Genomic DNA, 72,089 nt, shown 5'->3' on the forward strand with positions numbered 1-72,089 from the left:
TAGCATCACCACACAGGTCTGAGTATGAATAAAGAACCAGATTACCTTTCTTGGATTCCTCAAAGAACTCCCATCAAAATTGATTAAAGAACTCTCATCAAAATTCAGTTTGAAGCTTCCACCTAAAGGAAGGGTCCATCTCCCCGAGGTCTAACTTTGACAGTTGTATGTAGCACCAAGGTTTTCAAATTTAATATAGAAAGCTCCCCTACAACATAGAAGTTCTTTCCACCCCCTTATCCAACCATCCATTTTGTAATGGAGGGCTGATATTGTCCCAATCACAATGTCATGTATATACACTGTTTTATTTTTAATTTTTTTTCTATAAACTATTTTGACACCAAATTTTGGACGTCCATTCCTCTATTAAACTCGCACTAATGAAAAATATAAAAAATTATTTTTAATAAAATAAAATGACCAAAATACCCCTCAAAGTTTCAAGAGGTATTTTGGTCATTATTTTTATCAAAAAATTATTGTTAATATTTTTTATAGGTGTGCAAGATAGCATGTTCCAAATTTCATATTCAAAAAAATTGTATTAAAAAAAACTAAAAATAAAATACTTTTAAGACGTTGGACCTAAGATCAAACGGTGAGTGGCTCTCTTGATAAAACAAATGGACGGCTGGATAGTAGAGAGAGGATACAATTTCTATGTTATAGGGAGAACATAAAAAGCTTTACCCAATCTTAAACCTCTCTCTCTCTCCATTTTCGTCGTGCACGTGCATTGAAGGATGAAGTTCCAAGACTCGATTAAGCATCAATTGTACGAGGAATATGGTACAGAAACTTAGTGCCGATTATTGTCATCGGTGTATAATATTTATGTATGGTACAAAAAAGTCGCAATCTTTCCTGCCCATTGAATTTAAAATCTGAGCATAATCAATTACAAATAAATATGACTTTCCACTACGAGTAAATATGACTTTCCACTATCAAATGTAAACGGTCTCATCTTATACTCTCTATTGATATTGTGATATCATCATTAATAAACGTTATCAGGATATTATCGGATGGATCGTTTTTCTTAGGCATCTACCAGAATATTTTTAAAAAAAATTTATTATATAAACGCTATATTATATTCTGTCATGGAATAGATATAAATTCCTTATCAAAGCCATCGTGGAAATGCCGCTTGTAGAAAGGAGCTCCACGGCCAGGATGCATACACAACTTTTGGTTTTAATGGTCCAAAACAAAAGAAATTAGATAAAAAGATCCCCATATTCTAAAATTCTGTTAGAGAGAGAGCTCGAACAGTGGGTAGAAAGAGAGAGAAGGAAAAAGGGTAGAGAGGGAGTGTCCGCAAAGGAAGAGAGAGAGAGAGGCGAGGCTCATAGGAGGTTTAGAGAGAGAGAGAGAGAGATGACAGGGTGGACGATACTGCACTTACAAACTTACAACACCAAGCATGAAACATACAAACTTACAACTAGAAATCTCTTCTCATGCATTACAATTCTTCGTATCTGGCTGTGGAGGATACTGCACATAATCCAACCCATTTACACATTTTCAAACACCAGAAGAGAGACCTTTCTTTCATATGTAGAAGTCGGTTTGCTTGGATTGAGCTTTGAGATCCTTGAGTTTTGTTAAGATGTTAGTGAAGTACTCCTGAAGGTACTTCTCTAAGGTGACGATGTCTTTTGGGTCCACACCTAGAAGACTGAATGTCTCAGCCATAGGAACTGAGAAAACTGTATTACTCGAAAGAACCTGAAATGCAGTAACCATGTATAAGATCCTATACTATCCAGCACAACCATTCACCTCAAGAGAAGCAATCCTTTCCAGCAATAGGAAAGAATACCATATTACCATTATATTAATGACCATGGGAGAGGGATGTATACGAGTATCCTAATGATCCTGGGGAGACGAGGATTGCAAACCCAACCCCACCCTCTCTCTCTCTCTCTCTCTCTCTCTCTCTCTCCATGTGTGCACGCCTGCATGCATGCATGCATAAGGATTATGAATCTTCTATAGTGCTTGGGATTGAGTATTCTTTTTCTTTAGGAATTTGTATAAAGGACAAACAGAAAGGGAGAAAAACACCAGCATACAAAAACTCGACGAGAATTCAAATGCTCTTTATCAGAAACATATGCTAAAAGAATGGGAACTTTTTTTTTTCTATTCAATTAGTGAAAATGGTGGTTATCAATTATTACCTCGGAGAATGCCAATCTATCAGCCACATCATTTGTCCACTGGAAAAATCGAGTTAGTTGGCGTGTGAATTTCAAGACTGCAACAGGAACTGTCGTCACATTTGCATCTTGTCCAGCAAGCCTCTCACAAAGAGTTATGACCTGAAACAATAACTGAAATAATCATTAAAGAATAGTTCCATGATCTATCCATAGATGAATAGGTTTTCTGCCTCAATTCTGTCTCTGTACTCTTACACCAAACCAAATTTGGGAAGATGATATGCCTTTGCGTATACACATCCACATTAACAGCTAGTTACCAAATAAAACTGAGGCAACCTTGATGTCTGCCTTTATAAATCTGTCCCAAAAAACTTCGAAGTGAAAAGAATTCACTAGGGGACTTGATTGATTACTACACATTTATCTTAACTGGTAGTAACTACTAACCAAATTAAGATTATAGATATCAAAGCAACTTTGATATGCATTTGTAATTTTAAAATGTACCACAAAGAATAAAAAATAGAATAATTCCTTCACATGATGGCCGTGTTGGAGAATAATTATAAGTATCTACAACAACAAACCATACTGCTATGGTGGCTTCTATGTATTGATTGATGAATATGAAAATCAGAAAAGAAAAGAACGAAAAAGGAAACCGCAGGCATCATGCAACTGTCATGAAGAATATGAAGTCATATATACCAATTGTTATCACTAATGGATTGCTACTGACGAGCAATAACTTCGCTGCTTCCATTGTATGCAAGTTTCCAGTATAGATTGGCAGCTCTTATCCATACAAGAGATTGTATGACACTTCAATGTTAGTTAAGTTGCGTAATGACAGTATGCCTATTGGATATTTTATTTGTAAGCCCTAGAATCAGTTACTAGCATGTAGAAAAGGGATCCATGAAAAGATATTGATCGCCGACATACCAAAAAAGAAATATAACATGAAAGAAAAATGAACTTCCTGGGATCCACAAGAGAAAGCAACCTCACTCTCATATCACCTCAATTTACCATTTGGATGCATAAGAAATGCAGCAAATCTGATTTCCTCATTTGAAGACACTGATGTTTGTGTTGTGGCACTTAAGATTGAATAGTTGAAGTAGATATCTAAGAAATGGAAAGACAAATGAACATCCTTTATTTAGCATTTTCTTTTTTCAAGAGTTGAACTACTGAAACTGATGCTATGTATTACAGTGGAACAAGGAGACAAAAATAAATAGCCAGGAACGAAAATATGACACTTATTCATAAATAGTAACTGATTAATTTATGACTTTAAAGATGCCATTTCTTCTTAGGTTTATTATTTGTTCCTAGGATCAATCTTTCACGGTTGAATAATGGAAGTAGACAATCCAAACAAGTTTCCACATGTAAGATCCATTCAAATCACCTTCTTCAGCACAATATTATTGGGGTTAAACCCAGTAAAACCTCTTGCAAATTTACAATGACAGAACAAAATTGAATCAGGACAAGTAATTGTGAAATATAGTGTGGTCTAGAGGATGTTTTTTACTGAACAGGACACTTACTTGAAATTTAAAACATAGTAAATTCGCAACCCCTTCATCATGAAAAGGTTGCTTTTAGATTACCTCCTGTGTCGTCCATGCACGAGGTCCGCTAAAAGTCAGAAGCTTTTTCTCGAGCGTTTCGTTGCGCAAAGCAATGAATGTTAATCGGGCTATATCCTGAAAGGACAAAAATCTGATCAATTTTGGTTGAGAGTGAATAAATTATAATTTCCAGGATATGAAATTGAAAAGATTTGCAGCTCCCCATCCATTACTCCCTTTAAAACTGATCGTAGAAGTATTTTTAAGACACTAAATTTTGGGGATTTAGCCTCTTGAAATTGCGACCAACTTTATATATATATACAAGAATTGTATACTATGAGACCATTTACCTTTGATACAAGGAGGTCACAAATATCCCTAGCCTTCCGATTTTGAATTAGACAACTTAGGGTGTGTCATAGAGTTTGAGAAATTTTTCTTTGAACTTTGAACCTAATCAATGACACATTCACAACTACCCGATTTGAAATCCGATGGACAAAAGTGATTGTGACCTCCTTATACCAAAAGTAAACGGTCTCTTTGTATACTTTTGCTCTCTTTGTATACTTTTGCTCTCTCTCTCTCTCTCTATCTCTCTCTCTCTCTCTTGTGCGTGTGTGTGTGTGCGTGCTTGAAAAATAATAACTTCCATGATTGACCAGGGAACATCCAATTTTTGGAGGGCAAGATCTGTGTTAAATAACTCTATATTTTTTTATGAAAACAATCACCTAATGATTCACAGGTGGATCCACGAATTTCAGATTAAAAAAAAAATCAAGGACCTTTTTTGCCCGAGGGAGTTAATGTAGATTATGATCCCAAAGGATCAAGCTATACATGTCAAACTAAAATAAGCTGAAATCAATTAAAAGAAAAAGCATAAAATGGATAGATAAGAGGAGTGTAACCTGTGTATCCATGTAAGCAATTCGTGTAGGTGCATCAGTTCCCCATACAGACTTTTCCTCCAGTATAGGTACTGCATATTGGCCAATTAATCCCTGTGAAATTGAAATCATTAACTGATTACAAGATACGCCAAAAATAAAAATAAAAATTCTCTTTTGATTGTGAGTTAAGAGACTAGTTATTTGCAAATATGCACTAATGTCATCAGATGCTTCATTAAATGTGACTCTTCTTTCATGTTGGGATCAAATCCTCTTCATCATATAAATTTTAAGAGTTACATTTAACATAAATTTGAAAAGTAATGCTTCCTTCTATGGAGATTCCATTTCCCTTAACAGAAACTAGTGATTTCAAAAACGCTGGGTCAGCACGGAATTGACCAGCCCATCTCGGGAATCGGTCACCCCATGCCAATTCTGTCAATATATAGGAAATCGCCCGGGTCTAGAAGAGAACCAATAATTTTCTATAGTAAAACAACGTTTTTCTACAGTAAAAATGCCGTTTTACTACAGTCAAAACGCCGATTCACCTATCCGGACCGGTGCTTGGCCGGTTCTCTGTTTTTGCACATGTTTTTTCGCCAGCTCACTATTTTTTCTGCATAGTAAAACGGCGATCCGGACCGCTGATTCACCGATCCAGATCGGTTTTTGCAATGCCCGATGCAGGTCATTGATCCGTTTTTTAAATCACTGATAGCAACAAAATGAAAACACTTCAATTTTCATATACCTACACTATGTATATTTAAAAAAAGTCATGGCTATCTTCCTCCACTAGCAAAAACAAACAAAACTAACAAAACACCTACTAAAAAATAAAACTAACAAAACCAAAGTCTTAAGAAATAAAAATGGTTATTCATTGAATGAGGAAAAGAAAGTAACAGATATTTCTCTAAGAAATATCATCACAATCTGATAAGAAAATATGAAGGCTCATGGGATATTATTGCCATTAATGATTTTTCTCATACAAAGAACATGGATGTCTCAATATTGAGTGCAATATGAGGAAAGGACTAGTAGAAAATGCACATGAACCAACATGATTTGGAAACAATGAATGCACATGGTCCTGACATTAGAGTAGTCTGTCTACTTTATATCAATCTGTATGTCACACGATTCTCCGCTATATTGCATGGACACGGTTACCTACATCAATGTCTGACAAGGGTAACGGTTGTTCGGATTCCTCATGCCATGGAGAAGACTATTCACTAACATGGCTATATTATGAAGAGGCAACTAACTCCAACAATGGTTTACTAGTATTCCATCTCACAATGAGGAGCAAGAGATAGTCAATCATACCTTAATTGGCAGAATTTATAGATATTTTGAAAGCTTTATAGACATTTTCAAATTTCACATATGTCTGCTCAAAACCAAAAATAAGAATAAAAACTCTAGAATGATGTAATCAACGGTTAATAAACAAGAGAAAAAATCCAAAACAATCTGTTTAAGTATGGCTGTCGATGCATCAGACAAGGGTACAACACCCAAAGAAAAGACTCCATGTACCATAGAGCTATGCAGAACCGTCCTACAGTGAGAAAGCAACATTACAATCTCTTTATGAACAAGTGGAACAACAGATACATACATCATTGTCAACTAAGGATATGAAAGACATTAAGCAACAAAATGGATCTTAAAGGATTCAATATTCCTATTTGTGGAACAGCCAAAACGAGTGGAATCAGAAACCTGAACAAATGATGGCATAAAACCAGAAGAACAGTGAGACAAACAAAGTATTGTTGGTCCGATGATTGTATGAACCAGAATCAGTCATCCAAGCATAATGGAATGAGGCAATGATGAACAGGATGTCTGAGTTGACCATATAAGCTAAGCAATATATTGCATCCACTCTTATGACATAGTAAATGATGACATGGTTGACCAATTGATCTTCTACCTCTGGCTGAGTAGTCTCTATCTGAGCAACTGCTTTTCGGCACTTGGCTACTGCACCTGAGTATATGGTAGTTATGAATAATATTTCCAAGCTCCTTGCAATCATAGCAAAAAACCTAGTGCAAAAAAATAGAATAATACGAGTAGGGGAACAAGCTGGATTTTATCAGACATATTAGATCCCGTCAACTTTTGGGAAGCCTTCTTAATCACATATCTCTTAGTCTTCTAATGTATGGGACTATCTTCTCTACAGGGAGGTCAGGCACTCTATTATAGTATGCCCGAAACATTCATAGAATCTAATTTTAGGTTCACAAGAAATTAAGGAAATTCAGAAACAGTCCATTCTTATAAAGCTGAACTGATGAGGCACTAGCAGACTGGTTAATGGCGTGTTGTTGGTCGAATAATGCCTCGACTATATACAGTAATCAAGTACATTTAGTCCACCTGGCAACAGATTATATGACTTGTTGAACCACCCAATCAATTTGAGTGCGTAAATATTCCCATCTGCAAAAATAATTCTAGTACGAATTCATTGATGAATGTACATGTGATTCAACATATGAACATAACACTGCTAATTTTCTGAGCACTACCATCTTTTTATTTTAACTACTCATTAGCAAATCCATGTGTCTTAAAGACTGCATACATCTACTAGAACCATCAATGTAGAGCCATCGAAGTAGTTTTCCATTAAGAAACACTGCACGCCAAATTCTCATGCATTATATTTATTGCTTGATAGCATATGAACCCTAATTAACATACAGTTAAGAATCTATGCTTTCTAAGACTTAAAATCTTATTAAACTTTTACAACAAAAAAAAAAATAGCAGAAATAGCTTGCTGGTGTTCTTTTTTCAAAAGAAGGAAAATAAAACGATCTTAGGAAGTTACTGATCATTGTTGCAGAAAATTACTGCAAGGTTACAGCATCTATTCAAGCTGAGAACATCCGTTTGTTGGGAACACATATCCATGAAGCCTCCAGCTGTTGTCATGCTAAACAAATGATAACTTATAACCCATGAGGAGCAGCACCACTCGGCCCTTGCATACAGTAAAAGGTTGAGAACAAACAAAGATACATTCTATGGAAAACACCTCTCCCATTGACAAAAACATTTTCTATTACCAAGTTGAACAAGAGCGACCCAAGTTTGGTAAGGGATGCCATTAACCAACTCGTGGTATAGCCTTTTTAGGAATCTTCAGAAAACTTTATGGTAACTTATTTAGCTTAGTGGTAATGAGCCTTAATCTAAAGACACTGTTCAAGGTCGCAAATTTCAAACTGTGATGTGCATGCAAGGCCCAAGTTCTCACGTCAGCACAGCTATAGTCAAAACTGGGGCACTGGACTAATCTCCTCCAAATCTCACCCTCCATGCAGGATTTGGAAAAGTAATGAAGAGCCAGAAATAGGCATAAGATCATATGAGTGGGTATTGTGTTGTTTCTCTGCTACCTAACATTCAACATAGGAACTCCAAACCAGCTTTGGTTCGTGCTGAGAAGTTTCCATATGTGTATTAGTGGTAAAAACTCAATTGCCCAAAATCCACCTGCCAGAGAGCTGTGTCAAGGTGAAGCAGAATGTGCTTTCAGCGCAAACTAAAATTATTCATTTAGTCCCTCGAATCTTCATAGATTTCAAGATAACAAATCCCATTGAAATATAGGAAAAATAATAATCAAGTCCAATACTTATGCTAATGCATTAGAACATACAAGGAATATATTAGTCGTACTAATCCTCTACATCTTTTGAATGAAAAACACATGAGAAAATTCAACTTCATTCCTAGTAGGCACAGGAATATTTTTCAAGTATATGAACAGCATGAAAAATGATTTAGGTACCAACAAACCAGCATGTTAAACAGAACTCAGTGGACAAATATTGTCAGATTAAAGCCAAGAACAGTGATATCATAATTCATAACATTGTAAAAAACAATAAGCATGGAGTACCTGCATGAAGCCACATAATCTGATTGTGATGTGATTTAGACCTGAATCTTGGAGAAACCTCTCAGTGCAGCGCTTGATTTCCATCAAAGGAACTTCTGGATGTTTATCACAATCATGGATGGAAAAGAACACATACTTCTGAATACCCATGGCTTTGGCACATTGAATCAGAGCAACTTTTCCTTCCCAATCTACCTAAACAAAACTAAGGATCAGGATGGAGGTGCACCTAGGTATCCTTAAGTTGTAGAATTCTCAACTACTTTGATATATGAATTTCAACAGCAAAGAAAACAATCGAAACTTCTTTAAGAAGTCAGCATAATCCTGATGCCCAAAATCCCAAACAATTGTCTATAAGGTCAGAATGACTCTGTGTATCCAATTTCATAAGATTTACTATACTCACTCAATGTGAAAATTATATGAAGTTGTATAAAAACAAGGTTTTGTTAGCTGTTTGTGGCTATTAAGCTCTAGACCAATAATCAGGAGAGTTGTATTGCATGTGCACTTAAAAGCGGACACGTAGAGAAACCAACAAGTTGATAAAGGAAAAAAATATCATATGTTTATACATCATAGGTGTCATATGAGCTTCATGTCAAGAGAAGAAAAACTTTTGGTGATAACATACGATCATATGAGCTTCCTGTCAAGAGAAGAAAAACTTTTGGTGATAACATACGGGACACACATATTGAAGTTGAAGTTACTGCAATGAAATCTTGAAAATCCTAAAGCTGGGCAAGATAGATAAATCTGATTTCATTATTCAAGAGCGTGGCCCATTTGTCAAAGATACAAGGAAGTTGAAGTTACTGCAATGAAATTTTGAAAATCCTTACTGCAATGAAATTTTGAAAATCGTTAAGCTGGCCAAGATAGATAGAGTTACTCAGATTTTGGAGAATGTGAGAATAGTTCTCTTATGAATGAAAAAAAAACCTCAACCTTAGAAAAATGAGCATGGAGGTTTCAAGCGGGAAATAGGACCTAAATACCCATGGCTAATCAGGAAAAAGAACGATAAAATAACAATAAAAGTAAGAGAAATATTCGAGTCATAAATGTGTGGCTGTCTCTGCTCATTATTTTATGGGTGCAGTTAGCATACGGAGCATCCGTAGCTGTAGAGGTAAGTTGCACCTTCAAATTTTATCATGGTATATAATTTTGATGTAAAATGTTCTTAGGATTATCTCAAAATCTACTTTTCTATCTAACTATAAAATTTTAAATTTCAAAAATAGTTAAAATCAAGTAGATCTATAAACATATGAAAATCTTGAAAATGGACAAGGTAGATAATATGTTGTAAAATGCACTATTTCTGAGACTTAGAATCTTTTTACTTTTCATGGTCATACATCTCGATGTCGAGATGATCTATCAAAGGGTTTTTCAACATTAAAACTACCTTTTCCGATAGATGTTTGAGGTGCATCCGTAGTTCTACATATAAGGTTGCAACCTTATATAAACTTTTTCCTTATTTTATTGGATATCATTGCCAGCAACCCACAATGAACATGTACAAAGAAGAAATAGACCAAAGATAAATGTAACATCTGTTTTAACAAGCTGCCAGCAGGCTGGCAGAAATGAGTTTGTGTTAACATAAGAAACAATCTTTTAACCCGTTTCTGAAAGTGCATCATCTAGTTAAGAAGCCAAGGCAAAAAGGCCCATCGATGTTATTAAGACTTATATAACATGATTTCATAATGGTGGTTAATGGTGACAAATGACTTTCAGAATTCTTTTATCAGTCACCTATTACAAAAGATCTAGGAACTAAACAGTGAATGTCGCATTTGACATGAGAGTGATGCTTGTTAGATTATATTAATAAATATAAATTTCTCAATCAGATCTATCTTTGAATTCTTGTTACTAAAGATTCATCACTGCATATCCTCATTATTCAAAAGCATGGCCCATTTGTCATCTGCTATAAAGTAGTTACCAATAGAAATGCAAAGAATATTCAACCATGAGAGTGCTTATAGGATTGAGGAATTCTAAAAAATAGCAGTGAAGCTTGTTGCTTTCATCGTGTAAAAAAAGGGAAAAAAAAATGCCCATTGTACATAGAGATGCTTATTATAGGAAATTATCATCTGGATGACAGAGATAGAATCATGCTTGTTCTAGCCTACAATCCATCAATAAAAGAAAGAAAAGAAGAGGAAGGGTTCTTGAATATCTCATACTGTTCGAATGGGTTCTTCTGGACGGCCAGTAGCACAATCAATCACTGTATGGACTCCAACTAGTGTTGCAGGAATAGTTTCTGGCTTGCTTAAGTCCCCCTGCTTATATAACACTAGGAGTCAGGAAGCTTTAAAGAAGAAAACCGATCAAGTTAAAAGAGTCATAAATATGCTTCATGCACGATAAATAAGATATCACGATTGCTTTTCGTAGACCTCATACTAATCACTTGAATCCATTACCATATCGAATAAATTCACATCACATAATATCTTCTTATATAATGTTTTTTCCAGCTAGGCCTCTTATACAATGTCCAAAGGTGAACAAGAAATGAGCATGTATATCAAGTGCAAAAACAATGAAAAGTCAATAAAGACAAATCAATATACAGGTAGCCAGAGGGAGAACAAGAAGACAAATTTTCTCTAATGAAAGAAAGATTTAAAAGATCTCAAGAATAATAAACAGGAGCTTCAGCAGGCTCAACCATGAATGAACTCCACTTTAGTTTTCTTCTTTTTATTTTATTTGATACTTAAATCTGTGTGATACCTTATAGACATCTTTTGATAGGGTACCCAAAATTCATAAGCATAGAAACTTGAAAGAGTAGATTACTTGCTACAACATACAAACAGGCAAAGTAACAAGAGGCAGATGTAGCCTTGGAAGCAGTTCATTTCATGATCTATCTTCAGAAAATTTTTCTCATATATAGATTTTACAAGAGCATAAGAAAACTCATATAATACTGTAATACATATTAGGCCTGAAGGAGTGAGTTCAAATTCTCCATAAGTAAAATTTGTGTCGTGAGTTTCAACAAATGAATCTAAATAAGGAACATCTATATGAATGGCTTCACATGTCTTCATACAAGCTTGCATAAACCTCCATTAAGCAGTTTACATAGCCTAATGATGACATTGCTCGTGTTTTGAATCTCCAATGTAAATTTCATTGGTATATAACGTCATTATCTGAATTAACGAAAGGATGATTCACAACTACAATCCTAGACAATCTAAGAAAAGGACAAATTGAGATAGAGAAGTGTGCATATGTGAGTAATTGAGCTGAAAGAAATATAACAAATTCGCAAATGTCAAGGCCAATACATTATCAAACATTTACCGCTGTGTTGTCATTCAAAATGGATCACAAGGCTGAACCGGCAAGAGCACTGGTTTGGCTTGGACCAGCAGAAAACAGTTATGGTCGTTTTAAAATTCTAGCATCATCATTAGAACTTGTATTTATTGTCACATACATGTTGGGTCCCACTTGGCATTTAGTCTCAGTTAATTACAACATGTGGTATAAGGGAATCCAGTTCATACTGCCTCTAGGCTCCAGGAAGTAGATTATAAGTTCATTTGAACAAAGAAACTAGATGAAACTACTAGCAACTGGCTAGGTCTGGAAATCCAGATAAGCATCCCTATCTGTTTGCTAGACAATCTAAGAAAAGGACAAATTGAGATAGAGAAGTGTGCATATGTGAGTAATTGAGCTGAAAGAAATATAACAAATCCGCAAATGTCAAGGCCAATACATTATCAAACATTTACCGCTGTGTTGTCATTCAAAATGGATCACAAGGCTGAACCGGCAAGAGCACTGGTTTGACTTGGACCAGCAGAAAACAGTTATGGTCGTTTTAAAATTCTAGCATCATCATTAGAACTTGTATTTATTGTCACATACATGTTGGGTCCCACTTGGCATTTAGTCTCAGTTAATTACAACATGTGGTATAAGGGAATCCAGTTCATACTGCCTCTAGGCTCCAGGAAGTAGATTATAAGTTCATTTGAACAAAGAAACTAGATGAAACTACTAGCAACTGGCTAGGTCTGGAAATGCAGATAAGCATCCCTATCTGTTTGCTAGACAATCTAAGAAAAGGACAAATTGAGATAGAGAAGTGTGCATATGTGAGTAATTGAGCTGAAAGAAATATAACAAATCCGCAAACGTCAAGGCCAATACATTATCAAACATTTACCGCTGTGTTGTCATTCAAAATGGATCACAAGGCTGAACCGGCAAGAGCACTGGTTTGGCTTGGACCAGCAGAAAACAGTTATGGTCGTTTTAAAATTCTAGCATCATCATTAGAACTTGTATTTATTGTCACATACATGTTGGGTCCCACTTGGCATTTAGTCTCAGTTAATTACAACATGTGGTATAAGGGAATCCAGTTCATACTGCCTCTAGGCTCCAGGAAGTAGATTATAAGTTCATTTGAACAAAGAAACTAGATGAAACTACTAGCAACTGGCTAGGTCTGGAAATCCAGATAAGCATCCCTATCTGTTTGCTTGAAAAGAAACTTCCAATGGTTAGGTTAGGACTGGATGTTGTGCGCTACTCAGTTTGCAGTCCTCTACATTCAAGGATCTAGACAAAACTATTTGGAGTCCGTTTCCTACTAATCAAGCACCCGAGATGACAACTAAAATCAATATCCAATCTCTCTCGATAGACAACAAATACCTAACACACCCACCAAGCATATGACTGGTAACTTTTGAAGTTAATCATAGTTTTGCTCCCATCGCATAGGAACTTAATGCTGAAATGGAAGCATGCATAAAGGAACTTAATCATAGCCATTCGTTGAATTAACATTCTGATACATACATTGCAAATAGTTGCACCAGGTTTCGAGCTAAATCATAGCCATTCATTGAATTATCTCATTAAAAGCAAATGGGAAAAAGTTAACACATTCTGATACATACATTGACAATTGTTGCACCCCAGTCACGAAGGAAGTCGGCTGGAATTGGCCTTGGTCGTACAAGACATCTAACATCATAGCCTTCATCCAAAGCCCTTCTGACCACCTGCCTTCCCAAAGTTCCAGTAGCCCCAACAACTAGAATACTGGTAGGCCTAACAGGGGTCCCCGGAACCATTGTAGTTGAAACCACTGCTTGAGCATTGCAGTTTATAGACAACCGTCTTGAAGATCTGCCTAGAATAGAATAAAATGAGTACTAATCAGACTAGTCTGGATTTTATACTGAGAAATCGAGGAAATACACAGCAATGTCGCCAATTGCATTAAAAACTCTTGAAGATTTGCTCAGAATAGAACAAAAGCAGTAATAATCAGACTAGTTTGGATGTTATACCGAGAAATCAAGGAACTACACAGCAAAGTCGCCAATTGCATTAAAATCTAACCAGATTATTAAAAGACAAGATGGCCTCAATCATGAAGCCATAGTTGTTTCCCTCACAGAGCTCCACCAAATTAATGTATAGATGAATTTAAAATGTTTGTTTTGGAAATTCTTGGTATACAAAATGTCAAGCAGCTCATGGCAGCATTGGCAACTCTTTGAAAACACATAAGGATCCATTAATTAAAAATGTGTCGGCTGTATAGTCAAGGAAAATATCTACAAATGGTGAACTGGATCTTCAGAGGAGGACATAGGGAAGCACCCGATCAGGAGTCAATCTATATTCTGAAACAACAGAAGACCATTTTCCTTTCCCTCCCTCCTCCCTCTCTCTCTCTCTCTCTCCGTTAAACTGATTCAATCGAAGTACGCACATTACTGACACCAAAATTTATAGGTATAGAATGGATACAGAAAAGCTTATGAATCAGTAGAATACTGGAGTTGGGAACCCATATCTCATATTCTGTATTGTCCGTTCCTGCAAGAGCAATCTCCTCTTTTCCAATTGCAACCATTGAAATTTATCATATATTCACTAGTCACTACAATCCCTCTCCACTGGACCCCAACTTCTTAAGATGGCTTGAAGCTTAACTTTGATAGTTTTAGTAAAGACTTGAGAAGTCCAAAACCTTATAGCAAAACAGGGTCCTCCAAGACGAAAGGGCTCTACATACATAGTTTCTTGGAAGTGCTAGAGATGAAGGATCTAGTTTGCATCATTTTGAATGACAAGTACCAGAGATTAGGTGGTTCACCATGAAATAATACTTTCTATGGACACTTGCTGATATTCTTGGTGTGATACAAGACATCTTGGAATGGGTAAATGGAGTTTATCACGGTCTGCTGGTTATCTAGAAATACTTTTCCTACACAAGAAAATTTTGGAACACAACTACGAAATGTGGTTGGCCTACTTCATGGACACAAATCATCCAAATCAAGCATGTTCCTTTGTTCATTGACCAGGTCACAATGAATAATACACCTCTAATTTGCTTATACACCAATTTGTGCTCCAAAACTTTGATTTCTCAGTCTGCTTTCTATTCCAAAACCACAAAGTGGGAATCTCATGTGCTTGCATATTGCTAACTAATTAAGGAAAACACATCTAATTTGAAGTTGATTGCACTCATGGAGCAACAGGTTGTCCCACTTACTGCCCACAAACCCCAATTCCCTGATTCCCCAGCACAAACATTTATTTTAACAGAAATTCAAAAAAATATGCATTTTCTGTGTAACTATTCTCATTTCTTTTTTCTAGCAAGTGGTTACACACAAGGTTCAAAACATTGACTCGGGCAAGGTACTCGGGCCCCGGCTGAGGCGATGTACTCAGCCGAGTCCGAGTTCCTAGGTCGAGTCTTCAGTTTTTTCAGCGATTCTTGTTCACCCAATGGACCAGCAGCTACCATACCATGGACTCGGGGCCGCTCGGCCTCGGCAGTGGGGCGAGGCCAAGTCGACTCGCCCGAGTTCGAAACCTATGGTTACACGCATGCACCACTACCCAGCCATATACTCTAATAAGTGAGTTGTTGATGTCAAACCCCAGTTCATAAATCAAATGCTGAGTAGTATCAACATTTTATCTTCTTTATTTCAATTTCAAATTCGAATGCCGGGATCAAAGGAAAACATATCCAATCTACTTTTCGGCAGGACGAGTAATGAACTGAGAAAATTCTAGAATGCAAAGAGAAAAAGGACACAAAACGGGTTCAAATATGTCATTTTTTTACAAAAGAGAAGAAGATTGGCAATAAGCATAGTTCAGCTCATATTAAGATCGATCAAAAAGCAATGAAAATTCCATAGATAGCAGGGTTTCTAGCAAATTGGAAAAAATTATCCTAACTGTCAGTTGTACACCCCAATTCGAATAGCTTTGCGTGAGGCAAAAATAAAAAAAGCCAAGACCATGCCAGAAGAGGAAATTGGTATGAGAACAAGAAGCAAAAGGACAGAAATGAGGTTTTCGGGTTAAGCATGGCTGTACCTAAAGAGAGAGAGAAACAATCAGAAACAGAGAGGTGGTGGTCAAGCAGATGAAGGGGAGAGCCCAGGAAGGGAGACCTCCTCTGCTTCTTGTGGTGGAACGATGAAGAAGACGTGAGTTGAAAAGGAAGAGCAATGCAACTTGACGCCATCACTTTCTCTCTCTTCTCCTCACTCTCTCTCACTTCTCTGTCTCTTCTCTTTCTCTCTCTTCTCTCTCATGCAGATACCGTTCACGCTCTCGCACCCTCACTTTCAACCTGTTCAGGGCTGAGGCCGTGCGGCAGTGAGAGATATAGATTAGATAGCAGGATATCCTGCCACGTCAGCATTCGATCGGCAGGTCCGCTTCCGGTTCACACAAAGTAAACGTACTGGTCTGTATAGCGGCTGGGGTTTCCCCTTTGAAGGAATAAGTTTATATAAGAGCCGAGGCTCTCTGCATTTAAATTCGAGCCTACCTCGAAACTTACTTTTACTAATGCAGGTTGTTTTGATTCTCAAATATTTTCAAATTGATTGTCTCGTCGCATGGACATAAAAAAAAAAGATAGAGTTTCAAGTTTTGAAAATAGTATATTTTATGGCACATTTTTAAATTATTTATTTTCAAGATTCTTAAGTTTTCATAAATTTATTGATCTATACCAATTTTTAAGCTTCAAACTTTATAAATAAATATGGAAATATATTTTAAAGCTATATAACAAAGATTTCTGATATTGAAACTATATTTCTCAAACACTATTTAAAAGTAGGCTGTAATTTAATTGTATAGAGCCTTGGCTCTATACAAACCACACCCTTTTTTGAAACTAAGAAAGTTATGGTAGTATACTGTTCATTGCTAAGTGGAATAGGCTCTTGGTGTTGTAGGTTTGCAAGCTTGAGAGATGTGTTCAATATTTCAAATAAAGCTCGCTTACCGGCGAAAAAGGTGAGATGGAAATCGAAACATTGTTTACTACTGATAGAAGTTTGCGCTTTGCCTTTTTATAGAGGGATGTATATGGCAAGATGGTCCACACACAACTGCAACAGAGCTTAGACTTGGGCCTGAGCTAGGCCCAAGTTTATTTTAGCTAAACCCGAAAATTTGGTTTTGGGGTTAGGCACGGGCATAGCTTGAATGTTAAAAGATAGTGAACTCATTTCAACTCAAAGAATATTAAAATATCATCATCATTATCATCCGAGCCTTTCGGGTAAATATCTAAAAAATACATATTACACAAATACATACATGGTTTATAGATATCACACAAAAATCTGCATAGATCTAATATAAATATACATAGTATAGGTGTTTTAAGGCCAGGCTGAGGCACCCTACGCTAAAATAAAGTTTGGAGGTCCAGCCTTTACGCCTTATTTTGTTGCCTAAACCCAACTTGGATGCATCACTTTAGAGCTAGCAAGGGGTTGGGGCCTAGGCCCGAGCCAGCCGTAGCCCTAGTCCATACGACTCTCCATAGGGCTAGCTCAGGCGCCGATTGGCCTTGACTAAGCCAAAGGGGCCTTGACCTAGGCCCGGCCCTAGCCCTCACAAGGTCAGGGTGAGCTAGAGTATTTCTTTTAACAAAATAAATAGAAAACTAAATAAAAACGATGGCCAGGCTAGGCCGAACCGAATTGGCTCTATCATAGCATTGGCCCTGGCCTAGCCCTTGGGTCTATCCCCCGGGCCACATTTTGTGGCCTAGGCCCTAGTTTTTTAGGGCCAGACCAACAAGGTGGGGCCCAGCCACCTAGCCCATCGCCACCTTTATCTCACTTTGCTAGAGTGCCCATGGGTCGGCCTAACCCTTACTATGCAATACATTGTATTGTATAAGAGCAATTACCTTCTTATTTTTTGCAAATACCATTGTGTTTTTACTTTTTTATAACTCACGGCAAGACGCAAGAGTAAAATGTAATCGATTAGTTGTAGGGTTTATTTAGATGGTAGTTAATATTATTAGGAGTAGATTATCATCATCATCGTAGCTTTTTTTCAACTATTTGGGGTTGGCTACACGAATCATAGTTCGTCATTCTGTTCTATCAAGGGTCATACAATTAATGAAATCATAAGTTCCCGTATCTTTTTTCACTACTTTAACGATGTCATTTTGGGGCTACTTTTTTTTTTTTTTAAGCCTATCCCTTGCCCGTTTTTTGACATTCCACTTAAATTAAGTTGCATTTTTTTAACATATATTGTATTGGATATGTGTTGCACATAACTAGCCCATCTAAGTCTATTTTATATCATCTTATCGCCTGTTGGAGCCACACTTAAGTTCTCCCGAACGTATTTATTTCGAATTTTATCCATTATTGCATTGTCACTCATCCATATCAATTTACTCATCTCAGCTGTACTTGTTCTATGGGTATGTTATTTCTTGACTGCCCAACATTCTGCCATATAAAGAAAGTTGGCATCCATGTTGTCCTATAGAACTTGCCCGTCACCTTTTTTGGTGTACAACGATCACATAAAACTCTCGTTACAATCTCCACTTCTCCCACCATATAATTTTATGCACAACATCTTCTTCAATCTCTCCATTTCATAGACTATCGATCTAAAATATCGAAAGTGCGCTCTTTTTTATATTTCTTGGTTGTCAATCTTAATTATTTTCACATATCTACTTCTATTTATTCCTAAACTTGCATTCCATATATTATGTCTTAATCCAGTTAATTCTAAAACCTTTCGATTCTAAAGCATCCCTCAAAGTTTTAACTTTGTATTGACGCCACTTCATATCTCATCAATTAAAGCTATGTCACTCATGAACAACATACAACATGGTTTCTCATCTTGTAGTTGCCTATTTAAGTCATCTATAACTAAGACAAAGAAGTACAAACTCAATGCTGACCTCTGATGTAGACATATTGTTACTGAAAACTCATTTGTCTCTCCACTAATTGTTCACACACTATTTAGCACTTTCGCGTAAATATCTTTCATTAAATCGATATAGCATCTAACGACTCCTTTTTGTTTTTAACACCCATCAAATTAAATATCGAGGTACTCTATTATAAGTTTTCTCCATATCAATAAATACCATATAGATGTTTTTTTTTTTACCCTAAACTTCTCAATTAGTTGTATGAGTATGAAAATTGCCTCAATGGTTGATCTTCCTGACATAAAAACAAATTGATTTTTTGATACACTTTTTTAATGCCTCAGTCATAACACGCTCTTCCACAGCTTCATAGTTCGGCTCACAAGTTTGATCTCTCAATAGTTCAATTCTATACGTCTCCTTTGTTCTAATAAATAGGTACCACAATATTCTTACTCTATTCATTTGACATTTTCCCTGTTATCAATGCCTTGTTGAATAGCTTGGTCAGCTGGTCAATGCCAATACCAATCCTCCCCCATGCATTTTGAAACCTCTATCTGGGTATCATATTGTCCTAAAGCCTTTTCAATCTTCATATTTTTTCAAGTTTCTTTCACTTTTGATATCCTAATCCTATAAATATATGTATGACCTCCACCCTCATTCATGCCAACGGTTCCTTTTATCTTTATGTTCCCATTTTATTGTCATTTAATAAATTTTTAAATAAACTCCCATCCTATCATTGAGCTCTTCATCCTTCGGTAAGACACTTTAATTTTTTAAAATAAGCTCTCTATCTAGCATTGACATCTTCAACCTTCACCAAGGCCCTTTAATTTTTTAAAATAAGCTCTCCACTCGTTGTTGACCTCTTCGTCTTTCACCAACGCCATTTGATCCTCACTCTTTATGCATTTAATACAGTCGAGTTCCCTGCACTATTTCTCTTTCATTTTTGCTATTTTGAAGACATATTTTTTTATATATTTTTTTATTTTTGCTATTTTGAAGACATATTTTTTTAACTTTTTTTTTTTTTTTCAATTTATTGTATAGATTATCATATATCTTAAATTTAGCATTACTGACGTAGTATAAAATGGAAAAGCTTTATATATTCCCCTTACAACATAGAAGTTCTATCTTCCCCTACTATCCTCCCTCTACAATCCAGCTGTCCATTTTTTATCAAGAGAGCCACCCACCGTTTGATCTTTGATCCGATGTCTCAAAGTATTTTATTTTTAATTTTTTAATACAAATTTTCTGAATATGGAATTTGGTATGTGTCATCTTCTCATTGGGGCTCACCTATAAAAAATACTAACAATAATTTTTTGATAAATAATAATGACCAAAGTACCCCTTGAATCTTTCAGGGGTATTTTGGTTATTTTATTTTATTGAAATTTTTTTTTTATATTTTTTCGTTAGTGCGAGTTTAATAAAGGAATGGACATAAAAAATTTGGTGTCAAAACAATTTATAAAAAATTTTAAAAATAAAAAAAAATTAAAAATAAAACAATGCAGAGACGTGACATTGTGATTGGGGCAATCTTAACATTAAAAAATGGAGGGTCGGATAAGGGGGAGGATAGAACTTCTATGTTGAAAGGAAAACATAGAAATTTTTTCCGTATAAAATTACTCATCGAATACCACCCCGCAAATTAACGGCTTCTAAGAGAGAAATAAAAATCCAAAAGCGAATCCAAGAAGAAAGAAGAAAATGTGCGGATATGAGTATTCCGTAACGAATGTGTGGATATGAGTATTTTGACACGGGCCCATAAACAAGAGAAGAAATTTGTGTTGATATGAATATTCCGACACTGGCCCATAAACAAGAAAAGAAACAACTCTCGGCCCTCTCTCTAAAAAACACTTTCTTTATTCCATAAAATTCAATCTCTCCGATTACAAATCCCGTGCTGCCTTTCCTTTAACAAAATTAAAGATCAGTATTTATTCTATAACTAATGTAGCTCCAACTCATTATTTTTAAAAAATAGGTTTATGCTTTTCATGATTAAAAATAACAAACTGGTCATAAGATTTGCTAGTATCTCACGTACCCATAATAGGGATAAGCTTCCTTCAATTCACCGACTCTCATTCTAAACCTCATAAAATATTTATCTTCTAAATAACTTAAAATGATAACTAATTAAAACAAATCTATCTATTAAAGCAAACTCCCTCTTCAACCCTAAAAGATATATCTAAATAATTTTACCTCTTACAAACGAACCACTTCCTACTAAAACCGTTTTTTTGACGTTGGTCTTAAAAGTACGGGTCTTATCTAGAAGACAAGCATACCTAAATCCAACACATACATAAAAACGGACTTAAAACAAAGATTTATCAAACTAACCTCAAAATTTATATTTTTAATAATTAACCCTAATAAATAAAATAAGAATTTTACTTAAACTCTAAAAATAAAATTAACAAAAATAAAAATAAAATTTGTTGCATCCAAATTGTGATATGCATCAATTACTTACCATTTATTTGGCTTTTTCTTAGTGTTTTTATATTCGTCTAAGTTTTACTTGTTACTTTTGTATAAATATGAATTTAAGCAATGAGTTATTTAAAAAAAAAAAAAATATTTTTCATTTTGGAATTTTAATTTCTAAAAATAAGTCATTAGGTTTTTTCTTATTTTTTGGATATTAAAAATATAAAACAAGAGACAATTTATTCCTAAGAAAACATTCTCCGTACTTTTACATTTTTGAATAAGATTAACATAGATCTTATTTTCTGATTTTTAATATTTGAAGTTTAAAATTTATTTGGGAGGCATGATATTTGGATGTTTACATTTTTTTAGTATTTTTTTAATACGAACATTTTTGATATCTCATTTAAGAAGCATAATGTTTGATCTTTTACATGCTTTTGGAGTTTTTCGCATTATATTTATTTATATGCCTCATGCTTCACAGGTTATTTTGTAGTGTATGGGGGTTTCACAAGTGCTGGGAAGGGAAGGTTTCACAACGGTTGAGATTTTATGAAGAGCGATTTGAGGGAATAGATAGGAAAAAGATGAAAAGATAGATAATAAGAAAAAAATAACATGCTGGAAGAGATAGAGAGTTTTTAGAAAAGTGAGATTTATGGCGCACACCTTTTCTTCATGTTGAGAGATTTGAAAAAGGGGCGTTTATGAAAAGGAAAAAGTTTATAGAAGGATGCTACGTTATAACTACGAATGGCCCTCAAAAATCCATTGAGTGATCATCTCGGCATCGAGATGTATGACTATGAAAAATAAAAAGATTTTAAATCTCAGAAATAGTACATTTTACAACATATTATCTACACCATCCATTTTCAAGATTTTCATTTGTTTATAAATCTACTTGATTTTAATCATTTTTTAAATTTAAAATTTTACAAATAGATATAAAAATAGATTTTGAGATAACTTTAAGAACATTTTACGTCAAAATTATATACCATGATAAAATTTGAAGCTGCACCTTATCTCTACACATACGGATGCCTTCGTATGCAAACTGCACTCTTATGAAAAAGACACGATTTTTATGAGTTCATGTAGAAATGAATCGCCTCTTAAAAATCTATTTTTAGGATGGCTTATTTGATTTAATTTTTAAAAATATATAATTTCCAACATAGAGATCATGAATATAAAATAAATAAATAAAATTTAAAAATTAAAAATAATAATTTTACTAAAAAAAAATTTGACGGTTAATTTCAATCTTTAAATGGGTGCTTTATACCTCGGGATCCCATATGTAGAAATGCGGAACAATTTTTTGGATGAAAGAAACAATTTTCTAATGAAAAGGACACGGTTCCTATGGGTCAATGTAGAAATGAGTGACCACTTAAAAATCTATTTTGGCATGGATTTTTGGACTTACTTTTTGAGGAAATGTAATCTCGAAAATGGAGATCATAAATATGAATAACTAAATAAATTTTTAAAACTAGAAATAAAATTCTGATAAGGAGAAAGAGAGAGTTTCTTAGGAAATAAAATAAGTTTTAAGCAAGTAAGTCGTATAAAAGGCATGTAAGAAAAACAAGAGAGGTGTTCCTCTTGCTTAATAGCAGTTAGATAATGCGGAATTCGCCGCTCGTAGGCCGAAATCAAGAAAGAGATACCGAACGCCGCCACGTCCTCTCCGCTCTTTCGGTAATTATGAGGAGTTGCAGGTCCCTCAGGTTTTGATAATGGCGAATTCGGCTCAACAATCAAGATGTGTTTTTGGTACTGAGTCGACTCCCTCCTCTCTTTTTTTATTAGGGTTAATGTTATGGTTTAGGGTTTAAACTCCCAAACTTGTCTAAAATATTTTCTATAACGCAGCTGGCAACCATGTAAAACAGCTATTGTTTAGTCCATTTATGTGAATTATAGTGTGGTTCCATTTTTATTCTTGATGTGCCCATGTCCATGGTTTGTTGCTATTTGCCAATTAACCAGCGGCGCCCTTAGGATATTCTACTGATCACCTTGATGATTTATCTGAGTATTTCTGGCTTTCTTTCTTTAATAATTGTAAATCAGTTGGGATCGCCCATTTTACTGGTTTGATATGGTTTTATATGCTTCGCAGTGGGGAACATACCATATGATGCGACTGAAGAACAACTTGTGCAAATATGTGAAGAAGTTGGCCCTGTTGTATCATTCAGGTGAGTCAGTGATTTGGCTTTCTTACACTTATCTATTTCACTATGAGTGATTTGTATCATTCAGGTGAGTCAGTGATTTGACTTCACAGACATCCATCCTTGGTGAATAGAGACCCATCCTTGGTGAATTGTAGTGATGCATCAATATCATAGAATAATGCTTATTTCTCCTTGATTGGGAACTTATAATTATCGCCTCTCACTTTATATAAATTTTATGGCCTGCTGTTATCTTGGTTCACAACTTTTTTCTTATGAAAGAAGATTTAAAATGCATAACAATAATGTACTCTCTGACTAGGCATTATTTGCATGTAAAGACCTCTTCCAAAACTATCCACAGTTCGAACACCTGTCATGTAGTTGGCTCTGTCATATGCCTACAAGCTTTGTGGTTAGGTCTTGTGTTTTCCTTTTCTCAATGAGGGATAATTCATCATAATGAAAATGATGTCTTATAGTAACTACCCACGAGCCCATAGAGTGTTTGTTGCACATCCCGAAAGGAGAAAAACATTGGAAGAAGATGTGAATCTCTTAGATAGAATAGAGTTTCGGTCATTGTTACATTATCTGAAGTAAGATACCTACTTTTCTGTAAGCGGATTAGACATTAAAGTTTGGGGCTTATGGTTCAAATGGGATGGTGGATGGAGATGTACAGCCAATGTGATTGTATCCTGCATGAGCGTATCAACCTTTGGTGGGCTTATATGGAAATGGAAGAAGTGGGTTAGGGTTAGGGTTAGGGTTAGGGTTAGCGTTAGGTAAGTAGTACTAGTTAGGTTAGAAATTATAATTGGAATTGAGTCCCAATCTAGTTGGTTTCATAGTTATACTTGGGAGTCCTACTTGGGTTAGGATTCCTAGTAGAAGTAGGATTATTAGGAGGTTTAGGAGTACTATACAATTTTGAATGGCAGGATTTTGGGGATATCTAAATGGGATATGAGTGTGGGATGGCTAACTAAGGTAGGATCGGAGAAGGTTTTGGTATGATTAAGGAAACAGATGGGGTTGGTTTAGATGGTGCCTTGAGGGTTGAACATGCTAGCAAAACTGCAAATCCGGCGAAGGTAAAACTAGTAAATGATGGAGTTGAAGGGAATGAGGCGAGTTAGGGCTAATTTAGGGTTGGCTTGGGGTCATAGGTGAAGGGTTTGAGACCATTTGGTGGGGTACCAATAGGGTGACGGATTCAATAGATGGAAACTTTGGAAGGAGAAACACCACACAAGAGGGAGAGAAAAAAGCTCTAACTTGTTGGGGTGACTCTTGCTATCTTAAACTAAAGTTATAAAATCAAACTATCTAGAGAAAAGTTGAGGAAACTCTTCTCGAGGTGAAGGAATCACTCCTTCAAAGCTGGCATTGCACCATTAAAAGAAAGAACTTAATCTTTATCTCAATTTCAAGCTTGAATGAATGGGCCATTGGCCTACATGAGTATTTGTAGGGAGTTCCAAGATCTATTTCCCCAATACTTGGACCCTTGCAAGCATAGAGAACAAACTCCTAATGACTCTAGGTAAAGTGCTTTTATCCCAACAAGTACTGGAATTTGACTTTCTAGCAATGGTCAAGTACTTGGCCGAGGCTTGGGACTCGGCCCTCCCCTTGTGGAGTAGTTCTGCTCGAACCAAATGGCCAAAAAAAAAAAATTGTAAAAATTAAAATACAAAATATTAAAAACCAAAAAAAATCAAACAATGTATACACATATTAAATAAAAAAAATTGATGTTATTGCTTGCTGAATTGAAAATAAAAAAAAATGAAAAAAAAAACACCAGAGAATAAAAAACATAAAAATATATAATAAAATTCATAAATCCATTGTAAGTCTATAGAGTAAAAAGTCAATTTATGAATTTAAATTTCAAAAATTGTAACATATGAAAATTTCAAGCTGATCCCCCAATCATTGTGTTTGATGAGAATCATCTAGCTTTGCCAAAGCTTCCTTATGCAGCCCCAACCCAAAACCCACAATGGGTTTTGAGTTCTGACATCTGGGAGATCCATGCCTTTGAAAATTTTCGGATAAACAAAATATCTGAAATTGAAAACCATAAGCCTCACCCCCCCTTTTTTTTTATGAAGGAACAAACCAATGGGTGGATGAAGAACATAAAGCTAGGCTTAGGGTTCAATATTCAGAAGGTTGACCATCAGAATGGAAGAAATAGAAGTTCTTCCAAAATCGGGTACAAATTGCCGCCCCAATTCTTCGATCTACAAAATGTGAGATATCTATTGGTTTTTTCTCAAATCTAGGCTTCTAAGGTGGACTTAATGAACAACAACTTGCTTGATTACTATAGAACTCAGGTGAATATGCCTAATTTCTATAGTACTTGGGAAAGTCGTTATAGTACTCATCTGAGTACGATTCATGTGCCATATCCTTGTGCTGGTACACTAGTACTAGCCTTGGCACCATGCCTATGCCAAGCAAATCAGCCAAGTCCAAGTTGACTTGATCAAGTTTGAAAACACTACTTCCTAAGAGGAAACTAAACTTAAAAGCCAATTATAATAATAGTTCAATAATGAAAAGTAATAAACCTAACACAAGGAAATCAAAGTTATCCCTGATTTTTTGAGCAGGCTTTCAGACACAATTTGAAGCCGTTGGGGATGCCTGAACTACTAGAATAAATGGACATAAGGGTCATAAATTTTGAAGAAGTCCTCAATTTAAGATTACGGATCACCCTAAATGGACATCCGTGTGAAACGTTGTGTCATTCGAAAGCTGACTACATCAAATGACTTGGCTTTTTACAGAAGGATTAATTAAATGTATGGACTGGATTTTGCAAAGTCAGAGACATTTTCCCATGGCAAATATAACCTTAATCTTGATGGATCTTTTCATTACTGCTAATGAGAGTTGGCCATTGCGCCAGTTAGAGGTCTAGATTGACTCATGGCTTATTTTACCACCTATAATTGAATCATGGCTTGTTTTACCACCTATTATTGCTTGATCTAAATCTCATTTGTTACTATTTTTAGCCTTAATTTCATAAGTATCATGAGGTGCTTGCCTTTTCTCAATTTCACCTGTTTCAAGTAATTTTAATTGTATCCCACTATTGTTTCCTCATTTTAGATGTACCCTCGCATTTTTTTGGGAACACATTTGAGTTCTCATGGCTGGCCTTTACCTCAAAGTTTCTCCCATCCAAGATGAACTATCATAACACATCCTTCTGTAATCCACACCAATTACTTTGCTTGCATCCTTTTCCAAAATCACCTCAATAACAACTCCCCATCTTCACGCGTTTCATCCTAAAATATTTTGGGTAGGACTTGACTAAATGTCTTGCAACTTGCTCTACATATATAGCCCTTTATGGGGGACTGGTTTCCATCTGTAGTGCTGACAGTTTCATGACGCTGCCATTACAAAATTTTATAATTGTTAATACTTCCTTTACCATTCCCACCTTGCAATTTACCTGCCAAATCGTCCCTTTGAAGGTGCAGTGAGATTACCTAGATTCTCCTCTACCTCAGAAAGCCCTCAAGAACCTAGAATATATTAGTTAAAACTATTTGAGATCATATTTTACCCCCTTTGAAGCTATCCTTTACACTAAGAACATGCTCTAGGTTGAGGTGGTCAGGCGTGCGGGTGCCACAATGTGACATCTAGGGTTCTATTTTCACCAGGTCCTGACCTATCTTGTAAATTCATTGGATAGGAAAAAACACATCATCATCGTCATCATCATCATATCCCTTTCCCAACTAATTGGGATTGGCTACACAAATCCTAGTTTGCCATTCTACTCTATTAAGGGTCATACCCTCAATGAGGTCATAAGTCCCATATCTTTTCTCACTACTTCCAACTATGTCATTTTGGGCTTACCCTTTGCCCTTTTGAACCTTCCACTTAATCTAACTTGCACCTCATAACAGGTGCTGTATTGGTTTTGCACCCCACATGGCCAACCCATCTAAGTCTACTTTCTCTCATCTTATCGCCTATTGGTGCTACACCTAAATTCTCCGAATGGATTCATTTAAAATTCTATCCCTTCTTTTCTTGCCACTCATCCATCTCAACATGCTGATCTCAGCTACACTCATTCTATTCCTTCTTTTCTTGCCACTGATAAATATGATGTTTACATTTAGCCACATATCACTCTAAACTACCATCTTATTACTAGGTTTCGTAGATCTGCCAGTTCTTATGGTTCTCCTGATATTCACTTCACTAGCGAGCCACATACAACTTTACCCACTATGCTCTATCTGGTCCTATTCTTTCCCTGTCAGTAAGCTGCTTTTGTCTCATTTTGGTTTCTGACTAACCATACATACATGAGAAAATCATTGGTCGCATGCAATGTGACACTTAGGGCTGGACTTTTGTGTCTAGACCATAGTTATGGGAACCGTGAAGGCAAGGCCACGGTCCTAGTTCAGAACTGCATTCCCACATTTCCATAAGGGGATCTTGATGGGTGCGTGACTAATCATTTTACGGTCCTCGTTTCCTATAGGTTTAAACCGTTGTTCGCAAATTTGGGAAATGCATTTCTTTGTACTTGTCGTTCTGGTTTCTCATTTTGTGACTCTCGAATCCTCTACTTTTAAACTGAGGTTCCTCGTTTAAGTATGATTCTTGTAGATAGGATCCTTATTTACCAACAGTTTTGATCGCGGTCCACATAAGTAGGACTCTCGTATCAAGCAGGTTTTAATCGTAACATTCCATAATTATTATTCATCGTTTATGTGAATTGTAAACTGAACTCAACTTTGGAACAAATGAAAGGTTTTTAATATTTCACTCAAATCCCATTATTGTTGTGAATCCTACAACATGGAATTGAGATTCCCTTCGAGATTGATCTAGGGAATCTTCGGTTCTTAGTAATATAGTTTCGCGATTCATTTAATCGTCGGTTCCTAAAATCTCGAACCGAGATTCCGTACCACAAGGAGTAAGGTCATTGATCTAGGGAACCTTCACTTCCTAGTAATAAAGTTCATGATTCCTTTTATTCACTTCGTGCGATTCTTACGACGAGGGATCAAGATTCCCTTCCACAAGGATAGAGCTCCATTGATTTAGGGAAGCTACGGTTCCGAGCAATATAGTTCATGATTCCTTAAATTTGTTTTGTACGATTCCTTCTACATGGAATCGAGATTCTCCAAGACAGGGATCGAGCTCCACCATTCCAGAATCGTATGGATTACGATCCCAATCGTAGGGACCTTCGGGCCAGTCATGGTTCTGTGGATCCGAACCAGCTCCCACTCCTGGGAGCGAACCTGCTCCCAACAACTATGGTCCAGGCCTTTTCCATCCTTGAGGCCATCGTTTCCTAGACATCTAGTCCCACTGTACTTGTGTCCCCTTTGACTTCGAGAGTATCTGTTTTCTGTTCATTGCTTTCAAAACAATTGCTCCTTGATTGACCACCTTCTCCCCAGCCTTTTGGTTTAATGTTTGCAAACCAAAGCAGGTTCTGACCATTGACCCTCCTACACGCCCTCTGTTGATCACCTTTTTTTGGGCTTGGCAAAGATATTATTTATAGGAATACATATGGAGGGATTCAAACCTAATTTCTCATCGAAACAAAGCAGGTTATGAACAATGTCCCTCCCCAAACCCTCCCTCACCCCCCCCCCCCCCCAAACAAAAAATAAAAAAAAGAAAAAAAATCTCCTCCTTAGTGTTGCCTGCTGGATATCTTCATGGCTTAGGCTACAGTGGTTCCTGCAAGTGTTTGAAACACATCCACGTGCACATGCAGACAGTTTTTCCTATATTTCAATTCAAGCTAGTGTCTAATATCTGAAATAATGGAGGCTTGCTCTGTATTGCTCAAAATGCATATTTGTTCCAACTCAATATTGATCTCAAACAATGTGAGGAATTATGACTGTACCCTCTTGTGCACTCATCATGTGTGTAGTTGATGAAAGCAGGGCTAATTGTGTGCCCCTTGGCGCAGCATATATTTCGGTTGTTCCCTTTGAGTGCTGCTGTTTTGGGTTTTGACGGTTCAGCTGAATCTACATAACACCTTAGGGAAGCAAGTAGTTAGTTTCATTTTTCTTTTGATTCTTAATTTGCTGATGATCAAGAAATATTATTTTTAGAGTTGATTGGAGACATCTGCTTGGGTTTCAGTGGTGCTGCTGGCTTTTCATTTTGTTATTGAAAATGGTTGTTTTACCTAGTTATGCATTGTATATTAATATAAAATATGAACGGACTGACTTGAATGTATAGGGAATAAGGGAATATTGTTGAAGATAATTCTTCATGCATTAATTGATGTTGAGTCCTCTTCTTGTACACTATAACTGATGAATCTTTTTGGCAATCTTTTCAGGTTAGTACTTGATAGGGAAACTGGGAAGCCTAGAGGTTATGGTTTCTGTGAGTACAAGGATGTAGAGACAGCTAATAGCGCACGACGTAATCTTCAAGGCTATGAGATTAATGGTCGGCAGTTACGAGTTGACTTTGCTGAGAATGACAAAGGAAGTGACAGAAACAGAGAACAGGTACTCCATAAATTCGACGCAAAGCTTGATGTACTAGTGTTTCCTATAGACCTGCTTCTTCCCTCCCTGCTCTTTTAACTTTTACATGTAGGTCTAGTATCTTAAAGACGTCTACGCTTTTACTATTTTTATTCTAGATAGATTGTGTTTTGAGATATTATTATACATAGTAAGAATGAGCAGGATAATGAGATCTTATCTACATATTAAGAATGAGCAGGATAATGAGATCTTATCTTCTTGATCAAGAACTGATGCTGTTAATAGCTTATGACTGACTACCTTTTCCTATTGTTGATGATCCCTATTTGCTTGAACTTTATAAGATATGTCGGTCTTGGACTAAAAACTGTAACCCTTTGAGGATGCCGGATGCCTCAGTGACGATTCACTGCTTGGTGCCTAGTAGGCTACATACACATACCCACCCACACCTAAAAGAGAGTATTTTTTATATCTTGGGTCGATAATCTAGGAAAATGAAGAGATTGAGGAAGATGCCGTACATAAAATTAGAGTTGTGTGAGTAGGGTGGAGTTGTGCATACGGAGTTTTATATGATCGCCGCATACTAAAGAAGCTGAAGGGAAAGTTCTACAAGACATCTGTGAGAACCTTTACTTTATGGGATGGAATGTTGGGCGGTCAAGAAACAACATACCCATGGGATGAATGTAGCTCGGATGAGGATATTGATATCGAAGAATGACAAAACAAGAAAGCATAGAATTCAAAATTGCTACATTTGAGAGAACTTAGGTGTTGCTTCAATCAGCGGTAAGAGGGAAAGTAGACTTGGGTAGGCTGGCCATGTGCGATGTAAACCCAATAAAACATCGGTTAGAAGGTGCGAATTAGTTTAAGTGGAAGGCCTGAGAATGGCAAGGGGAAGGCCCAAAAGGACATGGATGGACTTAGTGAGAAAAGATATGGGGACTTATGGTCTTATTGAGGGCATGACCTTTGATTGCACAGAATGACGGAACGTGAGTCATGTAGCCAATCCCAAATAGTTGGGATAAGGCTATGATGATAATGATAGTGATATATATATATATATATATATATATATATAAAGAAATACTAGCGTAGGCTAGTGGACCTACAATTACATATGAGTCTAGCAGCCCAGATTGAATCTGGGCCGATCCAATGATCATGATTGTATTTCGTATTTGAATTTGAATTTTCTTGTTTATAAATCCAAATAACTTGAAATTTTGGGTGCGTGTTCTTTAAAAATATAAGAATCTAATAGGATATCAAAAAAATATTTCATGAGAGATAAATTGACCAAAATACCCCCAAAATTTTTCAGGGGAATTTTGGTCAATTTATAAATTGTGAATTATATTTTTTAATATTTTTATTAGGTGTGCCTTGATGAGAAGATTAGACGCCTAAAATTTTATGTGATTTGGATTTGTTAAAAAGAAATTAAAATTAAAATACGAAATGAAGTTGTGTTCGTCAGATCGACCCTGATTGAATTTGGGCTGTTGGGCTCATATGTACTGTAGCCCCACTGGCCAACGCTAGCATTTTCCTATATATATATATATATATATATATTTATATATATATATATATATAGGGGGTGATTTCATGCAATGGTTGTACAATAATATAATGAAACAATCTTCAAAAACCATGCTAGGGCCATTTGTTTAACCCAAATTTTAAAATTTACACTCTTTTCATTCTAATGAACAATAAAAAAAAAGGAAATTTTTTAAATACAACGTAAAAGTATTTTTTTAGCCCAATTAACATAGGCCGTCTATTTTGGTGAGATGCGCAAATCTAGGCCTTAGAAGGATCTTTTTTCTTACCAAATTTTTTAGATAACTATATTATCATTAGATTAACAATGTTAAAAGAGAAAATTTTGATTTTGAATTCATAAAGGCCTAGATCTTGAAATTCACCAAATGGATGGTTTAGATTTATTGTTGAAGGGGACTCATTTTGACCATGCATAGGGTGCAAGTTAAATTTTGGGAAAATATCCATATTCAAAAATAAAAAGAAGGAGAAAATATCTCTCTAGACCCTATTTTTAGCTTTCATTTCTCCATAGGCCAAACACCGAAGGTTTCAAAACCTATCTAGCCCCATAGAGCTTCTATGTATTATATCTTCGAACCCCCTAGAGCAACTTTACCCCATTTTTATCTCATCTTTTTTACCCAAATAAATTTAAAAAAGACATCCTTTTCTAAAACCCCTAAACCAACTTTATCCATTTTTATCCCATCTTTTTTACCCTAATAAATTTAAAAAAGACATCCTTTTCTAAAACCCCTCTCTCTCCACATGTTTCTCTTCTTTCTCTCTCCATGTCTCTCACTCCCTTTCTCCCCAGTGCTTCCCCAAATCCCTCTCTTTCTGTTTTTCCCCATCCTCTCTCTCCGCATGCTTCCCCCCCCCCTCTCTCCCTCTCTATCTCTCCCTGTGCTTCCTCAATCCCTCTCTCACGTTTTTTACCCACCATACATGCAACTGAACATCTTTGTGTGTGAATTTATTTGTTTCATCCCCTGAAGTATTCTTGAAGTGGCATTATTTATAGTTTTTAGACATTGTTTCCATGAAGATAATTTATTTCATTCAAGAAGCTAATGGGCCACGAAATCTGATTGTCTGTTGGCAACTTGGCATACAACCTATCAAGACAATGATTATTCTCTAAATAAACAAAAATAGAAAGAACAAGGAGCACCACCAGGAACTCACCCAAATCCAATCCTACCAAATCCGTCCTAAAATTTACAGAAAAGCTACCAAAACCTGTAGAGCTGCTTGCATACAAACTATTGCGATGTGACCTTGAATACTCCAGAACAGATATAGACCATTTATTCAATAAGAACAACATTATAAGTCATGGAAAAAGCCCTTGCATATTAGGTCTACAGATAAAATAAAGACAAAAATTCCAACTTTTGATAAGTTAGAAAGGAGAAAAATCTCTTACATATGAATGAGCAAGTATTAAGACAAGAAACATCCATTGATGGATGTGTCATTCATCCAACACTGTTAAAAAAAATAAAGCCACTCGGAAATCCAATTTGGGCAGATGTACCGTGAGTCATTCAAAGGGCTTTCTCCCCCTTCTCTGGTTCTGCTAAATTCTCTCTTCCTTGAAACTAACCCATTTATGCTTTTCATTCTCCCTTTGCCGAGGAGGTGTTCACAGAGAGCATAGCCAACTAGCGTTTGCTGATTGCACCTTTATCCTATACCCTTTATTAAGCTACACCTCGAAACCCTTGAGCTCCAAGTCATTATTATACCTGTTCTTTTTCTTTCTCTGACTATTAACTCTCTTAACATTCTCCATCCCAAATGAGAGAGAGGGGGAAGTACGGGGAGAGAGAGAGAGAGAGAGAGAGAGAGATGATGGGAAAAAATAGAGGGGTGTTTGGGGAAGCACACATAGAGAAAGACACGGAAGAGAGAGAAGGAGAAACACGTAACGAGAGAAAGAGGGGTTTTAAAAATGATGTCTTTTTTAAATTTGTTTGGGTTAAAAAGAGGATAAAAATTGGTAAAGTTGATCTAGGGGGTTAAAAGATATAATAGATAAAATTTTTATGCAGCCAGATAGGCTTTGAAACCTTGGGTATATGGAGAAATGAAACTTAAAAATAGGATCTAGAGGGATATTTTCCCTCAAATTTTTTTTTTTTGAGATTGATTGTTGAGATGGAGTGCTTGTGAAAAATTTTAGGTCATACAAATACCGGTTTTCTAGAAGTGTGGTTTTATTATATTATAATGGCATGGTGAAATGTAATCATTTCTCATATTTTATATATATATATATATATATATATATATATATATATATATATATATATATATATATATATATAATTTGCTATTAAGGGTTAGTTTTGTAGTGTTTGTCTTGGAGAAAAAGGCTTCAGTAGAAAGTTAAGTATACCTGGATATTGAAATTTCAGGAGGAATATAACTTATGTCCCAAACAATCATGAAAATAACTGACACATATTCAGGCTTTCCCATTGGATTGAATATAACTTATGTCCCAACAATCGTGAAGATAACTGACACATATTCAGGCATTGGTGCAAAATGCAGGATGTAAATATATTCAATCTCAAATAGTTCCATTATGATGCACATCTCCATCCGTATGTACTCTCCAATTGTTGTTTACCTCATTTTACAAGTGCATGTTACATATCAAAACAAATTAAACAGAACATCATGTTGTTACTTTGATTTTATGCATAATGAATATCTTGCATCATGTACTGTACTAAACTCTATTTTGCAGGGTCGTGGGGGCCCCGGGCTGGCACCAAATGTTGGTCAGTCTTTTCTTTATCACCAATGTCTTTGATGCTTATATTCGACTGCATAGTGAGCAATTCTTCTTGTTTACTTTTTTTATTCTTTACATATTGAGATTCTGACAGATGCATCAAAACCATTAGGTGGACCAATGGTTGCAGATTTGGCTGATAATCAGCCAATGGGTATCCCATCAGCGGTTACTGCAGCATCTGTCATGGCTGCTGCTCTTGGTGACGTGCAAACTAGTGGTATGGGTGCAAACCAAAATGGTTTCCAGGGGCAGCCAAGAACTGATCCTTTGACTCTATATTTAGCTAGCAGGTCCAAAAGCCAACTATATGAAATTCTTTCTGAAATGAAGGTATGGAGATTCCCTATATGCCATCTTGTTGGCTTTTCAAACTGTTTGAACAGGCTTTTATGTGATCTGAAATTCTACTGGTTCTATTTTAGGCAATAGCTCAACAAAATCAGGCACTGGCTAAGCAGATGATGACGACTGGTCCTCAGTTCTCCAAGGCCGTTTTCCAGGTTAGTCTCATCTCAGATTGAAGTTTTCTCTTTCAATGGATAATTGTTCTTTGTTTTCTATCTGTGGCGTGTATTCACATGAGCACATTTTTCATTAGCATAAAGTATGATACTTAGAATTTGGATGTGTCGTTCTTCTTATGAACTCTTATTCCCAGAAGATAAAATTTCTTGATTGATGGTGATCTCCATTCACCTTTTACATACATAGAGGGAGGTGGGAGTCAGAGACTGTAGACAGATAATTTGTCCACCAAACTAGGCATATATTGAAGTAGATGCTGAACTGTTGTGGTATTTTCACCGAGAGAGAGAGAGAGGCAGCATGCGTGCATGTGTTCATTTGTTTTTTCACTTGTGCCAGCACACTTAGACAAATTTTGCTTCCCAGTTTTCCTCTTCTACTTTATTTTTCTACTTGTAGGTAGGGCTGAGAATTGACCCGATCTGGATCTGAAACCCGGATTTCGATTCTTCTCTCTCTCTAAACAAAAGACTTTTCTTCTGTATCTTATTTCGATTGTTTTATTTGTGAAAGAGAAGTTTTTAGGGTTTCTTCTGGTTTCAAGGAAAATTCCTAGGCTTTGAGGCCTGATTCTGAGGGTTTTTGTGCTTGTTTATTGCCTGAAAGGAAATGTTTAGGGTTTGTTTGACCGATGGCCCGTTTTAGGATGTCTTTTAGGAAGATAGAACGGATTTTTGGTGCCCTTTTATCAGGCAGGTGGTTCTAGAAATCACGTTAGTTTACTTATGTGATTTTCTGTATAAGTGTTGATTTCTTCTTCTAATCAAGTTTTCTGAAGAAAGTGGTAAGGATTTATGGTGATAATTCTTTCGATTTACTTGTTGATCAGAGGATTTTGTTTGTTCTCTCTTTTTCTTTTTTCCCCATACATTATGCAATTTTCTGATATGTAACCCTCCTGTTTCTGGTTTTGTGGTATTTTGTTTCTCCTTTCGTTTCATGTGAATCTTTCAATACCTTGGCTTTCTTTTAGAGAGTGAATTAGAATTTTAGTACGCATTTCATGGGACATTTGAAGTGCAATATACCTATGTAGTCTCTGCAAGAAGCTGCTATTTGGTGGAGGGAGGTTTATTCCTGATAATTTTCCCCCGTTGAAGATCCCCAAACTGGTTTCTATTTAGCTTTAATTTTGGCTATATTTTGAAATAAATCCGAATCCGGATCTGGATCCAGATCTGGATCTTATATAAAATATTGGATCCAGATCCGGATCCGAATATTTAGGATCTGCTCCTATCTGGATCCAAAGTATACTATTCATATCCGGATCTGGTGGATCCGGACCCGATCCGGAAAATTCTCACCCCTACTTGTAAGGGATGGAGTAGTTATTTTCCAACATGTGTCGGACACATTTTACTTATAAGTTATTACTTCTTCCTTTTATAGTGCAATTCTGAAAATGGAACTCTTCTGTTGTCTTTGCAGGCACAGATAATGCTTAATATGGCCTCACCTCAAATGGTACGTCTTCACTCTTCACAATTTTTTTGTCAATTATGGGAGTTGAAGCTATCTATTTTCTCACCAAAGAACCTGTCCCTACTCTACAGTTGCAACAAATGGCAAACACAAGGCAGTCATCAAATTCACTTTTGCAGCCACCATTGCACGAAGTAAAACAAGAGCAGCAGTCAATGCACCCCGCCACTCATCAAAACCAAGTGCCTCCTGCGCAAACTAAGGTGCAGGCTGGGTTGTTGCCAAGAATACCTGAAGGACAACCACACTTAACCATGCCTCAAAATTCCTTTATTGCTCAGCCCTCTTCGGTGCCACTTCAACATGTACCTATGCCACCAAGATTTCCTTTATTACCACAAACTCATGGCCAGGTTTCATTTCCTCCACACTCTGGGCTTTCCACTGTTCTGCCTATGCGGGCCCACTCTCTCTCTGGAGTGCCTGTCAAATCACAAGCTCCTCCTGTGGTGAGCTCGAAACCATTGCAACAGCAAATACAGCCTCCTCTCCCACAACTCCCAAGGCCTATTGGACATGTTCAATTGTCTATGCAGAATCCAGCTCTCCAACAACAATCATCTCTGCCTAATTCGTTCTTGTCTCAGCAGGCAGTTGTGCAGGTTCTCTCTCTCTCTCTCTCTCTCTCTCTCTCTCTCGCCCTCTCTCTCTCTCTCTCTCTCTCTCTCTCTCTCTCTCTTTTTGCACATCCATGAGGATACATAGTTGAAGAATATATACATATGGGAATTTACTAACCTATTTCTATTTGGTAACTTGTGATGACCAAAAATATAGAAATCGGCTGACCCATCCTTGATTGTAAATTACTTGTGGATGAGGGTGGTTTTGGTTACATGCCATTGGAAGTTTGCATGCATTATGAGTATAGGAATGAATGCTTCACTTAATCATTGGTGTCCGTCTTTCATCTCGCTCGCATATATCTTAGCCTTATTATAGTTCATGTAGCTTGACTATCGAATCGAATCAGAGGAAGAGAGAATCGAGGGAGCCCAAGAAAGAAAGAATCAAGCAAGAAACTCGACTAATCGAACCAAAGGAATAATTGAGCAAGAAAGTCTTCGCTCTAACAGCATGAATAATCGAGGTTGCCTCACATTTATTGCCCTTTAGGGTTGATGTAAGCACAATAAATGTATAGCAACCCAATGCATATTACCAATGGCTTTAGGAATTATTTTCGAAGTGCCCCTAGGCAAAAAATAACATTTATTGCCGTTTAGGGTTGATGTAAGCACAATAAATGCATGGCAACCCAATGCATATTACCAATGGCTTTAGGAATAATTTTCGAAGTGCCCTTGGTAAAAAATAATACCCATAGTTGAGTAATTTACAGTGGAGTATGGGGATACGTAAAATACATTGGTACCTCTGAAGATTTTGCTGAGATTAACCAAGCCCAGATATAAGTTGATTAACAATGTTGGTATGTTGGTGAGCTTGGGCCAGGGTTGTCCGAGAAATAAGCTTGTATTCGTGTCTGCAAGGTAATTATAAAAAGTGGAGAAGGATGTGTAGGACTCTTTGCATATCAGCCAGACTGGGCCAAGTTAAGTGACTAGATGGCATTTGCAGTTCTAGAGACAAGATAAGGTTCTGTATGAAGACGGTATCTTGGAATGATTTTTGAAATGTGCTATGGAGTTTTGGCTGAAGTGAAGGAAAAGTTGAGGAAATCAATTTCTTCTCATTGAATACAATTCCTGAGGGTGACATTGGGTTTCCATGACTATCTAAAAACGGAGTATGCACCATAGCTTGAACGGATGGTTGGATGGTGGTGGTGGGAAGTGGGTCCCACTTTACAATTCAATTAATGACTTGTATCTCCTTTCTCTTCATCACTATCCAATCAATTGATTGTTCAATTGTAAGCCGCATGGTCATGATTTTCTCAACGATCATATGAATTATTTATATTTTTCCTGAAGGATATACTGTTGTTTTCTTTGTTTTCTTCCTTCTGAAGTTTCCAATGCCTGCTATTTATGCAGGTTGGGTCATCACAATCTTCGGGTTCAATTGGTGGGTTAGAGGCATTTTCTAGAGAAGCCGGCATGTCTAATCCAAGCTTCAATAACTTAAGTCATGATGCAGCTCAAGTCACTAGAAGTACAGCATATTCAAACTTGGCATTGAGGGAACAGGCAGGAATAACTGGTGACTCATTTGAAACCCCTCTTAAAAAACCTAAAGTGGAAGCCTCTCTTAAACAGCCTAAATTGGAAACACCTCTGAAACAACCCAAATTGGAAGATGGGAGCGTAACGAGCAGTGCTATTACTGGGGTTGGATCCTTGTCTGGTGTTGATGCATCTCATAATTCAGAGCAGCAGGCTCCTCAGGTTTTTCATTATATTAGTTTGATTGGCTTCTTATTCCTCTACTTGCTCATTAAAGTCATCATGCATCTAGGTTCTGAATAGACCTGTCATGGTTATTATTATTATTATTATATTTTATTTGTTTATTTCGCCAGTTTATTTTTCAATACTAGCAACTTTGGTTTATTTTTGCTGAAACTCCTTATTTTTCTTATGGGAACAAAAAAGAAACATGAGATCAGTTACTCTTTCCGACCTGTTTTCAAATACTTGATATGGTTTCTCTGTCTTTTACTGTTTTCCCAGCTTATCGCTTTCTCTTCATGTCCACTATCCTTTTCTCAATTTCTTCTCTGGTATTTATTCGAGTCATTAATGGCCTCTATCAAATACGTACCTATTATTTCCCTAAAGAATGAGAAAAAGTATATGATTGACGTGGGGGCCTAGGAAGGCGTACAAATGAAAGAATTTATTTGTAACTTCCTTTGGGAGTTTACCTGTTCTCTCATTTTATCTCTTATATTAAGATAGACACTTAATTTTCAACTTCCATACAAATTTTTTCTTATTTTCATTCCGTGATGGTTTCATTTTCCACAAAGAATATATATATATATATATATATATATATATATATATATATATATATATATATATATTATGTTTTTCCACAAGGAAATTTTGACCTAATTTTCACAAACTGATTCCTCGTTCATTCTCAGTTGCAGTTTCGCCCTGAGGATGAACCGGATTTAATTAAGCAACTGATGAACCTCAAACCTGAGCAATTGAATACTTTGTCACCGGAGCTGCAGATGCAAGTCATTCAGCTTCAACAAATGTTACAATCTTAGTATGTACTTTTTGCTGACCTTTCTCTGAATGTCTATCGTGAATAAAGCATCAAGAAGGTTGCAGCATTATGGTTCTTCTTCTGTATCATTAGAATCTTGAAAGATAAAAAATCTTCCTGTTTTAGTGGAAGAGTGAGAGAATCACATATGGAAATCATTGTTTATAGATTAGTATGACATTTATTTCTTGAATCCGATATTGTTTTTGTAGAGGGCTTAAGAAAAGATTGATTATTTTTCGTGTATCATCAAATTTGGATGTCAATTACTCAAGTCTCCCTCTGCTCATTTTGCAACTCGAGCATTTCTATTTTGCACATTCATGGTATTGGGTTTGTATTTTGTGGATGCATTGGAAATATTTGGACTTTTTAGGCGACAATGCTCCCAAACTACTTTCATGTGAAATTTGTGAATAAATTGTCAGATGTTGAACAGCTGATACCGCCATTTGAGAAAGTGCTCAGTTACTTTTGCCACTCGAGGTGGGGGTTTCAGTGCAGGGGTCAAAGACGGGTGGTTCTACATGGCTACTAAGTGAAATATGATCGTTTTAATGGAGAATAACACTTTAGGGCCACCAGCAACCAGTAGAAAACAACTGGTGGAAGATGGGATGATAAGCGAGGACCCAATTCAGGTAAGGGTCACAGCCCCCATACCGGATCGAGTGGATTGGGCCTGGGGCCTTCTAGGACATGATCAGTTGGTCGGGTCCCTTGACCCTACTGAGTCAGATCTGGATTGGAGCCTTCCCAGCCCATATACAAGCCTAGTTGGATGGACCTTGCGATTGCTCCAAGCCTCAAAGTCACAATATTATATCTGCATATTTAAAGTAGGAGTTAGGCTCGTGCAAGACACGTGGGTCGTGGGTAGAGAGTCGAGAGTACGTTGGATAGGTTCGGGTGTATAAATTTTTTTAGCTACGCATATATTATACTCCGGTTGGAGCATAGTGTGCATTTGTTCCCTCGCGCAAAACACATCAGAGAATTTATCAGGGTATTTTTGTTTCACGTGAAAGAATTCTCATGTGGTTAGATATAGGAATATTTTCACACCAATTGATTTAGTGCATCTTTTCGTACTAATTGACAGTAAATTGGTGTGAGGTTAAAATCATCTTTGGTTCACCTTCTCATCAACAATAAAAATAATTTTGAGTTTCTAAACAATCAAGGGCAATTCCGATCTTTTCTTCTTTTTTTTGACCTCTTAATATTTTTTTTTCTTTTAACCAATATTTCATATAAAGAGGCATCTTGGCCACTGGGCATGTAGCATTTATATGATCCTGTAACAAAATTTTCTGAAAGAAATATTATTAGGGAAAGTTTTATGTATCCCATAGGCATATAAAATATAATTACAAGTAACCCCACTTCTCAGCCACATGATCTGAATGATGGCTGGGATCACTCATGTCACGAGGTATGTCAAAATGCTGTTTGATTTTTAATATTTTTACTACAACATATTTTTTAATAAAATTTGGAATGCACCCTCATCTTGTTAGGGCGCCCCTATCAAATGTAAAAAAAATATATAGAAAGTTTAGAAGCCCTCGTTATGGAGAGCTTAATGTATGCATTGATTAGAATCCCCCTTTGGCTGATCGTCTCTCTTGTCATCCTCCATCTGTCCATCTCATCACCAAAGCTGCCTTTTTCTTTTTCCTGAACATTAACTATAATTTCAATGAGAATTCAAAAAGATCATTGTACTTGATTGGTGCACAAAATTACAAAACAAATTTGGGGTCTCAGATTTTTCCTGCATTTCACTAGCAAAGTTACTTCGACTTCTGCCTAGGCTGCTACCTATAGGGTGGTAAACTAGTAATATTGACGCCCTGCCTTCGCAAGGACATGAGCCGCATGGCATGATTCTTGCTCTATTGGTCTTCTCAAGGACATCAGCCTCATCATTTCTTTCACGAATCATGAGTTACTCGCCTCAGCTCAGGATTTTGTGAAGCCCAAGTTGGGGACCCCAGTGGGATGTCCAATTCGGAAATATTAAAAAAACAATTAAAAAATCAAAAGAAAAAAATAAATAATTGTAACATGTTTATTTATGATTTTGGACATGAATACTTATTTTTACCCTTTGCTATTTTTAAAAGGTTTCAAAATACCCTTGTCACAAACTCATTTTTCAAAAATCTATTCTTTTTGCTACTATTAACCACAATTATTTGTATTTTGTTAAATTTTACTTTCAATCTATTTTTCCAAAATTTTGGGATTTTTTTAAATAATTTTCAGGTGCTACAGTATTCACCCCTACTCGAGCCGAGTTGTTCCGACTCGGGCGAGTACTTGGCTGTGGGCATGGGCGAAGTAGTCAGCCAAAGTCGACTTTTCCAACACTGTCTTAGAAAACCACTTCTACGTTATTTAGGTCAAGTTTGAGAATTGGAACTTAACTTTGGTCGCAATGCATCCCAAATAGCAACCCACGTTTATGGTTCTAACTTTGGTTAAGAATCTATCGACTTTTTATATACAGTGCGAGATGAGTTCCCTCTTTATTTTGTCGACATGTGTCTTTTTTTTTTTCCATATGTATACTATTGATTTTTAGTTTCTTTTCCATTTTATTTTTCTAATTCTTGGAATTGCCCAACTCTTTATATTAATAGCTATATATTAATCTATCTCAACATAATCACTCACATCTTTAATATGCCTCAAATTTAAAACTCCCATAATAATTTTTGTTTTAAAGCTTTATATTTCTCTCTCTATCTTTGCATGTGTTCTCTCTCCACCCACGTTCTCTCTCACTCTTCTCTTTATCTCTCTTATATTAATTGTTTAATATATTTTTATAATAATTATTTATTATTTTTTATATTTAAAAACACACCTATTAATTATCTCATCTTCATCTCTTTTATATTCAATAAACATATGTGCTCTCCTCCCCACATACGCACACTCTGTCTCTGTCTCTTTGTCTTTCTCTCTCTCTCTCTCATTCTCTCTCTAAATATTCTTTTCTTTCATAATTAAAATAAGTGTAATCATTCAAGATGTTAATTATTGTTGGGAAAAGTTTATACAAAACCGAGGCTCTAAACAATCAAATTAGAGCCTACCTCAAAAATTTAACTAGAAGGTGTTATTTTGATACCCAAATATCCTCAAATTGATCATCTCAACATCAAGATACATGGACACGAGAAAAAAAATGGATTTCAAGTTTTGGAAATAGTGTATTTTGTAACGCATTTTTTTTACAGTCAATTTTCAAGTTCTTAAATTTTCATAGATATGTCGATCTACACTATTTTTTGAAGCTACAAATTTTATAAATAAAGATGAAAATATATTATTTCTCGAAACTATTTGAAGGTAGGCTCTAATTTGATTGTTTATAGCCTAGGCTCTATACAAACCGCACCCATTATAGTTTGGTTAGTAGTAAAAATGATCATTATGAAGGGCGATTCAAATTTTAACTTGAAATTATTAATACCTTAATTTTCCCTCACGCCTTCTAGAAGATAAACCCTTCATCTCTAAGGGCCTCTGGTTCATCAAAATCTAAGTCATCATTCTGATTACGCTCAAAATAAGCATCATACGAACTAACAAATCTCACTTCACTAATGGCCATGAATCAATCTGGGATATCTACTATTGGAGGACTCAGAGAGATGAATGCACAGTGGTGACGGAGTAAAACATCATCAAGGTCTATATAATTAATAGAGATGTCTTACTTCATGTCAAAAATGCATTAAGAAAATAAATAATAATAAAAAATCACCATGTTGAATGCCAAGTACAAGATATTACTTCCAATAAGCTATAAATTTTTCAATTAGTCATCAACTCGTACAATTATTTCGGTCTCCACATTAATTACACTAAGAGTGCAAATAAGGAATCTAGCCTAGGGACTCATTAAAAGCCATTAAGAGCATGCTTTCTAAATTCATAATATAAAGTTTATATGATATTATGACCATGGGTTATTACATGAAAACATATTTTTTCACATTGTGGGATAATACTTTCTACCAATTTATTATATACAAAAAAAAATTTGACCCATTATGTCCTATTCTCATAATGGCTCTATGTTTTTAGATATATAATGTGTATTATTAGATGTATTGTTAATTAACCGATAAATATTATCATTATATAGTTTTTATTTTACTATAGGAATACAATGACATACATACACATAAAAAATTATAAATATTAAAACTTCAAATCTCAACCAATGCACTTTTCCAATGTTAGTAAGTAAGCCATCTACCAAACCTCCATGGACATTGGTTAAATTTATGAGAAAATATCTCTTTGTTCTTTATTTTTAACTTCTATAGCTCATGAGATTTAAGAATTGAAAATGTTACTTGTAAGCAAAAGGTTTCCATCTTTTCTATCTTAGAACCCTTTGACCTCTTTGACCATAAATTTTTGACCAAAACAAATACTAAAATGATACTCTATTCAAACTCCATCTCTCTCTCTAAAACTTCATTTCTCTCTCTTAACTTCTTTATGAGTTTACCAGTCAAGGGGTTTAGTTTGAGCTCGAACACGAATACACCTTCTTATGTGTGGGAGAGATGAAGTTTTAGAGAGAGAGATAGAGTTTTAAAGAGAGAGATGAAGTTTGAGTTTTAAGAAGAGATGTGGAGTTTTAAAGAGAGAAATGGAGTTTGAGTTTTAGGGAGAGATGAAGTTTTGAGAGATAGAGACGATGATATGAGAGAAAAATAGAGTTTTAGAAAAAAGAGAATCATTTCATAAGTTATTGAGGTCAATAATATATGGTCAAAAGGGTTTAAGGGGTTAAAAGATAAAAAAAATGAAGTTATTTTGCTTAAAGTAATATTTTTAATTATTGAGTCTGATGAGATATAAAAGTTGAAAATAGAAAATAATAAGATATTATCCCTAAATTTATTTATTGAAGTGAGATTTTAATATTTAAAATTAGTTATTTTAGAGCATCAAAACCCAATCCATCATTACTTGTTCAAAGAGTTCAATATAACACGTATTGATCCCGAAAACCTAGATCAAGCTAGCAAATTTGACCAAAACATTGGAATATGTTGTTGATTGATCAAGCTAGTAAAGCTCTTGACAAAGTGGTTCAAAAGGTCTACAAATAATGACGATTTTGATAAAAAGAAATTTACAAAGAACGAAAAAAATAAAATACAAACTACATGTTAGATTACAAAATGGATGAGCAGATGGCAGAGACCTCGGAAGTTTGATTGAGGCTATGAGAAAGCTCTGCGGAGAGAAAGAAAAGATAGAAAGAGAGAGCCAACTCACAAGCTCACTCCCTTTTTAAACTGCTGCAAGCAAGTGTCCAGTACTGAAAATACCGGATAGCAGAGGTGGCTTGCCAAAATAGCTATTCTAAAACTAGCAGATAAATAAGTTATTTGTCTTAATGCAAAAGTAGCCTTTCGTTTAGTGTTATTATTAGCCCGTTAAGAGAGCAACTTAGTAAAAAAAAAAAAAAAAAATGTGGTCTTTTTTTTTAATTTCTAGAAAAAAATAACAATCAAATGGTAACGAACTAAAAAAAAGGTCATATTGACAAGGATAGGTACAAATGTAAAATAAAAAATGTTGGAGGATTTTTTTTTGTATAATGGTGATTTAAGAGAGACATTAGTGCAAATTTATTTTAAATGAACAAGTTAAAAATTGCAAATAATAACTACATACTTTTAAAAATTACGAATATTACCCCTGCTTCATAAAAGGGGGGAAACCTGTTTACTTCCGAATCTTCACGCACTAGGGTTCTGCTTCTTCCTCCCTCGTCTGTGATTCCTTGTAAACTAGAACATAGGCAAGCCCACGGCAAGGCATTTTTCATTCTGGTACGATGCGTTTCTCTCTCTCTCTCTCTCTCTCTCTCTCTCTCTCTCTTCATTGTACAATTGCAAGTAATGTGTAATGGAGTGTTCTCTTTTCATTTGGGTATCCTAGATAAACTTTAGGGTTACGAGTTATAATTGGTTGCAAATGGGTTGATTTAACCACTACTTTGTAACCAGATAGTGTAAACAAAATAATCAAAGACTTCATTAGATTTGGTTTTGAAAAAATGTCGATTATGGAACATCAGAGCAAATGAAATGCAGGAAAGATACACTTTCAGACTTTTATTTGCTAACTGAATGTAGTGAGAGAGGGAGTCTATGCTGTCTGTGTTAACTGCTTGCAAAACCCTCGCCACTCTCACTCAATGCGCTAACTGCTTTCTCACAAAGCCTACCTCGTCACTCTCTCCCGACCCCTGCGCCCTCCCTCTCAGACCCACAGGCTTGGATCCGTTTGCAGGCCTCATAATAAGTGCCTCATCTTCCTCAAGCAAGGATCCCTTTGCGAGCTTTCATCTTCTTCAACGAAGTAGGGTTGTTCTGTTTTTTTTTTTTGGGCTGGTGTTCTTTTATTTTTTGCTGGTTTTTCTTCATCATAGTGGTAAAGATTCTTCACTAAACAAGGTAGGGTTTCCCTTATACGAACCCTGCCTCATCTTCTTCAACCAGGTTATGGGTTTTATTCTTGTTATTTTTCTGGTTTTTCCCTCTAGATGGTGCTGATTTTTTTAATTACCAATGCAAGCATTTTTTTTTCTATGATTTCCCCATGGAAATTTGTTGCTTTTTTTATTTCTGGCTTTATTTTATTGAGTATAGGAGCACAATTTTCTCTGTAGAAAAAATGTGGGTATCGGTTTCTTTTTGTTGTATATTTTCTGTTTTTTGTTTTTATTTCTTGCTGTTTTTTTGTGTTGTATAGAAGCACCTATATTAGAGATAGAAAGTCCGGTTTTAGTGAGAGAGAGAGAGACAGCGACTCCATTGTTTCTTCAATTTGCAAGTCCGCCATTTTTTTACGCTCCAAGCACAGTTTTCGTCACCATAGCCTTTGGTCCAAACCTTACAGGTCAATTTCATATCCTTTGGTTGTGAAGTTTAGACCTTAAAACTTTCACTGTTGAAATTTTAGTGCAGTTGATCATTTTCAGCAATATCAGTGAGATCCTCATTTTCTACAGAGCAAATTGTGGTAAACTAATTAGTTTACTTTCTTTCTATTTTTGAGGGATTTATGATAATTATAGTCGTGATTTGATTTCTTTTATTTGAGGGATTTCAGGAAATTTATTAATTTTGAAGTTTGAAACTTTGATGAGTTTTGATGCGAAGGCCCCAGCAGAGAGTTTAAAACGCTCTCAATATTTGAAAGTTGAAAATTTGATGAGTTTAAAAAATGCTTTCTTTTTCTGATGAAATTTAATTATTATGTTAAATTTCACTTTAAATATTTTCTCTTGATTGATATCCTGCACTCCAATAGAAAAAGTAATGAATTTGCATTTCAGATTAAGTTCATCTCTTCCCTGTGATTTGTGACTGATTGCTTAGACATTCTGTATGTTATGGGTATCTACTATTAGTGTTGGGAGAAAGTTCCATGCAGCTATCTTTTGGTCGCATTGATTAGGCCTTTGATGACAGCTGTTAGATATATATATTTTGACATTGTAGGTTCCATTTTGAATATGGTTAATAGCCTGCACTAGGAGGAAGTATATCTTTCATCCAGTATGTTTGAGTTCATGCTTGTTGTTCTTGGGGGAGGTGAATCAGGCTATGAATCTGCCTTTGTTTGAAGTCCCAGTGTATTCAACCATTCTTTTGATTGTTTGATTTGTTCTTGAATAGGAAAAATTTGGATTTTTTTTGGGTTTTTGCAAGAAAACTTGTAATGAATCTTGAATCTTTTGATTAGCTATTCAATCTCAATCCGATATTTATCATGTGGGGGTGCTTGTTCATGGTTTTTTCATGTGAAGTAATGCAATCTTTTGATTAGTCTTTCGATCTCAAGCTGATATTTATCATGTGGGGATGCTTGTTCATGGTTTTTTCATGTGAAGTAATGCTTTCTTTGTGGGTTTTAAAAACGTTTTTTATGTGGTTTATCTTTCTAAAAATTGTTGTCGTTTCCCCAAGCAAGAGTTTTTTGTTTTCTTGATTTGAGCGATTCAATGAACTTTGAAGCTGATATTACTAGGGTCATTTTTATTTAGAGATATTTTAATTTGGGGTTAATTGGATGAGTCCTCTAATGTTAGGGATGTTTTATTCTTAAGCTTACTAGTATGACTTTGTGCCATTTATTATACTGATTTTTCGAAACAGTAAAAGACTCACCGTGACAGATTTAAAATTTTTAATCTGTTAAGAGAGATCATGAATCATAGACTCATAGGTTACTCATTTACTTGAATGATATCTAGATTTTTTTTACTGATTTATTTCCCATAAATTTCTCTATTCTTTCTTTTTTGTTTTCCTTATTTTCTATTCTTCCCTTTTTTCCTTATTTTTCCAGAATATTATTAATTTTTAATTTATTGGATTGGTTTGACCGGTGAACCAGTCTGGTTTGGCCGGTCCAACTTGATTGGTGTCCTCTCCAGTTTGGTCACCAGTGTGGTTCTAGCAACATTGAACTACTCATACTTTGATATGCCCATTGATTAAAAAAGCGGTCCATCTGGCTACCTAGGCGGGCTAGGGGGGCCTGGGCGTATCGGCCAGTAGCCTTGGCCGCTCTCCTAGGGACCCTGGGTGCCTGCCTAGGGGATTGTGTCCACCTAGTTGCAAAAATACCCATTGGGTGGGGTATTTTTTGTGTGCGTGTGTGTGTGTTTTTTTTGGATTATAAAAAATGTATGAATTTACAGTTCTTATACAAAATCTGGACCTAAAACAAGATTACTGGACACCCTTGCCCCCTTTATAACCTGGGTGGCCGCCTGGTGTTTTTTGTAGCATTGGTTATACCCGAATTTATGATGTATTGGTCCTAGCAATATTGCTAGGATCGGTCACCGGTCCTATAAAGTACTCACACTTTGCTAGGACTGGTCACCAGTCCTGGCCTAGCATCATTGGTATAAAGTATTCATACTTTGTTATGCCTGAATTTATGATATAGGCTGGACTGTAATATAACTTAGTATTATCAGAAATATCATGATTATTTGATATGTAATCTAATTGCATTATCTTGAAGCATTTGTAGTTTACACTGGGCATGCATCGGTCTGAACTTTAGCTTTGTGAAGTTTTATATTTTGACTAGGTTTTCTTGAATGGTGTGCCTTTAGGTTAGGACCAAATTCCCTGAATGGATGCTCATTACGAGAGAGTATACCTTACCACAGCCATGAACCTCATGACCTATCCCACTGGAAGTCCACATTGCTTGCATGCATGAGTTTTGTGACTTGCATGTTGTAGTTGTCTCTCCCACTTTTCACTGGTGGAGCTGCTATATATGAAGTGGAATGCAACCGATGTGATACCACATTCCTCAGTGCGGTCTTTGCGTCCCAAGTCGTTGCTGTTTGGAAACACAGTAACATCAGAAACAGTGATAATATTTGTCCCTTTTCTTTTCATTTAAAATCTGTTTTATAATTCAGATAAAAGAGTAGGAGAGTTCCAGTCCCCCATTTGCATTAGGTGCAGCAATGGCTCCTTCCCTGTTTTTGTCCACTTTCTTTAAAGACAAAGAGCTATACCAAAGGCATTAGGATGATAGAATCTAGCTATAATTTAACCCAACCTATACCAATAAAATGGAATTATTCAAAGTCATTAACAAATTTGTTGTCGAACTAATGGATGGGCTTCAACTTCAGATAGAACTGTAGATTGTTTACTATAAAGATCAAGCCTGAGCCTGAGTGTCTTCTGCTTATAATGAGGGAAAATAGTGCAATTGCGATATGTTACACAGTTCTTTCTTTCCATTTTATACCATGCGATAAGTAAACATACCTAGGAGATCTCATTCTTTGGTTTCTGATAACACAGAATCTAAACCTCTGAATTTGCTGGTGAATAAAGTTGCCAATTTATTTCATTCTTCAGGTTTGTGTTGTGCATTGGGCAAAAATAGTGATCCATTTTGGATGGAGACACCAGCTGAGAATCTTCCTCCCCGAACATTCTCCATAAAACTGTGGCCCCCAAGCCAAAGCACTCGCTTGATGCTTGTTGAGCGCATGACTAAGAACCTCTCCTCTGTCTCCATCTTTTCTAGGAAGTATGGCCTTTTGAGCAAAGAAGAGGCTGAGGAGAATGCCAAACGAATTGAAGAGGTGGCTTTCACTGCAGCAAATGAACACCATGAGAAAGAGCCCGATGGCGATGGGAGCTCAGCTGTGCAGCTTTATGCCAAGGAATCCAGCAAGCTTATGCTTGAGGTCCTCAAAAGGGGCCCAAAATCTCCCAAAAAGGAATCCACTGAGCAGAAGGGACCAGAAACTGATGAAGCCTCTAAAGCCCACAAAACCGTTTTTGATATATCTGATGGTGCCCGATCTTTTATTAACGAAGAGGAGGCTGAGAAGCTATTGGAGCCTCTAAAAGAGGCAGGGAACTCCTATACCAAGATACGCTTTAGCAATAAAAGCTTTGGTCTGGGAGCTGCTGGGGTTGCTGTTCCTATTCTTAAATCCCTTAATGATCAGCTCAGAGAGGTTGACCTCTCTGATTTCATTGCAGGAAGGCCTGAGGATGAAGCCCTGGAGGTCATGTCAATGTTTGCTTCGGCTTTGGAAGGCTGCATCTTGAGATCACTGAACCTCTCGAACAATGCTTTGGGCGAGAAGGGGGTTAGAGCATTTGGGGCCCTCCTAAAATCTCAGAGTGAGCTCGAGGAGCTTTATTTCATGAACAACGGCATCTCTGAAGAAGCGGCGAGGGCCATTTGTGAGCTTCTTCCCTCAGTCGAGAACCTTAAAGTATTACATTTCCATAACAACATGACTGGCGATGAAGGCGCAGTTTCCCTCTCTGAGCTTGTGAGACGATCCCCCTCATTGGAGGATTTCAGGTGCTCCTCTACAAGAGTTGGGTCTGAAGGGGGAGTTGCATTAGCTGAAGCAGTTGGGACTTGCCCAAACCTAAAGAAGCTCGACCTAAGGGACAATATGTTTGGCACCGAGGCTGAAGTAGCCTTAGCCAAAGCTTTATCAGGACTTAATGGGATTAAGGAGGCCTACTTCAGCTACTTAAACTTGGAAGATGAAGGTGCTGTGGCTTTAGCTGAAAGCCTCAAGGACACTGCCCCTATGCTTGAAGTTTTGGAGATGGCTGGAAATGATATAACGGCAAAGGCTGCCCCTGCATTGGCTGCTTGCCTTAAAGTGAAGGAATCACTTTCAAAGTTGAATTTGTCAGAGAACGAGTTGAAGGATAAGGGGACAATTGTGATTTGCAAGATGCTTGAAGAGGGGCATAAAGATCTTAAGGAGCTCGATCTCAGTACAAATGGTATCACAAGAGTTGGGGCTAAGGTTTCGGCCAAGGCTGTGGCTGAGAAGCCAGGTTTTTCGATGCTGAACTTGGATGGGAATTGCATTTCAGATGAAGGTATTGATGAGGTGAAGGAGGTCTTGAAGGAAGGTGTTAATGGGGTATCTGTTCTTGGGCCTTTGGATGAGAATGAGGAAGATGGTGATGGTGATGATAATGATGAGGATGAGGGTTCAGTGGATGGGCAAGGTGATGAGGATGGAGAGGGAGAGGAGCTGCAGTCCAAGCTTCAAGAGCTTAAAGTGGATGAAGATAAAGAGTAGGAGCTCTAATCATTAACACGATGATTAGTAGATGTAGAGAGAATGGCCTATTATCAGGAGCCTCTCTCTCTCTCTCCCCCTCTCTCTCTCTCTCTCTTATATTTACACTGATTGCTGGTGTCTTGCAGCTGGATGCAGTAACCCTGATTCCTTGGCTTTGAGGTATTTTCCAAGGAACCCCCTTATGATATGCGCCTCTATTGCTGTCGTCGTTGTCGTCGTTTTTTTTTGTTTTGGTGGCTTTAGGATAATCTTGAGAGACTTGCATCCTATGTACTACTATTAGAAGGGGTAGGTGGTCGATTGAATAGTTTGCCAAATGAAACTGGGAATCCGGTTTTTGTGCAAGCTTTGAAGAATTTCGGAGCATGACCAGTTGATGATTAGACAAAATCAGCGAGTTGTTTAATGCCTTCTTTCGCACCCCTTGTACTTTTTAAGTGGTGTGGTGTGGTTTGACTAATTGATGATTGCCCTCTGTTACGTCATGGCTCAGTTCACTCTGCATGATCCTTGAATCCTTCTTTTTCATAGACTTATTATTATTATTATTTTTTGAGTCTTCAGCGTGGCTGCAGTCATTGCTATAGAGAGAGAGAGAGAGAGAGAGAGAGAGAGATGTGTGGCTTCTGTCACCAAAGTGAGATTTGAATATTGTTCTTTAGCTATATATGTACAGGTGTGTGGCGTAAGATTCTATGGGCAGCTTGAGCATCAATTATTTATTTCAGGTTTCAAAAGTGAATGAAAAACAATTTATAGGCATTTTACGGGTACAGGAAAACATAAGGTCTTCAAATCATCCTCAAGGACAAGAAAATAAAAAATTGTATGGGTCTATAAGTACCTTGAAAGGCCTTGAAATTGAAAGGAGATTGCTTCGTGTTTGGACGTATCTTGTTTTAAACATTTAGAATCTATTTATTTAAGGGTGAGGTTTGCATAGCGTCGTAACATTAAATAATCGAAGGCGCACTCCCAAAACTTTGTAAGAACATGTGACTTTGGTATCAAAGTTATTAGGATGGCCTAAGAATCTATTTTCATCTCTAACTACAAAATTTCTATTTTCATCTCTAACTATAAAATTTTAAACTCCAAAATAGTTCAAATGGAGCTGATCTATAAACGTATAAAATCATGAAATTGACTCAGATAATGTGTTGTACTATCTTTAGGATTTGAAATTGTTTACGTCTATATCTATATAGGAAAAAGTTTATACAAGGATGCTACCTTATAACGTAGAACTATGGATGCCCCTCAAAAATCTATTGGAAAAGGTAGTTTTAATGTTGAAAAACTTTTTGATTGATCATCTCGACATTGAGATGTATGACTATGAAAAATAGAAAGATTTTAAGTCTCAAAAATAGTGTATTTTACAACATATCATCTATACCGTATATTTTCAAGATTTTTATATGTTTATAGATCTATTTGAATTTAACCATTTTTTAAATTTAAAATTTTATAATTAGATATAAAAATAGATTTTGAGAGAATTCTAACAACATTTTACATCAAAATTATATACCATGATAAAATTTGAATGTGCACCTTACCTCTACAGCTACAGATGCATCTGTATGCAAATTGCACCCATCTATATATCTTGATGTTGAGATGATCTATTAGATAAATTTTTAACGTCAAAATAACCTTTCCAATGGATTTTTGAGATGACTATTAATTCTAAAATTTAGGATGTCAACCTTATCTGAACTTTTGCCTTTATTTAAAGCAAGAAGATTTCATGTTTGGAGTAAAATCCAACCTCGGACTATCCATGGGACCCCAAATTTTGCGATGGAACCTTATCAATTCATATGTCAAACTCAATAAAAAAACTTTCAAATCGCATTCTCCAAGGCCTGGAATAAAATAATGTGCCAAAATTGAATAGAAAATGTCGCAACTTTTGAAGCATGAGATCCAAGTGTCATAAAATTCAAAATTGAATATAGTCATCTAATTTTTTAGTTCTCAAAAGTTTGGACCAAAACATACCATGCTCATGTAGGAGGATAGTATATGCTCATTTAAAGTACTTACCACGGAGATGGAAAAATTTACAAAAATCTAACAAATACTATCTCCTCAGGGCTGGCAATGGGCCGGGCAGCCCTGCCCTATAAACTATGGCCTGAGGGTCGGGCTTGGGGCTAGTGCTAGCACACCCGACCCTCTTTTCTTTTTGTTATATCCCCCTTGGAAGTCGGCAAGGGCAGGCCAGGCCCAAGCCCATTGCCACACTTACCTTAGAGTCGGGGTGAGGGTCCAGTTCTAGCCCGGCCCGGCCCGGCCCTCTTTTCTTTTTGTTATTTCCCCTGGAGTTCGGCAAGCGCAGACCAGGCCCCAGCCCATTGCCACCCTTACCTCATTGCACTGGGGATATTAAAACATAGTTTATCCAAAATATTTCATGCTCTTATAGTAGTAAAATGTCCATTTACTCCCTTGAGTAAGGCCCATTTACGAGTACTTTTACAACCCCAAAATTTGAAGATGTTACCTCTTCAACCCTATTAAAAAAATTTCTAAGCCGCCAATTTGAAGATGTTACCTCTTCAATTCATACATTAACTTTGATAAAAAAAGAATTTTATAAGCCTCCTTCTTTATGTGCTTGGAAAAAAAAAATAAAAATAATACCTCAACATTATATAGAGACCCATCCAGTTTTTCAAAGGTGAGATCAAAGTGTTAGAAATCTTGAAACGGATTATTTCCTTTTAAAATAATCATCCGCTAATTGTTCCTCCCATATAAGTCTTTTCCCGAGGGAGTAAACGTACATTACGCACCGGTAGGAGTATACTATCTGAGGTCAAAACTTGTTAAAACTTAAAATAAATAGACAATTTGATCCCGCGGGAGCATTGGTTGGTGTTTTTTCCATTTCCCTGCAAAGCCGCAACCCCCTCTCCCCCTCTCTCTCTCTCTCTCTCTCTATCTCCGATTTCTAAGCAGGACAAAGGTTTCTTTGTGGAACATTTCTTCTCACTGGACTGTTTATCGTTAATTAAATTAAACTCTGCTACACCCAAAGAAAGAAGGGCACAGGATCTCGTTGAGATGCAAGGTGGATCCACTGGAGTTGGTTATGGCCTCAAATATCAGGTCTAAACCAAACAAAACCTTTCCTTTTTCTTCATTTTCTTTCACTACTGTTTCCCTTCTTCTCCTTCTTTCTTTTACTGTCATTTCCATGAGTTAACCATTTTGATCTCTCTCTCTGTACACAGGCAAGATGCATTACCGACATCAAAGCCGATCGTGTTCATACCTCCTTCCTTGCGGGCACTCTTAGTCTCAAAGAGGAGAACGAGGTATCATCTCGTCTCAGATTGGAAGCCCTATTCAATTACATATTGGAATTACGTATTTAATGAAATAATTGTTATTGTATTTGCTATTGTGGTTTAGTTACTGTTCTTGAACTTTTGAGCTCGTTTGTGATCAGGTCCATCTGATCCAGCTCTCGCCATCTGGTACAGAGCTAAATTGTGAGGGTTTGTTCTACCATCCTCACGAGATCTGGCATCTCGCTGATTGTCCCTTCAACCCTCGCATTTTCTCGACTGTCTATGCATCAGGTATCTTCTTTTTTTAACACACTTATTTATCTCTCTCCACTAGTTCTCGATATGCTACCATTGTAAATGTCTAATTGGAGTTTCATGGCTATGTAAGAGAAAAGAAGAAATGATGTGAAAATTGTGTAACAGTAATTGTAGGACTACTAAATGAACATGTGATTTTTACTCGAATGCACTGTATATGTAATTTGATGTCGAATTGGAGTCTTCTGAAGCTACAAAGGGAGATCTGTTCCACCATTTTTTTTGGGATAACTGATTAATTTTACCAATGTTATCTTTATTACAAGGTGATTACAATCACTCATGTTCATCAAATTTCTAATTGGGCAGTTTTTTTTTCTACTGGACTCTAAAGCCCTAGGAATTTTTTTTTGAGTTTCAACCCAAGCCATTCAATTTAACATCTAAAGGCTAGGAGTAATTGTACACCCTTGTAATAAAGATAAATGTTCTCATAGTTTACAATCCTTATATATGTAACGAAAACATCCTATCAATCCATCAACTGATGGAATAGGGTAAGCCCAAAGGCACAGATTGAATCTTAGTTGATTTGATGGTCATAATTGTATTTTATATTTGAATTTTTATCTTTTCTCTACAATTCCAAATCACTCAAAATTTGGAGCATCCATTCTTCTCATCAAGGTTCATCTAATAAAAATATTTAAAAAATTATTTGTAAAAAATAAATTGACCAAAAAACCCCAGAAACTTTTAGAGGTATTTCGGTCAATTTATTCTATGTAAATTATTTTTTTAATATTTTTATGGATTCACCTATTTTCCTAGAGTAGATGCTCAAAATCTCAAGTAAATTGGATCCGTATAAAAAAAAAAAAAAAAAAAAAATTCAATGACGAAATGCAATCGTGACCATCCAGGCCAATGGGCATTTACTGTAGCTGTCAGCTAGTGTGAGTATATATATATATATAGGAAAAATATAAAGTGCGCACCTAGTGTAGATAAGCTAAATGCACCAACGGCTCAGATTGAATCTTGACCGATATGACGATCACGGATGCCTGGTAGTGTTTGAATTTTAATTTTTTTTCTACAATTCCAAATCACTCGAAATTTTAAGGTGTGTTCTTCAAAATAGGTGAATCTACAAAAAATACTAAAAAAATATTTTACATGAAAAAAATTGATCAAAATACCCTCGAAACTTTGCGGCTTAGATTGAATCTGGGCCGATCTGACGATCACAGATGCCCGGTAGTGTTTGAATTTTAATTTTTTTTTCTACTTTTCCAAATCACTTGAAATTTTAGGCGTGTGTTCTTCAAAAATAGGTGAATCTATAAAAAATATTATAAAAATATTTTACTTAAAAAAATTGACCAAAATACCCCCAAAACTTTGCAGGGTTATTTTGATCAATTTTTTTCAAGTAAAATATTTTTTTAGTATTTTTCGTAGATTCACCTATGTTTAAAGAACACACGCCTAAAATTTCAAGTGATTTGGTTTGTAGAAAAAAAATTAAAATTCAAACACTACTGGACACTACCGGGCACCCGTGATCGTCAGATCGGCCCAGATTCAATCTGGGCCGTTGGCACATTTAGCTTATCTATATTAGGCTGTGTACCATATATTTTTTCATATATATATATATATATATATATATATATGGGCGGTGATCTAATGCCACGGTTGTATCATAGTATAATGCAACCACACTTCTAGATAACCATGTTTGTGGTATTTGTATGATCCAAAATTTTGCACACACTCTCTTCATCTCAATAATCAATCCCAAAAAAGAAAACGTTCAATTTGAACCCTGGTCAAAATGAGTCCCCTCCAACAATGAATCTAGACCATTCATTTGGTGAATTTCAATATTTTAGCCTTTACAAACTCAAAATCAGTTTTTTCTTCCTTTAAGATTGTTCATCTAATGATAATAAAACTATCTAACAAAATTAGAAAAGAAAATATCCTTTTAAGGCTTAGATTTAAGCTTCTTATCAAAATGGACGGCTTATATTAATTGGGGCAAAAAAATACTTTCTAGGTTGTGTTTTCAAATTTTCTTTTTGTGATTGTTCATTAGACTGAAAAGAGTATATATTATAATTTTGGATCAAACAAATGACCCTAACATAGTTTTTGAAGGTTGTTGCATCATATTACTATACAATCGTTGCATGAAATCATATATATATATATATATATGGGTGTGGTTTGCACAAGGTTGCAACCTTAAACAATCAAAGTAAGGCGCCCCTCCAAATTTTATCATAATATGTAATTTTGGTGTCAATTATTCTTAAGATGGCCTTAGAATCTTTTTCAATCTCTAATGATAAAATTTTGAATAGAGAAAATAGTTCAAATCAAGTAGATCTATAAACACATGAAAATCTTGAAAATGGACAGTCCAGATTATGCATTACAAGATGCACTATTTTTAGGATTTGAAATCATTTTTTGTTTTTTTTATTTTTTCCCGTACATCTCGATATCAAGATGATCAATTAGAGGGTTTCCTACCATCAAATCTGCCTTTTCCGATGGATTTTCGAGGTGCACCTTAATTCTACATTTTAACATTGCATCCGTATATGAACTTTTTCCTCCGTGTATGTGTATGTGTGCATGCGTGTGTGCATGTGTATATAACATAGTTTGCAGTTGTAACAACGTTCAAATGTCGCCTCAGTTAGGTGTTGTGGGCTCTTTACAAGAGTTTTGGGGATTGAACCACCCCATGGGCAATATTTTTGAATCGCTTTTAGAAATTAAAAAATAGAAAAATAAAAAGACATGCATTTAAAAAGATAAGGTGTGTTTGAGGGGGGTTCAAACACCAACCATGAGGCTCATAAGCTGTAAACACTAGCCAAAAAGGAATTAGATGTTATTTGAATTAAATTGAACATAATATTATATGTATAACATAATGTACAGTGTATGCCCTACTCGACCTCGCGCATAGGCGAGTCCTAGACTCCAAGTAACTCGCAACAAGTCCGATTCGACACAGGCGAGTCATGGAATATTGTTTAAAAGCTTTGCCTAGGGCGGTAAGATGTTTGTGGATGATTTCTACTACCTGACTATCATACTGAATTTTGACTCAGTTTCATCGGTATGGTACTGGTTCCAGTATGATCTGTATGTACCATCCCAGTTTGGGTTACTCTCTTGATTGGTCCCTTTAGCTTTGTGTCTTTGAAGGATCGCATCTAAATGCATTTTGCTTTGGATGCAGTTTCTGGCTATAGTGAATTTTTATTGAGAAGAGGTATGCATATTTCTCTTGGAGTTGGGAGATGAATTACTTAGGGTGCTGGAAAATGGAAACCTAGGTAGCATTAATTGTTTGAATGTTTAAGTGAAAACGTTTCATCACTTGGGAGTCTATGATTAACAAAGGGATGCATATGTTGTTTCAATGTATAACAAAAGCACTAGATTTCTCAAAAGTGGCGTTCTTCAAGTTGCATGAAAGAGTCTAATCTCTACTGAACATGCAAAAAGGGAAGATGTATGTTCAAGCGGTTACATCATCATTCTATTTCTTGTGTTGAGCTGTAAGTTGCTCATGCAGAATGTACAGCCCTTTGGACTCATGCCCTCCTCTAACATGCAGCTCTTGAAACTATGATCCAGTGTTTTCGAACTTGCGGAGTCCTACTTGGACTTGGCAGGGTGTAGAGTCCAAGTGAAGAACCTTGTGAACCAGCGATTCTCACTGGTTCTCAAGGTTTCTTTGTTTTTATGTTTATAAACCTTGGCTGAGTCCATTGGGACTAGGCACCCGCTGACTCGGACTTGGACTTTGTCCAATTCCATGCCTAAGTCTCAGTTTAAAAAAAAGTAAACTTTTGTCCTAGCGGTGAACTTTTTGACGTTTTCGTTCATGTGCTGATCCCTGGCTGATGATACTTGTTGAAGGAACAAAAAGAGCATGTTTTGCCACAATGGATTGAACATTCATACCTTTGCATATTTCACATTGCATTTTTTTATGACAATGATGATAAGTAAATATTAAGCAAGGGAAAATCCTCAAATTGCCAAAATTTTACTACCAACACTTTCAAATCACCATTCAAGTCAAACAGAAACTCAAAAGTCCTTCTTCTTTGAGCCATTTGTGCTAGAAGGTTAATTTTTCAAAACACTTGGGCAACGGTATGGGGATGTTTTGACACGGTTTCTCCTATGTGCTCCCTAATGAACCATAATATTCCTGCAAGTAACTTGGAGCCTTGCCAGTGACTGGCGGTCCTTTTCAATAAGTTAACTTCTTTAGATTACAATTTGTGAACTATACTCCTCTGCTTTCACTTGGAGAGTGAATAAGAACTCATGAATGATGTTCGATCATGTAGTTCAAGAGCTAAGATATTAACAAGTGACAAATAGCCTCCCCCTTTACAAACTCGGGGTTGGACTGATCTGGAGCCAAGATATTACCAAGTGACAGATAGCCTTCCCCTTTTCAAACTTAGGGTTGGACTGATGTGGATATCTTGCCATTGACAAATCCTAATCCGTATACTTGTTCTAAGACCATAGTAGTAGCTTTAGAAGTCCTAAAAATAAAAATAAAAGTAAAAAAGAAAAACATAGTAGTAGCTTTAGAACTTTCCAAAAAAAAAAAAAAAAACAAAGAAAAAGAAAAGCATGGTGGCAACTTTAGGCAATTGTAGGACACGGTTCTTGTAAAGCTTTAGGTATTTTATTGGAACAATTGGGCACCTAGGCGTTTTGGGTGCCTGGCCGCCTAGGCACCCCGGCGCCCACCTAGAGATAGGGTGCCCTCACCAAATTGAACCCCAACACCCACCCCCCCCCCCCAAACAAAAAAAGCAGGGGAGTTCATCTAACATGATTTTAAGTCTTTGGGAGTTTATAGGGAAATTTTAGAGCCCCAAACTCATGAAATAGATGAAAATGTAATAGTACAATCACATAACATATTTATGGATGCAAGTCTCAAAGAGATTGTAACTTGTAAGACATTAAAATGCTTGAAATCCTAAATGTCATTGTAGGAAACTAGAAGTCTAGACTAGAAACGATACACAATGTCAACAAGGCAAATTAACAAAACAAATATACCAAGCCATCAACCAAACATGTAAATATATCATAAAATAAAAAAAAAGGTATAAGAAAAAACCCATGATTTGCAGCATAATATGTTGTAGCAAAATAAAATTAAACGCCTCTTTCAAATATGATAATATTTTAAAAATATCAAAATCAAATTGATGTCGGTGCAAACTTCGTTTATTGGGTCGCCAAAAATCCTCAAAATCAACAACTACTAGAAGCCTTAATCCACCCACGAACTATTGGCTTTGTTTTGGGAAGAAATCGCAAAAATCAAATATTGTTCTTTCGATAAATCACAAAAGAGTAGTTTTTTGGGAAGTTTTTCTCACCCTAAAAGCCACAGTTTTTGTTTTGGGGGTTTAGAATACCCTCCAAAACCCTTTTCCTCCCTTTTTAGAGGGGAAAAATGACTTTTTTTGACCCCTCACCGAGGGTTTTTTCGCCTTCTGCAAACTGTCACTAGGCGGGCGCCCAGAGACAGGCCGCATAATTCCACCGCCCAGACAGCAACTAGGCGTTGTTTGAAATTTTTCGCCTAGGCGATCGGGTGGCCGAATTTTCAAACACTGGAAGCAATAGGGGGAAAATGCTGTGTTTTTGTGCTGTTTTTGTTGAAAATTCATGGGGAACTTCACGTCAATGACATAATACTTTATCTATTGATTTGAATTAGCTGTAGAAGCCTTAAGATGTGGAAGTCCCAGAAAATTTTATGCCAAGTGAGATGTATAGGATCAAAACCTTATCTCTTGCCCACAGATTATGCAAGAGTTTAAAATTGCCTGGATCTCCACTTGCAACACCTCTTAGTTAATGATTTAAGAAAAAAATTGATTGGTAAATTTTGTTGATAATTACTATGTCTTGTCGACAACTGACTTGTCTTATTCATTGTCCAAATCTCACCTCAAGCAAAAACCTTGCATATAGTTTCTCTCTGTGTGGTGGTCACACTGGGTGAATTGAAAATTTCTGCAATGACTCCTTTTTCTTTTTCATCACTTCTTTACTCTTAAAATGGAAGAGTCAACGGCTGAGAATGAACTTGCTCGGATGCCTTGAAGAAACCCTAAATTAGGTCTGAAGAAGGTTCCGAATGAATAGCTGTAACTTTGTTGCCTTTTGCTATAAAATGTGTGATAGATAAGTGTCTTAAATGGTCATAGATTTTGGTGAAAACCGAAATGCCCATATTAATCAAACATTAACTGAATGACACAAGATACAAAAAGCAACACTATATGAACATTGACTGTATTGTTCTTGACAAACACAAATTACAAATATTGAACAAACAGACTAATATCTGGAAAGCATGCACTGGTTGAAAACTTGAAATATCAAACAAACGAAGTAATAGCTTGACAGCAGCCACTATTTGAAAATGTTCTTAGGTGATTTAGATCACCATAACAATCCAATTGTTATCAGTCCATATTGTAATAATATTATTTCATTGTTTTTGTTCTCCTTTTAAAATTATTAAAATATTGTTTTTCAAAAGTGCACAAAAAGGCATGGTGGGATTGAGGATTTAGGGTTGGGCTTGATTAGTTGAGGTGTTGATGATTGCAGCATTGCATCTCAATTACAAACCCTACTGCAGAACTACAAACAAAGAAATAAAAGAACAAGAAAAAAGAAAAGAGGTGTCAACTTCTTATAGCACCCCAAAGGATTCTATTAGTAATGCTTTCACTGCTTTCACACCTAAGCATGGTGTCCTTGTCATTCCCCATTGACAATGAAATATTTTCTTCATATCTCTAATATATATGCACAACTTCCTTTGGATGAAGTGTTCATTGTTCTCTCTTTCATTTGTTCACTTGTTTTTTATTGAATGGTACAAGTAAACATGTGTTGTGGATAGTGGTTGATTGTCAGCTTTGTATTCTATCTAATATGTAGGAGGAACATATGGTGCGGCTCTCTGGGAGATCCCTGAGTTGTACAACCAATCTAATGCTCCTCAATTGGAACAACTTGTTTCCCTTGACGCACACAATGGAAAAATCAAATGGTGATTGTTCTTTCTTATTTGTGGGAGTTGGTGTTGATTCCTTTCTTATACATTGTAAGATTGTTTCATTAAACTTTTTAACTGTAGTCATCCAGTTGATTGCCACCTTGGCAATTCCTACAGTTTATTTATTATCATTGCTTGATTGCCACCTTGGCAATGCCTACAGTTTATCTATTATCATTGCCATTTTCTGTTTTTCTTGTTTATACTTAAACTCTAGGGACTAAAGGAAGGGGTAAGTTGTTCCTAGTCTGTCAGTTGTTTTCAGTGTAGTTGTTGCACTTGTTGAGATGCTGAATTTTATTGCTGTTCCTCTCTTCTAGATATATCCAGTTGTACTAATAATTTGAAACTGATTTGAAGACTATAACTTAGTGTGCTTTATGATATGATGCATGTGAATATAGTGACATAATTTCTCATGCATTATGTTTCCTCCAACCAAGTGTTTGTTGTCAGATTAATATGGGAATAAAGAATGCTTCAAAATTTTCTGTTATACTACTTGATACTTCCATCTTCTAGTTTGGGCATCCAGTTCTTGATTTCTGAGTTGCATGATCTATTGGTTAGAGCGAGTAATGAGGCATGAATGTGGAATTTAGATACCTAGATACTTGTATTATGGGCGTCATGGAATCTACATGATCTTATACCAACATTGATACTCGGTAATCCTAGGACACTCATAATGATTATTAAAAAGAAAATAAGTCCTTGGATACTTTGTAATTATAATGTGAGAGAAATATAAGAATACACAATTAATAAAATATAGAATTAATAAAATATAGACTTTTGCATGGGTACTTGTGTAGCTGAACATCAATAGGAAATCAAGTCACTTTATCATTGATAATTTTTTTTCCAGTATCTGAGGTTCAACTTGCCTTATGCAGCATTATTTGGTGGCCTTTGGGGATGCATGACAAAGTTATTGGAATTGATGAGGAGAATCTAGTTGTATGGAGCTTAGACACCTCAGCAAAGTCTGCGAAGGTATTACATTTGCAATGGTTTTGAAAAGGTCCTCCTCTTCATGTGTTACTGTTTGTAAGAGGAGCATAGTTACTGGGGACACTTTTCAGTGGCTTATATAATTTTTATCGTGGTCAAGATTTGTTTATATTTAAGTATGGGGCGATAATATGTAGCTTTAGGGGAACTAGGAAGCTTTAGTGAGCTTTTGAAGCCGTAATTTTTTATAACACAATTGTTTATTCTTGTTCTCTTGTATCTCCTATATATTGAAGTTAATACGAAGATTTAAGTGATCAAGGAATCCTCCTACCTTTGCATTCTCTGTCAGTCGCACTAATTGTCCATTTATGTACTTCCTTATCTTTCTTCCTTTTTCTTTTCTTTGTTTGTTTTTGGGGTGGTTAGCTTGTTTTAATACCCGCAACTTCATGATCGAATTCTTTGCTAATGGGTTCAACTCTGCCTCATTTTCTTCGTAAGGACTTGTCTTTCAGGATCTGGATACTTAACGAGCTTTTCCTAATTGAATGCCTTCATAACTATATTCTTTAACATTGGATTGACACATTGTTTTGGAGGAATCGGAATATTTTGGTTTTTCCCTTCTCCTTTACTTTTGCCTCAGCTCCCAAGTTTTTTGATGCATTATCTTTAATTATCGGTGTTCCCCACAACGGCTTCAATGAAATCAACAAAAGCCAAGTAAACTTATTCATTTTAATTGCAATCTGCTGAAAGGAATCTCGGTATTCCTCTTTCATAGATGTTTAGACGTTTTTCTGGCATATGGTGATTTTGTCCAGTTTGTGCCTTATCATTTTTATCTTTATGATTATTGACTTCAATATGAAGGTTTTATTTTATCTGTTATATGACTATATTTTAGAAGACCTTAAGGTTGCCCTCCTAGCAGGCTCATTGCTTTAATGACTAAACTTGCGAACCTATTCATGTAGTATGTTTTCTAGTCACCTAGCTTAATTATCAAGGAAAGAAATAGTAGTCACCTATCTTTGGAGATCCTGGCACTGTTTAGACTGCTTACAGCACATGCTTTTTTGAATCCAGGTTCATTCACAGGAATCTGTCGATATGCCACATTATTTTTCTGGGGGTGCCTGGGATCCGCATGACCAAAACTCTCTTGCAACAACATGTGAATCAGCAATTCAGTGCTGGGATTTACGCACGATGAAGTATGATTGTTTATATGGGATCCATCCATATATTAGTTCTCCTCTTCCTTGAAAGTTATGTGGACATTTACCATTGCTACGTTGAGCGCTAGTTCACGTTGGATTTCACATTAATGCATTATTGCCTCTGTTTCCCACAGATTTTTGATTGAGTGATTCCCTCTGCCCTTGATTTGAACTACAGGAAGACAATTTCCATTGAGCATGCCAATGTTCGCAGTGCAGATTATAACCCAAACAAGCAGCACTTAGTTGTGAGTTCAATTCTTATGGAAACATGGCATTTTTTTTGTTATGGAACTTTTTGAAATTTTACATAAGTAATACTCATTTTCCCATTGCATCTCTATGTAAATATTATTAGATGTGTGAGGCGATGTGTGAGGCTTCCGTAAATATTCTTCACAAATAGTTAATGCATGAGGCATTTAGAAGTATTCTTTACAAATAGTATTGTGTGAAAAGAAGTACCATCTCATTGTTTGTTAATGAAGAAACCAACTATCATATTTCATGTTTCTATAGTTAATTAGGTAGTCTCTCTTGGAGAAAGATATGATAAAAACGCAACCATTATGAAAAAGGCCACGACTTTCATATAATGATATGAGAAAAAATATTTATAATTCTTGGTGCTTTCACCAAATTTCATTAGATAACGAGTGTAATGTTCAAAAATGCGGATTCAGGCGCTTGGCGTTTTGGATGCCTGGCCGCCTAGGCGGCAGGCGCCCGCCCAGGAACATGGTACCCTCACAAACCTCAAAAAATTGAAACCCCCCCCTCCCTCCTTGATATGAGTTTTAAATGAATATATATGTTACTGTGTTAGATTTACAATAAGACTTTACTCATTAAGATATTATTTAATTAAGAATTTAAGAATTAAGATATATGATATGATATCATTAAGATGTTAGTTTCAAAACAGTATGACTTAATATTACTTTACAATAAGTCTTAAATGAATATAAGATCTTAATTTCATTTTAAGAATTAAGGCTTAACTCATTAAGATATCACATAAATACATAATCAAAGTTTTATCAAATAACAAAAAACAAAAGTAATAAAATATCAAAACATGACATATTGTACAAAAAAGGAATCAGCTATTCATAAAAGCATACAATATATGCTCAATTTCATCTTCCAAATGAGAAAAAAATCAATTAATCACAAAAAAATCAATCTTTTACCTACAAACATATAAATATATTGCGAGAGAAAAAAAAAGTAAAAGAACATACGTATGATTCACAACATAATATATTGTAGCAAAATAAAATCAAAACCCTCTTTTAAATATGATAATACTTTAAAAATATCAAAATCAAATTGATGTCGGTGCAAACCTCCTCTATTGGGTCGCCAAAAGATCTCAAAATCAACTACTAGAAGCTCCAAAGCCACCCACAAACTATTGCCTTTGTTTTGGGAAGAAATCGAAAAATAAAAAATTTATCGATCTTTCGATAAATTAGAAAAGAGTGATTTTTGGGCCATTTTCTCACCCTAAAGGCCACGGTTTTTGTTTGGGGATTTAGAATACCCCCCAAAACCCTTTTCCCCGTTTTTTAGGGGGGTAAATTACATTTTTTTACCCTTACTGAGCCTTTTCAGCCCGTCCACAAAGTGTCATGGGGCGGTGGGTGCCCAGACAGTAGTTCCTAGGCGGCCGCCCAGAGACAGGGTGCATAATGACCCTGCCTAGATAGCTCCTAGGTGTTTTTTTGAAATTTTTCGCGAATTTTTGGACACTGAACGAGTGGAGCAAACATTCTAGATGATTGTTCCCTCCTCGTTGCTCCTAGTTGTTGTATGGAGGAAATGCAAATTTTCTGCTAATTACTTTCAAGAAGCTCTAACTTGTTTCAATCCCTGGGCTGTCAAAAATATTGATATCTTTAAGTTCCTTTGTAGGAGACATAAGTTTGCTTCACAAATCAACTCCAAACTGATTTCTGTAGAGTCAAGACTGTATCCCATGTATGTGGATATTCCCCACCACACTATGTGGTAATATAGTGTTGTCTCTCATGCTTTCATGAAGGTGGGTGGTTCCTAATTTTATTCTTCCTTCTCTCAAGGGACCGATTAGGATTTAGGGCCTATGATTGTGCTTTGATTATGTGACTGAGGTAAGAGATGTTGGGAGGGGCTCAATTCCACTTACTTTGTCTGTTTCAGCATTCGCAAAACTGGGCGATCTAACCGCTTACCGTCCGGTTAAATTGGAACCGGCCACTCGACGGTTCCGGTTTTGGGTGGTTTTGGTGATCAACTGGTATTTAAAAAAAATAAAAAAAATAAAGTAAAATAAAATAAAAAATAATATATATATATATAAATTCCCAAAAATAAGGAGTTTGATTTGTAATGTATTGTTTAATATTCTTTACATTATGGTAAAGATTAAATTTTTTTTGGTCATTAATACTCGCTTTTATATATTCCCATCTTTTTCAAAAAAAATTAAAAATATCCCTACGCACAAATCGATTCGTTAAAATCCATTTTTTTCATTAATTTTCAACTTCATTTGAATGTTTTTTGTTTTAATCATTCTTTATAAGTTTTTCATATTTTAGTAGATTATTTTTACTATCTTTGTTTTTTTTCAACACTTTTTTGACCGCCCTAGACTTGTCCGGTTAGAGCGGTTGAATTGGTCGGTTTATCGGTTAGGCCTGTTAAATTGCTTCCGGGCCCATGTCCGGTTAACCGTTCCGGTTTGATTTTACGAACACCGGTTTGTTTCATTAATTCTTTTAGTTACTAACTGAGGGTGTATAATACAAAATCAAATTATATTCTTTGTAATTGAAACCCTATTGGAATGAACTATACATACAAGTTAATAATATCAAGGGGCATAAGACAAATGCAAAAAACTTTGAATTCCTTTTAACTTTTCTGACTACACACTAATAGCACTTCAACTTACACATGTGAATCAAACATAAATTACTTTGTTGGCCTTGACAAAAGGCACACGTCTTTTTGCAATATCTTTTTGATTTGATATCTTTTTATTATACTTTGAAGACTACTATGTGGATTCTTACCATACATTTTACGAGAGAGACCCTACTGATTGAACACTAGACTCATGTGTGTGAATCCAGTGTATAAGAATGTTTTCTGTCGCTTGGGGTATGTTAATTGGAACTTTTGTTTTAGTTCTCATGAGGGAGGGAATTGAACCATGCAACAACTGCTAATGATAATCTCTCTGTATTCGTAGAGATTCTAATGTCATGCTTGTGGCATGTGTGGTAGATGGATGGCATGTATGATATGTATTTCTGATGTGTGATTCTCAACTTCCTGAAGTGATCTATCTGACTCACTCCAAGTTCAACCATAGATTGCCTAGAGAAACCCTAGATGAGGTCAGATCAAGGTTTGTTTATTCGGATCTAGCTTGGCCATTGCTCTACTAAAAGACCGGATTTTTCAATCAAAATTGTATTATTCATTAGACCTTCTGATATCTCTGCATTTAAAGACTTCCAGTAAACTCTCCGGAGACTTTTAATTCTGCATACACAAAGTGATGAGGGCATCATGGTCATCTGCGGGACAATTTACTTTAATTACTTCTAGTTTCTTTTTATCTTTTTCATTTGTTTAAGAGTGAAAGCCAAGGGAACCTCTATATTTTGGTTATGTGGGGGTTATTTATGTCTTTTGGGTGTATAGAGAATTCAGGGGCACTTTGGTTATTTAATTATTTTATTTAGTTGGGGGTATTTTAAGTCATTTTTCAAAACAATTATGTGTATAAGGCAAGTGAGGGACGTATGGCCCATAGAATGCTACTTTGGAGACTTTTGTGAAGAAAGAATACCTTAGAAAGGACTTCTGGAAATCTTGATTGAAAGCCTCAGAGAAGGCTTAGCACCTCCCAAGGTCCCTCTCTTCCAATGTACTCTTCAATTTTCTCTTATCTTCTGTCCTATCCTAAATCTTTTGATGCAATGAGTTTTTGATTATTTTTGTCTTTTAGGGTTGTAGAGATTTCAAAGGTAGAATTGGAAAGTTTCCTTTATTTTAAGATAGGAAAGATAGATATTGGTGGTTAGAAGAGATATAGGGGAGTTAAAAGGAAAGATAGATATTGGTGGTTAGAAGAGATATAGGGGAGTTAAAAGGAATCTTTTTTATTTATGGGATTTAGTTGATTTAGAGAGATCTTTTAGGGGAGTCACATGAGAATGAGAGAGAGGGGGGATTTACATGAGAGGGTGAAATTAGCAAAGTGAATCAGCAGTTGCAACAGTTGGCAGTCACAATTCTTCGAGAAGAGGGGTCTTGCAACCATTGTTCGCAAAACCGACCGGTCCAAACCGGAACCGGCTGGTTAGATCGGTACCGGCAAGGTACCGATTCCGGTTAAGGCCGGTTTTGCGGTACTACTCAATAGACGCTCATCTCCAAAAAAAATTGGTACAAAAACCGGCTGGTTCGATATTGAACCGGCGATATTTTCTAAAAACCGGCTGGTTTTCAGCTTACTGGACCGGTTCGTTGTTGTAACAGCGTTTTAGGGTAAATAACATTAACTTATAAATAACGGCGTTATTTTAAAATTCATACTGTTATTTGTAGAAGGAAAACTGTGAATCCATATTCCACCATTTTTTATTCGGTTTGCGGCAATATTTTGGTACTTTTTCGTGTTATAATGGTTTAGATCACTATATAATGAATCTAAAACAATAAATTTGGATTTAAACATTGAAAAAAACGAGTTTCTTCAAGAAAGTTGAGGGGTTTGATTGCTATTCGAAGTATTTACTATATTCAACTTTAATTTGATCATAAAGCAAAAAAATAAGGGGTTTATTTTAGCCCGAATGGTTGCTGCTCCAAGAACCTATGTTCTACCCAAAAACGTGGATTTTTTGTCCATTTATTGGTTGTTTTTTTATCAAATTAAGTTGTGTATTTCAATAATTGAGGCTTTATAGTACTATGTTTATTTATTATTGAGTAAATTTTTTTATATCAATTTTTTCGTTGCATCATATAACGAAAATTTCATAGATCTCGAATTTCCGCATTTTCTTCAATGAAATAAAAAATAGCAAATATTTTTTGATGATATTGGGTGCGTTTGAAAGATGATCGAAGCCTTTACCATGCATGTATGTTTATTTTTTCGAATATCCAAACATTGAGGGTCGTTTCTTGCTCGAATTGTTGCTTCATTTTTTGGGTTTTTGAAAAGTCGATTTTCTAAAAAATATATTTTGTTGAAGAAAATTAATGTTTTTTTAATAAAATTGAGAATTGTTTTTTTAGTTTGCTTAATAAATTATTTTTAATATTTTTTAATAAAATTACATTTTTTTGATGTATATGGGAAGTGTTTTTCTATTTTGCTTAATAAAATTATTCCTTTGATAAAACTATTTTATGATGAAATTGATTCTTCCTTTTGATAAGTGCATGATAATGTTGCTCGATTTTTTAGTTATCTTTTTTTTTAAGTTGATATATTTATATTTGTAATTATGGAAATGGGATATTTTGTTTTTTAAAGTGCATGCAGAAATTATGGTTGCCTTATGTTCAATGAAATACTACACCGTCTTGTATGTGCTTTGTTCTTCTCCTTTTTCTTTATTTATTTTTTTGTTTATTCTCTATCAAGTTTTTGGAATGTTATGGAAATAGCCTTTAAAAGATCAACCATGTTTAAAAAAATCAGCCGGCTAACTCGGGATTAGTCACTTACCGATCCTGATCTGGCCCGATTCCAAAGAGAGAGAGAGAGAGAGAGAGAGAGAGAGAGAGTTATACAAAGATTTTAATTTCAAATCATCTTTCATTTGAGAAATTGATTTTTCTAAAAAAGAAAAATTTCATTTTGCTTGGTAAAATTATATTTTTTTTTTATCAATATGGGAAGTTTTTTCTATATTATATGACAAAAGTATCTTGAAAAAAAATATCCTAAGCTATTTTCAGGCACATGACGATAGTATTCGAATATTACTTTATAAAAAGTTGTTTCAATTTTTCTTTTGTAAAATAAATGTGTAATAAGATATTATACATTTAGTCTAAGTATTTTTAGTTTTATTTATTTATTTTTTGGGAGTTTTTGACCCATTTTTTTTTAAAAAAGTCTACTTGACTGGTTAGTTCGGTTCCTATTCAAACTGCTCCCAGCGCCATGTTCGGTTAACCGTTCCGGTTCGATTTTGCGAACACTGCTCGCAACCATGAAGATTCGATGCTAGATTTTACCGTAGAGACGAATCGAGTTCCATGACCAACTCGAAGTGTCGATGCCAAATGTAATGATCATATTGTGATTTGAGAACCATGATATGAGGAGCATCTACATGATCTTAGAATTAAGGTCGATCTCCCTGAGATTCATGCGGAACTGGAAAAAGAAATCAAGATTAAACTCGAGATCCCAATTTGCTACTTCAAGTTGTGCACAGAGTATTTGATGAATTGTTTTATTGTAGATAAAATATCTAGAGAAATAGTGGGACTACATTGCCAATTATTAGATTGGCCTCTACAAGATGTAAGCTCGAGGTCGTGCTTCTCCCTACTCCGAAAGAGTGATGCAATGAGTTTTTTATTTTTATTTTGCTAATTTTAGATTTTTTTGTTTAGGTTTAGGGTTATTTTTGTCTTTTATGGTTGTAGTGATTTCAAAGGCAGAATTGCAAAATTTATTTGATTGTAAGATAGGGAAGATAGATATTGGTGGTTACAAGAGAGATATGGGGGAGTTAAAAGGAATCTTTATTATTTAAAGAGATATTTTTAGGGGAGTCACATGAGATTGAGAGAGAGGGGGGATTTACATGAGAGGGACAGAGAGTTAGGAAGAGAAAAACGTGGAAGTCAGAGAGATGGATTTTAGTTTCTTATTTTTATTTTATTTTGTCATTATTATTATTTTTAGTGTATTTATCTGCTAGGATGATGTGAATTGACTAAAGAATTTGGATCTTGTGAAAAGATCTCTGGGGTGGACTCCCTTGCAGACCTTAAGAGATGGTATAATCTCTCTGGCCTCTTATTTTTTTTATTTTTTTCTGTTTATTATTTTTCTCCCCTGCATCATTTTTCTTTCCTTTCCTGGTTTCCTTCTACTCCTTTTCTTCCCTTCTTTCCCTTCTTCATTTTTCCCTTTCTTCTCCCTTTTACTTGTTTCCTTTCTTTCCCCTTTTATTTATAAACTTTCCTTGAATCCCCTTAATGTTCGTTATCGTTCTTATTTTCTCTTCCTCTCTTAACATTAGCCCTTAGGTTCTTCATAGAATCAACCCTAAATAAATCCACTAAAATCTTAACCCTATTTTCACATTAATATCAAAAGCCTAACTTTTCCATACCCATTAACTTCCAAAACGTTAGAATTAGCCATGAAAACCTTCCAAAATCAATCTTAAATATTTTGTACACACTTCTTCTCTCTAGGATGTGGATTAGTTTTAAATTGGATCAGGATCAGCTTTTTATTTAGCTGATTTAGCTTAAGGATAACTTTCAATCCTTTACGGAGTACAAAATCTCGTCAACCAGAAATTAAAATAAATATAAATTTCTAAAACTGCGTGTTGATTTTGCAAGTTTATCTAGTCAATTTTGTCATTGAAAACATAATTTGTAGCTAATTAACCTTAAACTAATTTAAAGTGTTCTCCAGACGTGTTTTAGAGTATTGTTATCAAAGATTAGTGAGGCGCTGATCTTAGACTACATCACAAAGCGAGGAATTCCTTAAATTTTGCCGAATAAGGTCTGTGATACCATGACAAAGCAAAACGGATTTCTGAGAAATATTCTCTTTAATCTATGTGGT

At 35.8% G+C, this 72,089-nt stretch overlaps 4 protein-coding genes across 16 annotated transcripts in view; 3 read left to right on the top strand and 1 right to left on the bottom strand.

Moving 5' to 3' along the window:
• Positions 1-1,064: 1,064 nt before the first annotated feature.
• Positions 1,065-16,304, bottom strand: HCF244 (NAD(P)-binding Rossmann-fold superfamily protein). 8 transcript variants are annotated; one of them, XM_088845778.1, is made up of 9 exons: positions 16,040-16,304; positions 13,579-13,810; positions 10,825-10,923; positions 8,609-8,803; positions 6,623-6,678; positions 4,687-4,779; positions 3,809-3,904; positions 2,199-2,339; positions 1,065-1,740 (listed from the first exon to the last, which is right to left on the bottom strand). In XM_088845778.1, the coding sequence occupies exons 4-9, from the start codon at positions 8,622-8,624 to the stop codon at positions 1,564-1,566; spliced, it is 579 nt and encodes a 192-aa protein (XP_088701904.1). In that variant the 5' UTR covers positions 8,625-8,803; positions 10,825-10,923; positions 13,579-13,810; positions 16,040-16,304; the 3' UTR covers positions 1,065-1,563. The 8 variants fall into 8 exon arrangements, with proteins under 8 accessions (XP_088701904.1, XP_088701902.1, XP_088701903.1 ...); XM_088845776.1 differs by having other exon boundaries at positions 2,199-2,351; XM_088845777.1 differs by having other exon boundaries at positions 13,579-13,814.
• Positions 16,305-22,978: 6,674 nt separating this feature from the next.
• On the top strand, positions 22,979-39,988 carry CSTF64 (cleavage stimulating factor 64). 2 transcript variants are annotated; one of them, XM_011630664.3, is made up of 10 exons: positions 22,979-23,156; positions 23,506-23,584; positions 29,961-30,135; positions 34,445-34,478; positions 34,605-34,825; positions 34,918-34,995; positions 36,452-36,487; positions 36,577-37,107; positions 38,506-38,856; positions 39,561-39,988. In XM_011630664.3, exons 1-10 carry the CDS (start codon positions 23,120-23,122, stop codon positions 39,690-39,692), a joined length of 1,674 nt encoding a protein of 557 aa, XP_011628966.1. In that variant the 5' UTR covers positions 22,979-23,119; the 3' UTR covers positions 39,693-39,988. The 2 variants fall into 2 exon arrangements, with proteins under 2 accessions (XP_011628966.1, XP_088701905.1); XM_088845779.1 differs by lacking the exon at positions 34,445-34,478.
• Positions 39,989-45,468: 5,480 nt separating this feature from the next.
• Positions 45,469-51,844, top strand: LOC18424296 (RAN GTPase-activating protein 2). The gene is made up of 2 exons (XM_006828885.4): positions 45,469-45,567; positions 49,645-51,844. Exon 2 carries the CDS (start codon positions 49,686-49,688, stop codon positions 51,354-51,356), a length of 1,671 nt encoding a protein of 556 aa, XP_006828948.1. The 5' UTR covers positions 45,469-45,567; positions 49,645-49,685; the 3' UTR covers positions 51,357-51,844.
• Positions 51,845-54,323: 2,479 nt separating this feature from the next.
• The window catches only part of LOC18424297 (WD repeat-containing protein DWA2), a 21,629-nt gene continuing 3,863 nt past the window's right edge, over positions 54,324-72,089 (top strand). For 2 of the 5 annotated variants that reach the window (XR_016039988.1, XR_016039987.1), the window contains exons 1-7: positions 54,324-54,479; positions 54,605-54,688; positions 54,823-54,955; positions 61,955-62,066; positions 62,969-63,068; positions 64,119-64,246; positions 64,387-64,500. Coding sequence is in view for 3 of the 5 variants with exons in the window: in XM_020676552.2 (XP_020532211.1) it covers positions 54,435-54,479; positions 54,605-54,688; positions 54,823-54,955; positions 61,955-62,066; positions 62,969-63,068; positions 64,119-64,246; positions 64,431-64,500 (672 nt within the window). In the remaining 2 variants the exon portion in view is untranslated. The remainder of the gene's footprint in view (positions 54,480-54,604; positions 54,689-54,822; positions 54,956-61,954; positions 62,067-62,968; positions 63,069-64,118; positions 64,247-64,386; positions 64,501-72,089) is intronic. The other 3 variants (XM_020676552.2, XM_011630665.3, XM_088845780.1) reach the window with 2 other exon arrangements.

Source organism: Amborella trichopoda, chromosome 9 (genome assembly GCF_054954075.1).
Source record: "Amborella trichopoda isolate Santa Cruz 75 chromosome 9, AtrichopodaSantaCruz75HAP2 v2.0, whole genome shotgun sequence".
Taxonomy (NCBI): domain Eukaryota; kingdom Viridiplantae; phylum Streptophyta; class Magnoliopsida; order Amborellales; family Amborellaceae; genus Amborella; species Amborella trichopoda.

Coding starts and splice junctions, on each gene's coding strand:
- HCF244 (XM_011630661.3), bottom strand. CDS start 16,190: ATGGCGTCAAGTTGCATTGCTCTTCCTTTTCAACTCACGTCTTCTTCA. Junction 13,815..16,039: donor TTGTTTCTCTCTCTCTTTAG/GTACAGCCATGC, acceptor ATTCTATTCTAG/GCAGATCTTCAAGACGGTTG. Junction 3,905..4,686: donor TTGCTTACATGGATACACAG/GTTACACTCCTC, acceptor TTGTCCTTTCAG/GATATAGCCCGATTAACATT.
- CSTF64 (XM_011630664.3), top strand. CDS start 23,120: ATGGCGAATTCGGCTCAACAATCAAGATGTGTTTTTG. Junction 34,826..34,917: donor AAATTCTTTCTGAAATGAAG/GTATGGAGATTC, acceptor GTTCTATTTTAG/GCAATAGCTCAACAAAATCA. Junction 36,488..36,576: donor ATATGGCCTCACCTCAAATG/GTACGTCTTCAC, acceptor CCTACTCTACAG/TTGCAACAAATGGCAAACAC.
- LOC18424296 (XM_006828885.4), top strand. CDS start 49,686: ATGGAGACACCAGCTGAGAATCTTCCTCCCCGAACATTCTCCATAAAA.